At 43.8% G+C, this 70491-nt stretch overlaps 4 protein-coding genes, 1 long non-coding RNA gene and 1 other non-coding gene across 9 annotated transcripts; 4 read left to right on the top strand and 2 right to left on the bottom strand.

Moving 5' to 3' along the window:
• The first annotated feature begins 22987 nt into the window (after positions 1-22987).
• Positions 22988-27755, top strand: LOC117846056 (nucleobase-ascorbate transporter 2). Its single transcript, XM_034727156.2, has 14 exons — positions 22988-23437; positions 23524-23723; positions 23813-23910; positions 24051-24227; positions 24384-24484; positions 24933-25008; positions 25509-25753; positions 25839-25935; positions 26079-26165; positions 26362-26420; positions 26517-26608; positions 26686-26763; positions 26860-27020; positions 27163-27755. Exons 2-14 carry the CDS (start codon positions 23630-23632, stop codon positions 27373-27375), a joined length of 1578 nt encoding a protein of 525 aa, XP_034583047.1. The 5' UTR covers positions 22988-23437; positions 23524-23629; the 3' UTR covers positions 27376-27755.
• Positions 27756-29773: 2018 nt separating this feature from the next.
• On the top strand, positions 29774-29860 carry TRNAY-GUA (transfer RNA tyrosine (anticodon GUA)). Its single transcript is given in 2 exon segments — positions 29774-29810; positions 29825-29860. It is a non-coding gene; the product is annotated as a tRNA-Tyr (tRNA).
• A 1568-nt stretch (positions 29861-31428) lies between these two features.
• On the top strand, positions 31429-34843 carry LOC117845254 (iron-sulfur assembly protein IscA-like 2, mitochondrial). 2 transcript variants are annotated; one of them, XM_034726224.2, is made up of 4 exons: positions 31429-31691; positions 32268-32398; positions 32582-32690; positions 33134-34843. In XM_034726224.2, the coding sequence occupies exons 1-4, from the start codon at positions 31524-31526 to the stop codon at positions 33194-33196; spliced, it is 471 nt and encodes a 156-aa protein (XP_034582115.1). In that variant the 5' UTR covers positions 31429-31523; the 3' UTR covers positions 33197-34843. The 2 variants fall into 2 exon arrangements, with proteins under 2 accessions (XP_034582115.1, XP_034582114.1); XM_034726223.2 differs by having other exon boundaries at positions 32582-34843.
• Positions 34380-38797, bottom strand: LOC117845253 (carotenoid 9,10(9',10')-cleavage dioxygenase). 3 transcript variants are annotated; one of them, XM_034726217.2, is made up of 13 exons: positions 38447-38796; positions 38213-38359; positions 37730-37832; positions 37372-37631; positions 37108-37299; positions 36431-36509; positions 36252-36333; positions 36030-36092; positions 35811-35949; positions 35375-35696; positions 35083-35141; positions 34848-35003; positions 34380-34756 (listed from the first exon to the last, which is right to left on the bottom strand). In XM_034726217.2, exons 1-13 carry the CDS (start codon positions 38582-38584, stop codon positions 34652-34654), a joined length of 1845 nt encoding a protein of 614 aa, XP_034582108.1. In that variant the 5' UTR covers positions 38585-38796; the 3' UTR covers positions 34380-34651. The 3 variants fall into 3 exon arrangements, with proteins under 3 accessions (XP_034582108.1, XP_034582109.1, XP_034582112.1); XM_034726218.2 differs by having other exon boundaries at positions 37108-37287; positions 38447-38793; XM_034726221.2 differs by lacking the exon at positions 36030-36092 and having other exon boundaries at positions 38447-38797.
• A 2095-nt stretch (positions 38798-40892) lies between these two features.
• Positions 40893-42889, top strand: LOC117842686 (uncharacterized). The gene is made up of 3 exons (XR_004637554.2): positions 40893-41775; positions 42212-42288; positions 42703-42889. It is a non-coding gene; the product is annotated as an uncharacterized lncRNA (long non-coding RNA).
• A 1151-nt stretch (positions 42890-44040) lies between these two features.
• Positions 44041-45045, bottom strand: LOC117844191 (uncharacterized). Its single transcript, XM_034724949.1, has 2 exons — positions 44627-45045; positions 44041-44395 (listed from the first exon to the last, which is right to left on the bottom strand). Exons 1-2 carry the CDS (start codon positions 45043-45045, stop codon positions 44041-44043), a joined length of 774 nt encoding a protein of 257 aa, XP_034580840.1.
• Positions 45046-70491: the final 25446 nt, after the last annotated feature.

Raw genomic sequence — 70491 nt, 5'->3', positions numbered from 1 at the left:
TCGATGGCGCTTTCATTAAGGAGACGGGGGCAACGGTAGTTGGAGTTATTATTAGAGATCATTTGGGTAAGGCATTACTTATGGCTTGGCGGTGGGTGCGACATTGTAGGGATGCAGAGGAGGCGGAAACACTTGCTTGCTTGGAAGGAATCAGACTAGTTGCAAAGTGTCCGGAACATGATATGGTATTGGATGCAGACTGCTTGAGGGTGATTGAAATGCTCAAGTTGGGTGGAGTGAACAGGTCCCGGTTGACGCCTGTCATAATGGATGCCCTGCATGAAACCCGGCAGCTGGAAAGACTAAACTTTGCCAAGATTAGAAGAGAGCAAAACAAGGTTGCGTATGAGCTAGCCCATCTAGCCCTGCGTTCAAACTTACCAGTGTTATGTTTCCTTTTCTCATATTTCTGAGTGTGTTAAAACGCCCGTTTGTAATGATAGTAATAAAGCTCTCTTCATTAGAAAAAAAAGAGTATTTCAGAGTCATCATTTGGTAGTGTATTAGGACGTCTTGATTCTTTACAAGTTTTGTTTTTTGGAAATCCAAAATGTAGCTACGACCTCTACATGCATATTGCTAGTTTTGCCCACATGTGTTTGATTTATCACCGATCATGTGAGCTTGTCAATCTTCTCTGGTAACTCATCTAGCATATTGCAATGGAATATTCAGCTGTAAGGTAAACACTTCATGTTTAGTACCATGTTTAATACGTCCTCATGAAGCTGAACTACCTTAGGGCTAGTTTGGTAGAGCTCCGACTCCTCCTAAAAGAAGTCGAAGCCGGAGGAGTCGCTTTTTTTCTCCAACTTCTCCATATAAAACGGCCCTGGCTCCTCTAGTGCTCTAGGAGTGGAACCGTTTTTGACCAAACTTTTTGGTAGGGTTTCAGCTGGAAGTCGGAGCTGGAGCCCTACCAAACTGACCCTTAGTAGCACGTACTCCCTGCATCCTATGAAAAATGCAATTCTAAGATTAAAAAAAAGTAAAATGCAAGGTCGGTCCTTAAACTTTCTTGGTGTGTCATCCCGGTCCATGAACTCGTAAATTGCATGTTTGGCTTCTTAAACTTAGCTTCGGGTGTCATCCCGGTCCCCAAAATCGCAAATTGCATATTTGGCTCTAAACTTAGCTTCGGGTGTCATTTAGGTCTGTATATAATTAAAAATACATATTACTTAACAAAAAATAATTAAATCTATTTTTCCTAAAAGCCGATTTGGAGTGAAAATGAGAAACGGGCTAGAGTAAATTGCAGCCCTCTGCTCCCATCTTAATGACATTAACCTCATTGATTGCCGTATTAATGATTAGGGTAATTGAGAGAGATATTTCTCCAATAGTTCATCGCTGCAATACGTGGATCACCTCTATCTCCGTTGGTTGCACTAGTCTGATTGAGCTGGACCTAAGGCACTGCAGTTCCGTGGAAGTTTAGCCTGGCCCTTTTCCTCCAACGACGCGGCGGTGCCGGTTGCAGCCTGACCCCGTGCGCGTGCATCTCGGCTAGCTGATGGCCCTGTCCGCTTCACACGCAAGCAGAGGAGGCAGGCGCGCAAGCAGCGGGTGGCGGCATCAATGTCGCAGTCAATGTGGGTGACGGGGAACGGGAGACCGAAGAGAGGACCGCGTGTATTCGATTACCGATCTCCGATCATATGGCCGGCCAGTCTTCTCTAATAATTGCGACGGTAATAATAATTCAGCCATAAGCTGTCTGTACACGGAACAGGCGTGCAATTCTGGCACCATGCATGTTTATCCATCCACCCACAGGAAACTGAGGCATCATCGACCTGCCAACTGTCATGGATGGATCGTGCCATCATTGCAGACGTGGACATGGTCTCCTTGCATTGCTTGCTGCTTGATGATCTGACGCATGAGCTCGCGACGATTATTATGGTACCTTTAAAAGACAATTAGCTCGTCATGATATCAAACGACTTTTGGGGTGGCTCGATCTCGTACCGACCAACTCGTACTCGACATGTGTGCCCAGCTTTTGGTACAGTGGCGATGGTTCATGTCATTCCACGGAAGTACCAGCAAAAAGGTCGCGCGTTCTAGGCATATTTTCTTTTTTGCTTTGGTCATGAGATATCTCCATGTCTCAAAATAACGTCATACCTGTGCAAAAATTAGATGTGATTGTTTTCATACCAGTCGTACACTAATAAGAAAAATGCGGTATATATCCTTCCACCCTAAAAGCAAGTAATTTTGTGATTTGTCTCACAATTGTTGGGCGCGAAAAAGTAGTGGATGTCAATTAATTGTATGAAAATTGGGATCTCATTAATCGTCTACATGGCCTTCCGATAGTTATCCCTTAGCGCGGATTACCTAATGTCACGCCTTATGCAAAAGCAATTCCGCCTTTCACACTTTTTATTTGGCCGACTTTCTAAATTTCTTTTTCTAGAGTGACTTTTATTAGGGACGACGGAGCAAGTATATATATATAAATAAGTAAAAGATGGACGATTTGTAGTATATGCGAATTTTAGGCTCAAAGAATTTGAATTATTCTCCGGTACTACCAAATTTTATACACTTGCTTGTAGTAGTAATATTACTGTCTTTAGTTGTTCACAAAGGAAAACGATATCAATATCTACTGCCTAGATCCAAATGGGAACATGGTTCGGTTGAAGAAAGCGGCGGTGCAACCTCACAGGACGAATTCCAGATCCAGCTGGCCAGCTGGGGGATCATCGACACACGTGACGCACACAGCTTCCCGTCGTCTTGCGGCACGCGGGGCCCACTTTTAATTTTTTGAAAGAACGGAGCCCACTTTTTAGGACCGGCACATGCGTAGGCTCTACCCCCTGATTGGCTATGTTTTCCGAACCGCTGGGCCCCGCCGAATTTGTGCTGCCACTTATTACCCTTCCGCTGCTGATCTTTTTTCCTCCTCGCCTAGAAATTACCTCGAAATTGCTTTCTTGGTTTCTCTCTTGCGATGCAGCTTCAAATTGTTTTCCAACACCAAAAACATGTTTCAGTACAATTCAATCAGAGAAAATGGCGTGCATAGTACTCTACCGATGAGATGACTTTTGCTGGATGTGAATTTATTTTTTCTGAAAAAAAGGATTACAAACTATCTCTATAGAAGCTATGGTTTATAGCAGATGCAAGCTTTAATAGAGCTCTAGCTTGGATGCTTGTAGTGACCTAGTGGGGTTTAAATTGTAAATTTAAATTGATATTTTGGGGTGGGAGACATTGAGTCAATGTCGCATTAAATAAGTGGTTTATTTTATCCCAGCTTTAGTATAGATTAGTATGGACGATTTAATTTAGCTCCGCAAATATTTGGTTAGTCGGTAACCTCGTGTCGGGTGAAGAGCAACTATATTACAACAGAACACACAACATAAGATTTATATTGGTTCAGACCTCCCAGATGGTACTAGATATTATCTCGACGAGTTGCACAATGGTGCTATGTTACAAAGTGATTTGATTTTGGGTAAAGGATTCGATAATACATTATAGGGGATATCTAGCTATTTATGTCCGGGTGTTTCTTGCCTTACAAGCTAAATGTGCTATCCTAATCGGACTCTAACTATAGTCTTCGAGATATTCCTCCTTGAATAGTCTTGATGGTAGAGCTACTCTGGTAATATGGCATCGTCAGTTATAATTAAATTTGAATTTATATCTGCATTTGTGATCCTGGACATTTCAATTGGGTCTCCTCTCAAGTCCTCGTGATGGTTATCCGCAAGCCAACACCCTCCACAACATCCTCGTCCCACCGCCACGCTAATACGCGTCTTCGATGCGACTGTCGTTGAGAGAACCTTGCCCCAACCTTACTGACAGTGTCCGAGACAGGGGGCAGGGCCCTTGCCCCTTAAGCCAGTGAATTTTGCACTAAAACTTTTAAAATTCAAATAGAAATTGAAAATTTAGCACCAGTTGCTCTGCTAGCAAATAATTTTTTTTAGTTTGTGGCTCCATCCCTCCATCCTAATAAATTATCCTTCCTCTCCTCGTCGTCCACCCCATCAACTAGCACCGCTGTTGGACCAGACTGTCTCTTTGGCCTTCATGCAAGCCAGAGTTCATTGTAACAATGTTTGGTTGACTCTACTATTTTGACGAGCCATGCTTTTTTAAGTCCCGGTCACACGTCTTACACTCTTTTATTTGACTAACTTTCTTATACGTTTATGATTAAAAATTTGTTTATCGATGCGAAATCTGGCTGATAAGTAAATATTTGTAGTTTTATCGTGCGTTAAATCGGATATGGCCTAGCACACAATGATACAGGATGTATACTGGTTCGGGCAACGTGCCCTACATCCAGTCGGGTCAGTCGGTCGACTTTATTCCTGAGCCCAGGTGCTCAAAGTTTGCAGTGAGGGTACAAACAAGAGGAGTATGAGAGGGGATGCCTAAGTTCTAGCCTTGTTCTCGTCTTAGTGGAAGAGAGTGGCAAGAGTCAGATGTGCGCTAAGTGCGTACGAGTGCGTGTGTGAACGTTCGTCTCCGTCTTCTTGTGAGAGTGTCCGAGTGTGTAGAAGTGGAGGGTCCGTCCCTTTTATAGTACAAAGGAACGGCCTTACAAGTCGGAGGGGATAAGAGAGTGAGTGTACAGGTGCTGCCTAGTCTTGTCGAAGCCCATATCGTCTAGTGCGGTATGACCTCCGTCCTCGGTCCCTGTTCTCCTCGTCAGGCCACTCCGTCGTAGCGAGTAAGTTTACGGCAGCACTGTGCAAGGCGTGCGCAAGGCGTGGCGTGGTACGGATCTGCGTACGGCCGGCTGACCCGGGCGCTTTCTCGTTATCCATCCCACTTGCTCCCTGGGCCCACATCGGGCCGGCGTCCCCGATCGGTTGTCCCAGTTGGCCCCGACCGAGTCGGTCGGGGGGAGCGATACGGGCGGTACGGTGCATCCCCAGTCGAGGACTCAGTCGGGAGAACCCAGCCAGGGTCAGGGTGCGGCCCCACCCCTGACCGGCTCCTTCTGGTCAGGGTGCCGACTAGGCTTTCTGGTCGGAGAAGACGGCCAATGGCCGGGTCGAGGCCTCGACCTGGCCGCGTATAGCCGGGCCGGTCCAGGTGTACGTTGTGGCTGCGCCCTTCGTTGGGCCATCCATCCATGGCTCTCGCATCCTCTCTCCTTCCCCGTTGCTGCCCCACGCATCCTTCCACTCCACCACCGCCCCTCACTTTCTTCGTGTCCTCCATCGCACCGTCGCTGTCCTCCACCTCCGTCGTACCCCAAGCAGAGGAACGGGATCCCGAGTACTCGCTCTAGTGACCACGACTAAGGTTCAACGAGCTTCTCCTCCATACATTCTCGATAAAAGGAGGAGGTGGGAACGCCTGTGACTCGGTCAAGCCACAACGCCGCAGCTCCTTCTAACATCCAAGATGAGATCCCCTTTGCATCCTCTTTTCTTTTTTGCTTTTTCCATCGAAATCTGTCGCTCGTACGCCATTCTATCTTTTCTCCAGCAAACTCCGGCCATGCACAACACGCATGGCGCCACCGCCTAGTTGTCGTCAGCTTGGATTGGAGCAAGAAGATGAAACTACAACATTTAGATCCAAAGCTAATGGTTTAGATTAGATGAAGGTTATACCCTTTTGTGTGTAGACATGGTGCACTATAGACCCTACACTAGCACAGCGCGCCGCTTACTATCGGTCCATGCCGACAAGTGGGCCATGCGCGCGACGTGGATCTCACCGAATCTCCAATCTCCATCTACAATGCACAGGCGCCGCCCCTGCATCCTCATGGCCGCCAGCAGATCTCTTTCCCCTTTCCCCTTTCCTCTTTTTAGCTATAAAGGGGATTTAGGGGAGAAAAACCTCCTCCAGCAGATCCCTTTTCCATTCCCCTTTCCCCTTTATTTTTTCTCAATGCTCTTTCCCACCCTCCCTCTCCTCTTTACAAAGAGGAATCCACCCCTCTCACTTTCCATCTCCCTTTCTCCCTTCCTCTCTCTAACCGTAGAATCCACATGCCACGTGACACCTCTAGCCGCCTGATCCACCCTGCCTTCGCCCTGCCCACCGCTTGCATGCCCTGCCGCGCGCGTCGGCCGAGCTTCGGCGGCCGCCGTGCCTCACAGCTCGCGGTCGGCCGGGCCAATGGCTATTGGGGGCTAGCAGCGGCAGACCGGGCGGGGATGGCGTTTGATGACAGTCAAGAGAAGGAAGAGAGAAAGAAAGAAAGGGGAAAACGAAGGGGTTTTTACCCATTGACAGATGGGTCCTATGTGTTAGTAGAGAAGAAAGGGGAAAGGGAAAAAACATCTATTGTGGTATATTTCCTTAAAATTTTGAAATTGTGAAAGGGGATTCCCCTATAGATACATAAGGAAAAAAAAAGGAAGAAATCAATTTGCTGAAGATGCTCTTAGTGGCGCCGGGGGTCTCCTTGATCTATTTGCAGACACACAGCAGTAGTACGCCGGCGCTGCTGCTGCAGAGATGCACGCCGGCATGCGCCGTTACTAAGGCGAGCATATTGGTATGAGAGCTCTATGGGTATGGCCATTGCCCATGTACCTGCGAGGATCGGGCGAGCATATTTGTTTTCATTTATTCACTTTGAAAGTGAACTATGGGCCTGTTTGACGCTGCCATAGAATCCCGCGCCGCAGGGACAAATCGTGGGCCACACTTGTGGCTCCCGTGGCGTGCAAAGTGAACTAGAGAGCGTTGACAAGTTGCGGTGACGCCGTAGGTCTCGTCACCGATCAAACACCTGCCTGGACTGCGGTTGTGAAATACTATGTTCTCTCGGTTGGTGATACATATGATTAAGTCCTTAGGATAAGCTTCTCCTAAACTTCATATGTTTAAGGATGGAGGTAGTATTTGTCCTACACTACCACGGTTGGAGTATCGCTGTATCAGTGTAGCAACGTGCAAAACCATGTACCCAGCATATCTCTGTCCTGACTTGCTGAAATAATAATAGAAAATAAGAAAAGCTACATCTGTACATAGAATATTTGCTACTACCTCTCCTCTTCATCATTCCTGCTCCTGCTTATGTGGAATGGACATGTATGGATATGCAATACAGGGAACACTATGCTTGATCAAGAAAATTTGGCTTGGAAGACATTGGGAAAAAATTGGTGCTGGGATAACGAGAGACACAGACATATAGCTAGGTGTAGCGCCAATGCTTGAATCCGGAAAAATTTAACTGCCGATTGGATTCCAGACAGGTTCAAACGAACAGTTTCACATTGCAATAAGGAATTGCAGCCACCCACTAACACAGAACACAACACAAAGTCGGTCCTAATGGCTGGGTTACAATTAGTTTTCCGTTACTATACAAATCATTTCCACCGTCAAATGGCCAGAGCACCCTTAATGGTCAGTGTGCTTCTCCTTCGGAGCACTTCCTCCACTGATCCTTGGTGGTGTTGTCATCGCAGCTTGTCATCAATCACGGGACAACTGTGTGAGATCAGGTCAGCCTTGAGGATGCAAAATGAAGAAAGTACAAGAACACCAAGTGTTCAAAACTGCATTTAACCTAGCTGATCACAGTGCAACCCCAGACAAGTTTATAGCCTATTACTTTGTGGTAATCTAAATTCTGCAAGAGAGCCATCTGGAAATGGTTGCAAATTTCGTAAACAGTGACATGGAAAATGGAGCTTGAACTATCGGTGTCAGTACTGTTTGGCTTAGGATGTTTTGACATGCCTCCTCATCATGTTCCTTTGGTTGCGGTAACCTGATACCCTTAATGTGATGCTTCTTCTTTTTTTGCGAAAGAGATTGTGCTTCTTCTGACGGTCTTCGACGAGTAGATTGCAGGCTATTGAGGTTCCTAAAAAAAAGGCTATTGAGGTCATTTTTCACTTTAGTTGTGTGAACTGTGAACAGGCCGCATGCACCAAGAGACGAATTACAAGAAACATTCTGCGTATTGTGAAATTTTCCTCCCAATTCTAAATAAAGTGTTGATCCTTAAAAAGAGAAACAGTTAGCATCACTGCAAGAAATGTTATGATAGGTACCGTTTCATATATGTCAAAAAACTGAAAATTTTGTCATATTTCATAATCTGTGATGCTCATGTGACGAAAATCCGTTCGTCACCTATCACCCGTCATAAAAGGTGTTCTGTGCGAAAACCAATTCTTTCTTTTGGTTGATCTCGGCTAGACAAACACATGACCGAGTTCTAAGGGCCTAACAGCCCATGACACCTAACCCAACCGACTACGGCTGCCAAGACGACCTGCACTATAAGAAGGGGAGCGACGACACCTCACGGGAGACAGAACTTTTCCGGCAAAACCACCCCTAGGCTATCCGATCTATAGCAAGCGCAGGATCGGCTTGAAGGCCAATGCCGGCCACTGGAACGGGAACTCGCAGTGTCATCATTGTGCAGCAGATCATCGCCATGCCTGCATCGAGTGCAGGCAAAGGTCGTCAGCGGCCCAAGCCCCAAGGAGGCATCGACACCACGGAATATAAATCTAACACTTTCGTCATAAATTTGACGAAAATCCGTTCGTCACCTATCACGAAAACCAATTCTTTCGTCATAAATTCTATGGCCATTCTTAATTCGTCGCAGATTTATGACGATTGTTTTTCGTCATAATCGTCTAGCGGCCATTAAAACCCGTGTAATATGCTGCCTATTTACAGGCTAAGCCCTTTAAGACCTAATTTTTTGGGCCTGTCCCATGTCAGTCATGCTAATTTTCCACATGATCCATTGTCAGGCCCGTTAGAATTTTTGCTTTAGGCAGAATATTTCCTTGTCTGGCCCATTTCAGGCTCAGCCTTTTGACCCGTTTACTTGTATGGAAATACCAGAGCTAGGCCGGCTAGCCCATTTTCTTGCCGATACTAATAAGGCCAAACCATTTTTTTTCTCGTCACAAAATAATACACACCATATCCATATATCAGGCATATATAAAGAATCACACTTTCATGCTCCAGTGAATTTCATAGACTAAAATAATACCTAAATTTTCTAATAAAATCATGTAGAGTGTAAAGACGGGTCAGTGATGTAGACGCGTGCTATGGTGGTAGACGGATAGAAGTGTGCGCTATGCGCAGCTAGGCTGAATGGTCAAACGTTGTGATCAAACGTTGTGATCAAACGTTAACAACGACATATATTTTAATACAGAAGTAGTATTACTTTTTTAGAGTTACTGTTCACACCAGTAAAAGATGAAGTTCTTTCCAATTGTGTCCCGCCCACCCAGCCGTTTACTCTTTCTAGCAGCAAATTTTTAGTCCCTATGGAACCCACCTTAATTTCTCCCAAAGACTTAGAGCCATTGTAGTGGAGGCCTTTAACTATTGCCCTCTGCACTGGTCCCACGCTTACTGCTATTTTGGACGGCTACATTAGCCTTGCCCTTACGGCTGTTTGGTTGGAGGGAGGGAAATTCTATTGTTTGTTTAGTGGGCATAGAAGTTTTAATGAGATGAGGAATTGGAGTTTAGAGGAGCAACTCCCACCAATCACTTCCAGGTGGGGGTGGAAATTCGGTGGGAATTTATTTTAAGTGGAAGATAGATGCATCTACACTATTAATCATGACTTGAATATAATTTCCCACCTCTAAACCCTCGTACCAAACAAAGGATACCAAGCCTCACATAAACTCCCACTTTTAATTCCCTACGAAAGACAAATAAGGAAATAGGACTAAAAATTATATTTTCAAATGAATTCCTTCTGCCAACTCCCACCACTAATTCCCGGTTAGCAAACGCACCCAAATTTTGGGCGGAGGACCCGCTAGGTAGGTCCATCCGGCCATTAGGTCATAAAGGCCAGGGGATGGCAAAAGGATGGCCACCTGCAGGATGGTAAGTAAGGCCCACTAGCCACGATATGAGGCCCAGTCCACCCTATTCACGTCGCTAGGCCACATGTCCTAAACCAAAATTTTTCTCACGATATATTACCCACTAGCCACGATAGGAGGCCCAGTCCACCCTAATCACATCGCACGTATATTTTATTTTGTAAAAATAAAAATTTACATTTTGTGACCAACAGTTACTAATATATGAATACTTAAGTATACAAACTTGCACCATCATATATGGCAGTAAATTGCACTTTTTTCATTATAGATAGAAATATATTAACATATTCTTTTTAAGGGCATAGAAATATATTAACATCTACAAATGTCAAATTAATGCACTATCAAAACATATTTTATAGTGGTTTTGATGAAAACAAATTGGTGTTATAGATGTTGTTGTGTTTTTCTCTATAAAATGGTTTAATTTAGAAAAAAAAACTAAAACACCTTACACTTACGTTTTAGAAGGGGGAGTAGCAATTGACAATGTAACACAAGAAGAATTAATGATCACAATCTAATTCAAAATAATTACCATTCTAAAGTGTGCCTTGTATTGGCGGACATAGTGAGTATGAATTATGCAACTTGTGAATATGGTCTCTCGATTGATGATTCATACGTGTGGTTTTTTGTGCTACAGTTTCATACAACAATATTTATGTGTTTTTATCAGATAGATAGATTCTTTTTTTTTGGTAAATTTTCTGGTTGTTTCTAATCGTATCCACCGTATCAGAAAAAATGCTGAGACATACAGGCTAACGTAAAAAACTAATGGGCTGAAATCAATATATAACAGTTAGGCCCAAATTACCTTAGCAAAAGTTTATCTACCGTGTCCATAGGAGCTCGCCATTATTCCTCGTCTTTAGTGACCATGCACCACCTTTATTCCTTCCTTTATATATCATCTCAGATGGAGAACCTTGCCGGAGGGTGGTTAGTAACTTGAAATATATATTTCCATCATTAAAAATAAAATCCAGCAACCCTACATGGACTCTAGCTAAGAAGTTTTGCCTGAAGGGAGTTTCATAAAAAGAAATTGTTACAGTTTGAATGAAAATCTCCTAATTTTAACTCCACTAGCTGTCAGTTGCCCCTCACATCCGCCCCCTCCTACTCAGTGCCGGTCCTGAGATTTGAGAGGCCTGGAGCGAAAGTAAAACTCAGGACCCTTTCATATAAACATTATAACAAATATATATAAAAAATATTACTAATAATTATTTAAATGTATCTAAAATATTACCCTTTCATATTAAATTATTTATACAAATTACCTTAAAAGTTTCTTCTAACATTCCTCATGCAAAATCACTTATGATAGGGTTGATGTCAATCTCATCCAATAATTTCTTCTCGATGCATAATGTTTCCAAACCATTTAACCTCTCCTGAGTCATTGTTGAACTCAAATAATTCCTCAATAACTTCAACTTTGAAAAGCTTCTTTCAGTCGATGCAACAGTCACAGGCATAGTAAATAAGAGTTGGTAAGCAATGGAGATATTAGGATAACAATCCACGTCTCTGACATGCTCAAAAATCTCCATAGCAGACATTACACCATCTGGCAAAGTGAACTTCATAATTTTTAATTCAGAAATAAGATCATATACCTCAACATCAGATGAACCATCAAAAGAAAACGTTTCTACAAATTTAGTGCAACATTCTTCAAGTTCATTATCATTTAATGACTTCAAAGTGCTTGAACTCATCAAAAATCCGAATATATCTTTAAACACCATGAGTTCTTCAAATCTGTTCTTCAAAGAAGCAATCGCCATATCAACCAAAATAAAAAAATATTCAACTTCAAAAGCCTTCTCAGCTTCAAGAATTTCTTCTTGGCAATTACTTTCATCAAACTGTTTCTTCCTCGTAGCACGACGTTTTTCTGGAATTGATGCCTCTACACCCATATCTGTTGCAATACCTTTGGCGATGATCAGACTAGAAGAAAACCCCTCATTTCTGTAATTCTCAAAGTATTGCATTATACCTTGTATTTGCTTCAAAGTAGAGTCAATGCACATGGCTGGTGATTGCAACTTCTTGCTCACTTTATTTATAGCAAATAAAATATCATGCCAGATAACCATACTAAGTAGAAACTCAAAGCTACAAAGTGCATCAAATAAATTTTTTGCATCACTTCTTTCCTTAGGTTCAATGTCAGAAGTATGATGTAACTGAGACAAAGCAGATCTTAACTTAGTAGCTTGATATCTTATTGCTGTAACACTTTTGATTCGACTCTCCCAACGAGTATTGGACAATAATTTCACAGTTAGACTAGGAACATGTTTAAGCAAAACATTCCTCCTTTTTGTAGAACCAGCAAATAATGCATATATGCGTTGAACAATTCCAAAAAATGAAACAACTTTCCCACTAGATTTTGCCATATCACAAAGAGTAAGATTCAGACTATGGCACGCACATGGCATATACAATACTCTTGGATTGATATCAAGTAACCGTGTTTTTACCCCTTTGTATTTTCCTTTCATATTAGAACCATTATCATAGCCTTGACCCCTTATGTCACTAATATTTAGGCCAAAGGACTCCATAGATTCAAGCAATACATTAAACAGTCCCAAACCAGATGTGTCATCCACCTTCAAGAATCCTAAAAAGTACTCCTCAATTTTTATCTTGTCATCAGACAAATTAACACATCGAACTAATAAAGTCATTTGTTCTTGATGACTAACATCAGGGGTACAATCTAGGATAACAGAGAAATACTTGGCATCTTTAACAACCTTTATGATAGAACTTGTGATATCAGAAGCCAAAAGAGATAACAACTCATTCTGAATTTTATGACTGAGATAATGATAATGAATTCCTTTGTTCTGAATACGTCTAAGGTGGTCTTGCATTACCAAGTCAAATTCTGCAATCATCTCAACACAAGCTAACAAATTACCATTACTATCATTCTAAAGCTGCTCACTGCTTCCTCTGAAAGCCAAATTGCGTTTACCAAGAAATTTCACAATGGCTATTATTCTTAACAAAACTTGCCTCAACCGTTCTTTTTCTTTTGTGATTTGCTGATGCAATTCTTTGTCAATTGTTTCCTTTTTCCGCAGTCTAGCTCTCAATTCATTCCAACTGTTCATGTTACTAATATGCTCGACATTATTTTCATGTTCTCTAAGCTTCTCACTAACATGCTTCCAATTTCTTAACCCATCACCTGCTAAGGAACTAGGACTCTTGCTAGTGCTAGACTTGAAGATCTTACAACAGAAACAAAAAACTTTATCACATGCTTCGAATAAACTAACCATTTTCTATCATGTACCTCTCCATTGCTTAATTTTCAAGAATAATGAGCATATGAAAAATGTCTTGAGGCAACATCTAGAGGAAATTTGATATTTTCTTCTCTTATAGGCGCTTTCTATGACTAATATGTCTCTTGCTTTATTATCAAGCTTGTCCCATTTCTTGGATCATAAATATCTGAAGTGTAAACTAGTTCCTCATCAACACTAGCAGACTGTGCATGTGCACCTGATGCATTTACTATGTTCTCAGAGTCACTTACATTGTTATCATCGACGTTGATGTTAAGATTTTCTTCCTGATTCCCATTAGTTGGTTCATCCGCAACAATTATTGTCAACTCATCTGGGTTCGTCGAAGCGCCCGTATTACTCTCAGGGCTCTGATAACTCTTGAAAAATTTATCCATAGCTTCTCTCTGTGATTCTATCAACTCATCCACACGTCTTTTCCTTGTCCTCATCTCGCAACTTGATTCATATTTTCTAGATGACATGATATCCCACCGTACTAAAATTATTATAAATACACAATAGTTATAAATCAGTTAACATTAAATAACTTGTGATAGTGAATTAATAATTAATGGTATGAAAAATTGGGGAACTAACAATCAAGCAGTGTACCTGGGTGCTGGCGCAGTCGAACGGGAACAGCGTAATCTCGTCCGGCGTACTCGAACGGGAGGATAAGCAACAACACGTGCATGAGGCCGGACTCCGGAGGGATGGCGTGTGCATGCAACGGTCGGTGGGAGCGGGCACAGCACGCGTGCCTCAGCGGCTGCAGCACTGCGGTACTCGTACCGTCGTGCGTCGTGCGCGCGTGCGGCGGCGGCGGTACTCGAGTGCGTCAATGTGATCTGCGTAGCGTTTTGCCTAGCGTCTGGCACTCTGGCAATCTGAGTATCTGACATCTCCTTTAGGCCTATCGCCCTAGCCTGGTGATTAGCTTTAGGCTACTTTAGGCCTGGCGATCGGATGTCTTTAGGAACTACGCTTTAGGCAATTATGGCCCTTTAGGAATTAGGCTTTAGGCAATTAAATTATGGCCTGCAGGCCTGACGATTGGTCGAGTTGGGCCGTTGGCCTTTAGAGTTTAGACTGGCAGCTGCCAGCTGACTATATGATGTACTGCCACCTGATACCTAGGGTGGGGCCCCTAGGATTTGGGGGCCCAGGGCAGCCGCCCCCCTGCCCCCCCCAGGGCCGACCCTGCTCCTACATGCCACTTGGCTACCAGAATGCTAGTGGCATATCATGCGTTAGTGACCCATCGATGAGCTCCTCTCCCTTGACACATGGTATACTTTTAATGTTCGAGATCCCACGGTTCTAGTGATGTCAGTATCCTTCACGGCCACCTCCTCTAGCCCTAGCCATTAAAAACCTTGATAGCTTGGCACCATCTCCCCTTGATTGACGATCCTCTGTCGCCCACGGCAGCACGGCTAGCGGCACCGTAGCCGCTCCATCAACATACGACCACTAGTAGTCATCCTATATGGACGCAATACCTCCAAGTTAAAGCTCAAGTTAAATCCAAACACCGACAACCAAACGCTAATCCTAACTAGATTTGATGGAGGCCGACAGATATAATAGGAGATGGGTAGTACTTCCTCCATTTCAAATTATAGGTCGTTTTGACTTTTTCAGGTTCATAGATGTTTAAATTCGCTTAAAGCAAGTGTGTTTCTTTGTAATAATGGCCGGATTTTCATAGAGGCTGGAATAATACTTATTCCTTTATCTAAAAAATATTTGGATACATACAAACACTTATGAACTTAGAAAAGCTAAAATGACCTATAATTTGGGATGGAGGAATTAAGAGGCAATTTTAATTTGCACGACGCTCATCACCTAATCATGACCCTAGAAATTTTTTAAATTTCGAGCCTGCTTGGTTTTCTTCCAATTTTTGCCTAGCCAAAATCAAGGCTTGCCAAAATCAAGGCATGCCAAAGATAGAGTAAAAAATTTAGGTATCACTTGGTTTAGTGACAAAACTTGGTAACCTATACCTTTTCCTTTAAGAAGTTTCTAGTAACTTGCCATGGATTTGGCTAAAAATAATGGCATGCCAAATTCTTGGTAATGAACCAAGTGATAGCCAAACTTTCTATGCATGACTTGAATTTAGTTGGGCAAATATTGGAACCCAACCAATCAGGCTCTTCATGTTAGTGACTTGGGATGGAAGTCGCCATACGATGGGCACTAGTGGATAGGGGTCAGCAACGTTACTTTTATCTCACTGTGCCTTGTTTTCAAATTCATATTAGTTCCAATTCAGTATGAGCAACCTGCCAATTTTTTCTTTTTTTAAAAAAGTTGTCAGGAGCACTGGCCCATCATTTAAGAGGAGGAGGTGAGGCCAAGTGACGTAAAGCTTTTCCCGTGTTCCACCGTTTGATCATGCTGGAGTTTTTTTTTTATTTTTTTTCTCTGGTATGTGGGATCCGCTATCAGCTGCCATGACTCCCTTTCATCTGTCATCCCTATCCATTTTGTCTTCTCTGCCAAGCATTGGGTAGAGCTCCTGGTGAGGCGATTTCTAGATTTCGCAACAATTCCGGTGATTCGCACCAATTGAACCCCATTTGAGCTTTGAATCTATGTCTCCGCTGGCTTAGTATCCTTTGTGATTCTTTTCTTACCTGGTTTGTGAGGATTTCATGGTATTTTGGGGAGTTTGCAGCTTTTGATTTTTGATTGCTTCTAATGTAGTTAGTTGGGTTTATGCATAAAATAAATTTTGCTGGGATTCAGTGGTCGACCTCGTCCTTAGAGTCTGATTGGTTTGTAGTTGTATTTCTGTGGCTAGGTTTTTGGATTCGATTCGTAGATGATGTTGTTTCTGATATTTTTTTTCCCGCTCTATCCCTTTTGATTTAGTGGACATTTTAGTTGATCTGCGACTCTCTAGCTCTAAAATTGTTGCAGATTTCCGATAGGAACAACCTACGGTCTAGTTGGCATTTGTGATTAGGCAGTTCAATTATGTTTCAATTTGGGAGAGGGTTAGAATGTTTTCTAGGTGATTTTGGATTGATGAAATGGTGATTGCCCAGTCTCCATCCTTAAAGGTCTTCTAGAAGAATTGATTTGATAGCTATTTGTTCCTTTGATGTAGGTCAATTAGGTCAATCTAATTATTTGGGTTATCTGCATCTAAGCCAGTTCGCCAAAGGGATGTTGGGTGCATTTTTTTCTCATACTAGATAGGTTGAATAGTTTTTTTTTCTAACTTTTGTGAGGATTATCAACTTCTGAGTACTCTATTTCATACCTTTCATGCTTGCTTTTGTGTATATATTTAAGTTGAGCATTCTTGCATGTCATTCTAATTATATTTTTTCAGTTGCCTACACTAATATATATTTATCTTGTAGTTCTTTTTTTGATGTATTAATATTTTTCCCTAATTTTTTATTCTGTATTGATAAGATAATTTTTAGGACTGGTATGTTGCATAATTGATTCCATATTATAGGTGCTTCCTGAATTTCAGGTTGTGTTTTCCATGAATTGCTTTGGTGATCCTCATTGTTGCCATAATTCATCTGATATTTTTATTTACATATACATGTTGTTGATGTTAGTATTAGTAACTTCATTTATTTACAATAATAACTTTTGTTAAATTCCTTCATTAATAAATTTTTTTAGTTCTCCCATCTCCTTCAATCCAAACTGCTATAGTCTCATTTTTTGTAACCTCAAACTCTAAAGTTGAGTAGTCATTTGATTCTCATTATTCATCTGTGTGTCCTAGGCTATATGTGTCTACTTGCATAATTCATTTTGATGCCAACTTAGTTAATTTACCTTTTAAATTTATCAATAATTAAATGCTTTTATATATAAGTTCTTTTTACCTCTTCCATTTGCATTGTGTCACCTATCTATCATTATCTTTGCACATCATGGTTTGTTGTTTCAATTAATCTGGTTGCATCTGATGGGATTCATGTTAGGAATCCAAGATTTTTTTACTAACCATAGAAAATACATGTAATGTTTACATTTGTTCCTTGTCCTTTTCATCTTCCAGGTTTCAAAACGTCGAAGGCTAAGTTGGAATTTGACTAACCATAGAAAATATCTGTAACATTTTACATTTGTTCTTTATCATTTGTTCTTCCGGGTTTCAAAACGTCGAAGTCTCATTTCCTTTCTATTCTATTAACTGTAATTGTGGATTTGCATATGTTAATCATCTGTTATCTGTACATCTTCACTGGAGGCGCTATTATTTTTTTGCAAATTACATATATTAATTAGCTAACCATGAGACTTTGCCTCTAATGAGTTTAGGTCAGCGGCATAAAGAATTTGTTCTTTTGACTACGATTGAAGACATTTGTTATTTTTATAGTATATTTGCTTCTATTGTAAATGTGTTCCCTTTCAGAACACTATACCTATCTTGGCAACGAAGAATGCCCTTAAGAATGTCTTGTTCTAGCTTGGTCACCTTCCGATGAAACCACAATCGATTCATGTCTACTGTCCAATATTATTTTGCATTATTGTTCCTGAGTTATAGCTTCTACTGTTAGGTTTTTCAAATAGACAGTGTAAATCTTGTTAAATTATGCAGTTTTAAATAAAATATTACATTATTACTGCTTACTCACTAAAGGATAATAACTCTGTATAAAACTTCTACATACCTGTTAGTAAGAATAACTCTGTTTCACTGTCTATTCTATTCTCTCAAGTATTTACAGTACAAGCTAGTTTTATTTACACTTGTTCATTTCCTGTAAATTGTATTATATTGTCATGTAAATGATATTGATTTTTTTTAATTTTATAATTTTGAGGGTTGTGTTGCATATGAGGGGTTACTCACTTAGGAAATAAATTTATTATCTGACAAACTATAGAAAAATTTGTTCAGCTGTTTTTATTTTGGCCTGATTTCATTCTTTTGAAGGTTGTGTTTGCATGAGGGTTTACATCCTTAGAAAATAAATTTGTTATCTGACTGACTATGGAAAAATTTGTTCAACTATTGGTATTTTGGTCTGCTTTTATTCTTTTGAAGGTTGTGTTTGCATCTGAGGGTTCACTTAGGAAATAAATTTGTTACTGACTAAGAAAAATTTGTTCAATTGTTGGTATTTTATCCTGTTTTCATTCTTTTTAATCAGGTATGTATCAACAGATATATACTGAGTCTAATTTAGTGTGCTCTAGCATTTACATCATAAGTATCTCTAATTTACATTGCTTCAGTCATTGTCATTTATTTAAGTATGAAATGTAAATGAGATAAAGTTTTGATTTTGAAATCTGAAGGTTGTATTTGCATTTGAGGGGTTCCTCATAGTTACAAATTATTTTGTCATCTAACTGATTATAGAAAAAAAATTTGGTGTAGGTGTTTTATACCCAGCAACCTACCGAAGGGTATCCTGAGGTAGTATATTGATTGGTGGAGGATCGCCAGACCTGAAACTCAAAGGTAAAAGAGAGGACACAAGACACGAATTTATATAGGTTCGGGTCACCATAGTAGCGTAATACCCTACGTCCTGTTTGTGGTGTTGTATATTGCGCCCTACTCTTGGGTGTTGTTTGGTGTTGAGGGTTTGGTCCTCTATTGTGGTTCTAAGAGGTCTTCAACTACCGATCTAGGGACTCCTGCCCTCTTTTATATACTCCAGGGGGCGGGAATACTAGTCGGTTACAAGGAGAAGTCCTAGTAGGATTACATGGTATGAGTCCTAGTAGGATTACAGAGGAATCCTAGTAGGAGTCCATCTTCTTCCTTCCTTGTGGGTACTGGAGATCTATCCCCGACAAACCCCCGAGCGCTTCATAGTCGAATGCAGCAGCCTTCGAGTGCTTTTCAGATCCTCATCGAGTAGTTTAGTGCTTCTCGGGTACTCTGTCCGGCTGAATCTTCAAAGTTCCTCAAAGCTTCCATGAGGCTATGGTGTGCTCAAATTCTTGATCATCTTGATTTTGTAATCTTCATCTTTGCTGATATGGAGGGCGGCAGAAGTCGCACTCCATATAGAGTAGCCCCCGAGCCTTAGGTTGAATTGAAGAATCAGACTGAGGGTCAATAAAATCTTGAATCTTCTTTCTTCGTCTTGAAAAAATCAACTGTTGGGTGTAGCTTATCAGCACCCGAGGCTTGGAATGATTAAATAATCAGTCTTCATGCAAGCCATCATCCGAGTTGTATTGCGGCGTCCAGCACCTAAGCTTATGCGCCAGGTGAGTCGTAAAAGCCATGTTGAGTAGTTATTTGGCACCTAGCCCCCAAGCTTGGAAGCTAGCTGAGTCATTGGAGATATTCCGAGCAGTAATTGGTGCTTAGCCCCTGACTTGGATTTAGCGGAGCCATTGGAGGTACGTTGAGCATCCTGGAGAGTCATCGCCGAAGCTTGACCTATAAAAAGAGATGCATACATTATGTAACATATTTGTAGAATATGAAACTATTGAAATTTATTCAGTGATGAATATAATGTAAACGTTGTGTGTCATGCTCTTGTTTCGACCATATTTTTCCCAAGTAGTTAGCCTATTACATTTAGGCTCCTTGTCCCTGTTTAGCCATTGCCACTGCGTGTGAGATGTTTGTCTCGTGTAAGCGTACTGGCACTGCTGCTATGGAGATCTTTGTCTCGTGTCCTAGCATTTAGGCATGACGGAAGATACGAGGCTTTCATGAATTAAGGTGTGTTCTGCTCGAATAGATTAACAACTGCTAAGATAAGATATTTAAAATAAGTAGTCGGCATTGGGACAAAAAGACTGCGCGATTGCGCGTAAAGTAGTCATTGAGAACTTTTCTACCTTTTTGGCGAGGAGAGTGTGTGTTGCCGCACATAGGATTTGTGCCTCCTTAGGGTGTAGCCGCTGTGAGCCTCCAGTACTCAGTGCACCAAACCTATGGTCATAGCCTCCGAAATTTGATGCACCAAGCCTGTTGGCGGAGCTTCCGGAACTCAGTGCACAAAACCCATGGCTATAGCCTCCGTAATTCGGTGTACCAAGCCCATGGCTGACGGTTAACATGTCCTAGGAATAATTGGCAAAGTGTAGCTCTGGAGGGTAATTTCCGTCAAGAGGCATACACAAATAAGTACTTGACGTGTTGCCCTGCATGCGGAATATGAAATAATTAAAAAAGTGACTTAGCTTGATTCATGGACGATTGTTGATGAAGCCATGTCAATTGTTGATGAAGCCAACTAGTAGGAGTCGTTTCCGACTAGTTGTTGATCACGTGGAACCCGCCCTCGACTAGTTTTCTAGTTGAGATGAGTAGCCGAAGTAGAGCGTCCTCGACTAGTTTTCTAGTTGAGATGAGTAGTCAAAGTAGTCGTTGGCTTGATGCGGCTGGACGTCGGAGTAGTAGTGCTCGCGTACATCTTCTATGTACGTTAGGCTATGATTTTGAGGTCTTGTGGTAGCTTTCCATATGCGTGTAGCACAAATCCCTCAGAATTGCTTTTCACGGAGAGGAGTCGGAGCTGATTATTTGCCTCAATCCGTGTGTGACTGTAACAGATCTTTATCATCTTGGGAATTATGGTATGGGTCCCTCGGTCTGCCTAATCTCCCAAATCGAATCGGATTTGCCTCTGCCTTGATCGACGAGCCGCATGCAGTAGCCTGCGGCGGAAACTGACTTGGTTTTCGACTGGAACGCGGAGCGCATCGATTCTGTCTCGATGTAGATTTGTCTGCTCGGAACTCCAACTCAACGGCTTGCTTCTTGTCGAGTAGATTGATCTTGGTGATAAGGTCCTTCAAGCTCACTCGATGATCTCGACGATCACCCCTACCTGACGCACCGGATGTCGTTGTTTAATTTGTGGTTTGCTTGTTCATTTGCTTTATCTGCGTCAAGAAGGCTTTTGTTAGAGATGATGTTCTAATAATGAGGGACAATATGACCTATCTTGGTAGCCAAGAAGGTGACAAGGATGGTCTGGTTGTAGTTTGGTCTGCTACTGATGAAAACAACATCTGGTTCATGACCACAGTTCATGCTTTGGAGAGGATGGCTGGTCCTGCTAATGTTGCTTTGTTTAGGATTGCTATAGACCTTGCTCTGATGATAAGACGGCGCAGACTTTGGGGACACCATGTTACATTTAGTGTGGAAAAGATTTTATTTGATACCGTGAGCAGTGTGTAGGCAATGTCTTTTAGTGATGATCTCTGCTAGCACCCAAGGTTTAAAAAATGATCTGATCTTCTGTTGTTTCATTCGGTTCTTTATGAATAATGCTAATATATGGGTGTCTCTAATTATATTGTAATATAATTATTTATGAACAACTCTATATATTGTAATATAAATGATGGTGTTATGATCATAAGCTCCGTGTTCTTCAGATAACATTGTTTCTGTAAGATCTCTTGGAGTTAACTTTATTATTTTGATCGTGTCTAATATGCAGTCATGGCACTGAATTTCATGTACTCATTGTTATGCCTTTTCGTGCCCTCATTATTTAGCACCGTTTAGGTTAGAAATTCAGTATCAAGATTTTTGGGAGATATGGTGAGGCGGTGAAACTAAGGTCCTATTTAGTATCTCAATTTTGGCACTATGTAAAAATAAGATTTCCCGTTACATCAAACTTGCGGTACATGTATGGAGTACTGAATGTAGACGAAATTAAAAACTAATTGTACAGTTTTGTTGTACTTTGCGAGACGAATCTTTTGAGCCTAATTAGTCAATATTTGGACAATAATTCACAAATACAAACGAAACACTACAGTACACTACAGTAATTTTAGATAGTGTTTGGTTCGTGCTAAGGTAATGTAAACGCAAAGGGAATCAGATTACAGTGTAATTGGCGGTGGAATGGGTGATTGCCCTCTTTGTTTGGTTGCACTCTGGTAACGTAATCAAATTACTGTGTGGGTGCTATATCTGATTACGGTGGGGGAGGAGGGGTAACAAGCTTGTATAGATATTATTTAGGTAAGGGATTCGATTACAGTGTCAATTGATTACAAACCACCACAACCAAACATATGTAATGGGATTCATTACCTTCTGTAATCAGATTACGTTACATTTGAGCCAACCAAACACCACCTTAGTTGTTCAAACAAAGGCCATGTTTAGTTCACCCCCAACTCCCAACTTTGACACTATGCAAAAAGAAGATTCTCCATCACATCAAACTTGCGGTACATACATGGAGTACTAAACGTAGATGAAATTAAAAATTAATTGCACAGTTTTGTTGTACTTTGCGAGACGAATCTTTTGAGCCTAATTAGTCAATGTTTGGACAATAATTCACAAATACAAACGAAACGATACAGTGTGCTATAGTACCAGCACAGTAATTTGGCACCTCCTAATTTGGCCAACTAAACAAGGCCAAAGTCTAAATGCAGAGCGAACAAAAGGACACCGGAGTCCCGTCATCCACCCCCACCCACCCACCCGAATTACTGCTACTGCGCGCGCACGAACTCCCAGGGCATTCATTCCTCCTCCTCCTGCACCTGCACACGTCACGTTCTATCCTCCTGAAACTCTTGTCTCGCCGCAAAACACCAAATTCCAACGGCCCAATTCCATCGCCACCACCCCCACCCCTCTGCAGCGGAACAGCCAGCAGCTGCTGAAACGTGGTCAGTCCAAGCCCACATGTCAGCCACACATTCACCCTACTTAGTAGTGCTAATCTAGAGAGAGAAACCGTTGTAGTACAGCTTGATAATAAGTAATCTAGAGAGAGAAACAGAGTGGTACTGCAGCTGCAAGGAGAAAGAAACGGAGCGGTTGCGCGCCCACTCATCTCTCGCACTCGCGCGCCGCGCCTTTTGATGGCCTGCCGCCTCTGCTACGGAGCTGCCTGCCGCCTCTGCTTCTTTTCATCTTTTTCCCCTTTGGCACCTTTCGCCTTTGCTGCTTTGACACATCCTTCCCGCATCGGCATCACGAAAGCCCGAATCACCAGTTACTTCGCCGCCGGCCGGCGCCTCCATCCTCCTCCTCCCCTTTGCCTTTGCTTGTTCGCTTGCGCCGTGCTTTTACTGTGTCGCACTCGCAGGCGCAGCGCAGCTCATCCTGGTCGTCGTCATCCTCGCGGAGCTCTGACCGCCTCCGCTGCCGCCGCTGACATTTGTCTCCCCCAGCCAAAGAGGACCGTTGCTGCTGGATCGCCGTTTATCTACAGCACTACCGTTGCTCCCTCCCTCCCTCTGTTCTCAGGGTCTCTTTGCTCTGCCTCTGTCCGTATTGGTCTCACGGTATGATGTTGCCTGCCGCTCTTGGTTTTCCTTTTTTCTCTGTCCATAATTGACCTCCAAGATCATTGCTTGTCCTTGAGGTGCAGATCTTGGAGAGCTCACGGCCGTTTCTTCAGGCCCAGCGAAGGTTCCATCTCGCACTTACTCTGACAAATTCTTGAGCCCCATCGGTTGCACTTGCACCATCAGGAGATGGCCGAGGTGAAGCCGGAGGACATGGTCCATCACATGCCCATGGACCAGCTCCAGGGCTTCGAGTACTGCATCGACTCCAATCCTTCCTGGGGTATGTGCCATGTCGCAGTGAAGACAGAGCGTTTATGCTTGTGTGTAAGATTGCTACTAGCTAGTTCTGAATGTTCGTGGACGTTGCAGGGGAAGGGATTGCTTTGGGTTTCCAGCACTACATACTGTCCCTGGGCACTGCTGTCATGATCCCCACAATGCTGGTTCCGCTCATGGGTGGAAACGATGTGAGACTTCAGTCCTTGAGTATTTTTTCTATGTTGCGGCGATGCTTGGTGTTTCTGTTGGCAGTAATTCAAGTTTCAGAATTCAAGTATCCATTGTGACTACAGAAATGTTCATTTTCGTTTTCCTTCTCAAATTAAAGCATGATAAGGCCAAGGTGGTTCAAACTCTGCTGTTTGTCACTGGGATCAAGACGCTGCTCCAGACGCTATTTGGCACTCGCCTTCCTACAATCATGGGAGGTTCATATGCATATGTGGTTCCAGTCCTCTCCATAATCCGCGACCCCTCGATCGCACAAATAGCTGATGGCCATACTGTAAGTATGCAATTATCTTCCTAAATTTGTTTATGTATCTCAAAAACAGAAGTTCATGTTAGAGTCAAAAAATAGATACCGTGCATGAGGCCACTGCACTACTGAAAATTCCATGTTTGTATGTACGAAAAGTTAATCCTTTTTTCTTGCTTGCAGAGATTTCTTCAGACTATGAGAGCCATACAAGGTTCGCTGATTGTATCCTCAAGCATTCAAATAATTCTTGGATATAGCCAGTTGTGGGCAATATGTTCTAGGTACAAGGAACTCTCCCTTTTGCCTTAGTTGATGCATGATGTAATTATTTATTAATATCCATATCCAGTGCATAAATTATTTCCTTGACATATCTGAATGTCTGAAGAATAATTTGTTAAGATTCTTATGATGAAGGTAAGGGGCCCTTCAGTATAAATGTTTGAACTTTAGTACGACATGTTGCCATGTCTCGGTATAGTGGGCCACATGGTCAATACGTGGATCATTATCTGTTGATTCTTTACAATCTAGTCTGGGTCCTTTGGCTATCCATCCACTTTATGAGTATGTCTGTTTGAATTGCGCGCATCACTTTAGGAAAAAGTACAATACGTTAATATGATATTCAATGGGAGAATAAAAAATATGCAAAAGTGATGGGAATGGCTGCTGCCTTCGGATCGACGGCAGGAATAAGAACGTAACATTTTGATGTGCATGTTGCAGGTTCTTTAGCCCACTTGGGATGGTTCCCGTCATTGCATTGGTGGGGCTTGGCCTTTTTGAGAGAGGATTCCCAGTGGTAAAAGCTCTAGTTGGCCTTACTTTTGTTATGTTTACAATAATGCCAGCCACTTTGATTCCTTATGGTCATCATACTGAAAAATATTATCCTCAACAATATTATTTCCATTGTTAAACATTATTCAACTATTTTTCTACCTTAGTGCTCCTGATATATGAGATTTGTGCTTTACTATAGTTGAAGTATGAGTATATCTCGTACCTTTTCTATTAAATTATGGACATATATTGTTACCCACGTTACATTGTGTCAACGACCAAATATGTACACTCGGTAGGTGAGATCTAGTCATTTTTGTAGTAATATTTAGTGTCTTTGAAAAATCATTTCATGTGCCAGTTTTGTCGGTACACTTAAAATGCAACATCCTGAAACTGGTCATAGGAAATCAATTATCCAGCTATAATATGTGGGATTACACTATTAGCCAAGAGCTGGCATTCTATTGCTATGGTTTACATAATCCTAGTAAGCTAATTCAAGAAAACTATTTGCAGGTTGGGAAATGTGTGGAGATTGGTCTTCCAATGCTCATCCTATTTGTTGCGCTTTCCCAGTATCTGAAGCACGTGAATGTTCGGCACGTTCCTGTGTTGGAGAGGTTCTCAATGCTGATGTGCATCGCTCTTGTCTGGGTATATGCCCACATCCTCACAGCAAGTGGTGCATACAAGCACACGGCACTTGTCACTCAGATCAACTGCCGAACAGACCTTGCCAATCTCATATCTTCATCACAATGGTTTGTAGATTTCATTGTATATATTCAATCATTTTAACATCCATATTTTACACTCCCATGTGACTTTCCCCTGCACTTTAATTAGGATAAGCATTCCGTATCCATTACAATGGGGCGCACCAACATTCAGTGCAGACCATGCTTTCGGTATGATGGCTGCTGTGGTGGTCTCTTTAATCGAGGTATATCATGACACACTAAAACCATGCATAGCAATTTTGTAAAGTGTTTTCTATATCATACCTTATAGTAATTTGCGGTGCTGTCAATATTAGGCTTATTTCTGTATTTATCTGATTTGGTGGAAAATATTTGAGGGTTGCAGACAACAGGAGCATTCAAAGCTGCTGCCCGGTTGGCTAGTGCGACACCCCCACCAGCATATGTCCTGAGCAGAGGCATTGGGTGGCAGGTTAGTGACATTATTATCCTGGCCTCAACAGAACTCGGTGAATATCTATCAAGTTGGAAATAATCCTCCTTTTATTAGATGAAGGAAAAACTTCAGTTCAAATAATCTACTACCTACCCAGACTAGAAAAATATCAGATATTTGCAGTAGTAAAATCGTTCGATAACTAATGTTTTTTCTATGCTGATACATCCAGGGCATTGGCACCCTACTAGATGGCCTATTTGGCACTGGAACTGGTTCTACTGTTTCTGTGTGAGTGCACCACCTTACTGATACATAATTATTCAATTTGTGGTGGTTCTTTAACTCCATGCCTAAGGCCATACTGAATGAATGCCTTCAACACAGTGAGAATGTCGGACTCCTTGGATCAACAAGAGTCGGTAGCAGAAGAGTGATACAAATTTCTGCAGGTTTCATGATCTTCTTCTCCATGCTAGGTAACATTTCTCTCGAGCCAGTAACATTAGGCTGCATTAGTTAGTTTTTCAGAATTCTGAACACATCATGTGTGCAGGTAAATTTGGAGCACTTTTTGCCTCCATTCCCTTCACAATATTTGCTGCCATTTACTGTGTTATGTTTGGAATTGTCGGTAAGCATCACAGCAGACGAAGTGAAATACCCTGTTGTTGTAACTTATTCTACTTTGAACAGTATAACTAAGTTTTCTCATTTGTTGCGCCATCAGCTGCCGTGGGGCTCTCCTTTATGCAGTTCACCAACATGAACTCAATGCGCAACCTCTTCATCATTGGTGTTTCACTCTTCCTTGGTTTATCTATACCAGAGTACTTCTCTCGGTATTCCACGAGTTCTCGACAGGGCCCAGCGCACACAAAGGCTGGATGGGTTGGTACTTTTCCCATCAAAGAATTAAAGTTTGCAAAATGCAGTAGGGTAGTAGCACAACAGTAACGAATATGACCCATCTTCTATTGCACAGTATGAAAACAGAGTTGAAACTGTCTAACATGTTCTTCCTTTGATGCAGTTCAATGACTACATCAACACCATCTTCTCATCACCGCCAACCGTAGCCCTCTTCGTGGCGGTACTCCTTGACAACACACTGGACGTCAGAGACGCGGCAAGGGACAGAGGAATGCCATGGTGGGCACGATTCAGGACGTTCCGAGGCGACAGTAGGAACGAAGAGTTCTACACGCTGCCTTTCAACCTCAACAGATTCTTCCCCCCATCATGAGGCAAACCGCGCGCTGAAGTCAAGATACTGCAAAGCCAAGGTCTCAACTGATGGGCAAGCGCCTAACAGTCAGAAGTGCGTTCCCACAGAGAGTAGAACAAGAGAAAAAGTTGGACAAAGGAGGAGCTAACTCCCTGCCGGCCGTCGGTTGTACATAAACCGTTTCATTTCTAGCATCGATCAACGATTTGGAACCAGAATGTGGAATTTTAGAGATGCACGTTGTCACCTGTTTCTGTTTTTAGGATTACATAGGAGAATATGGTTTATGCTGCGGATATACTGTCTTTGGCGGTGCCTTTTTTTTTTCCTCTCTCTAGAGGAAAACGCAGGCTTCATTAGTAGTAATCCATGTATGGAAATTTGGTTACAGTTTGTCACTTGTCACAGAAGCTCACGTGCCACTGGGAGTGCTGCTACTTCTGCTTTATTCCTTTTTTTATGTGAAGTGGTACTACTTTATTCTTCTCTTTCGCAAAGGAACTTTTAAGGAAGGTATATCTTGGAAAAAAAATTAGGTGGGGACGGTTCCCAAACGCCTCACCGTGAGGACCCATCCCAGATGCCTTCCGTGCGGAGACCTGAGCGCGATCCAACGACGCCTCCTTGAGCGCGCAATCCTCTGCCTGCGAAAGGCTCGGCTCGTCTCTCTCCAACAGCCCAGCGTCATGCGGCTCGGCTCCTAGACGAAATGGTCAAATGGACACCGCAGCTCGGCTCCTAGAAACGCACCCTAATCCGCTCAGTGTCAGGGTCGTCTGTAGCCGGCGCAGTTGCCTCGTTCTGTGCCGCCATGTCCCTCAACCGCAGGCGTAATCGAGTCCGTTGTCGTCCCTCTCTTCCGCTTAAGGTTCAATTATTCTTTGTGTTCCTGATTTGCTTCAAACTGATTTCTTCCCTTGACCATAAACGAATCATGTATACTTCGTTGTTTGTACCTGAACCCCGTGATGGATGTATATTATCTAATTTGGTTGCAGGAGCTGCCCTGATAAAAATCAGAGAACAATGGCCAGTGCGCCGAGAAATGAGCAGCTCTGACACTCTGGTCGAGATAGGTTCTTGCTTTGGTGATTGTGATCCTATTCAATATGAAATGCTTATCTTCTTGTAAGTAACATCACTCAACACACTGGCACCTGTTACTACTGTCTATTATAGGCTTTCATTTTGAATGACACTGTAATTGTCTTGGTTTGGGGTTGATGGGTGTCAGGCCACACTGTAAAGGCAGCAAAAGAGGATGTAAAACCTGTCATTTTTTTTCAGAATTTCAGAAGTTTTCTTGTGAACGAAACCTGCCATTCTTCTTCACATGAATATGTCAAAACATCCGCGTGTATTTCATATAAAAAGATTACTAGTATATAATAGTTAGTACATTGTCAGGAAGAGCAATCAGCTCTAAAATGGTACAGAATGTGTCATGAATCCAGCTCCAAAGTAGGAATGTTGGCTGCATGATTCAGTCATTCAGTTTCTAATGCATCATCAAACTCTGAATAATTGTTTGATCATATTTGCATTCAATAATGGGCAGAATCTTCAAAGCATCAAACATTACCTCGAAAGAAGTCAAAGAACCAAGTGTGAACCGAGAGAAATTCAAGTCTTAACCCAAGCTTCTCCATTACCACCTTGAATGGATCATTGAACCTCACGAACTCAAGGTGCAGCTTCTTCAGGCAGGGAAGTCAGGCATCGTTGACACTAGTGAACAGATGAGACGCATTACGCAATGCCTTGTAAGCACTGCAACAATTGAGAGCCTGAGAGGCCGTGTTGGAACCATGAGCAGCATGTTGGCGGCACCCGTGCACACGGTGGAGGTGCCGTGGCGGACGAGGGGGCACCAGCGGACGAGTTGCGGCGGCGGACATGGGAGTATTGGACACGGGGGGACGCGTGTGAAGCTGCGTCGGCGGACGATGGGAGCCACCAGCAGACAGTTGCGGCGGTGGTTGAGGAGGACGGAGATCACGTCGGCGGCGCTGCTGCGGGCTTCCAGTCCAGGACCACTCGTCGGCACGGCGCACGCTACACGCGGAGGTGAACTGGCGAAGCATGCAAGCTGAGATCGGAGCCAAGCCGACGACGCGAGCGCGCGATAGGCTAGGAAACGGCACATCATCACGATCCGTTGGGTCCGCACAGAAGTAATTTGGGGACGGTCCCCACTCAATTTTCCGAGGTCCTGGGGAATTATATTTGACAGTAAAAAAAAGTCAATATTTCAGCTGTCAGTCTGACGACCAATCTGCTGATACACAATTTTTTTTTGAGGCAAATAATTTCTGTATATTGACTATTGAGCACGAAACCAAACAGAAAAGGATCGCCATAGTTGATACACATTATTAAACAGCCATGTATAAGTTAATGGAAAAATCAGCACAAGCCGACCTTAGCTCAGTTGGTAGAGCGGAGGACTGTAGTGTGTTGCAGATAAATCCTTAGGTCGCTGGTTCGAATCCGGCAGGTCGGATATTTTTTTAGTAGTCCTTTTTTTGAACTGTAAGGTAACTCTTCGCGAATAATTTTGTTTTTGTCCTTCGTGTAATTTTTTGCGGAGTGTAAAATATTTTTTTCTTGGAATGGCCAATGGATAAAAAAATGATTTCGTAATTTACCCATCTGCGGATAAATACGAGATACATTTTCTTGAGAGAATACGATATCCCAAATTTGAAGAATAAATAGATCCTTAACAACATTGTCGGACTATAGCCTATAGGAGGGTTACGGACTTACGGTCCCTTCACCTACATCTTCGTCTTTATCTAACAGGGCCTGTGTTCGGCCACCAAGATTTTGCCTTCCAGGGAAACCACATCTAATTTGGGAATGGATGGCCTAGCTAAACCCACAAAGGACATCTGCAAACGCTAGGATTTAGAGCTTGGTTAGTTGGGTTCCAAAATTTGTCCCTTCCAAACTAGAGTAGGCTAAAATATGAGCATGCTAAAATTTTATCTGCTAAAACTAGGGCAATAATTTTAGGATAGCACTAAGTTAGGTGTCAAAATGTGACAGCTAAAATTTTAGGCATAGATTGGTTTGATGTCAAAATATAAATGCTAATGTTCATGATTCATGCTAGCACAAATGAGGGCACTTGGTTGGGTGCCAAAATGTGGGTGGGGTGAGCATTGCTTATTTGCATATTAACTTTAGCGCATCAATTTTCTAGATTTCAACCAACGAATGCTAAAGTTTATGGACTTGTCCAAATTTTGGAGTCCAACCAAACAGACTTTCCGACTTCATAATTACGAGAGAATGAAAAGATAGCTGAGAGAGGAGAGAGCATCGATGGGGAATTGGGGATTGAACCGTTTGTTATGAGCTCTCATCTTCTTTATGTGTTGGTGGAGCTATCTATTCAATTCACACCAACCTGACAAGCTAACATCGCAACTCGGTGAAAATTGAAAGAGGCAGTCCCACCTTTCTCATAGGTAGACTCGCCCCTACCAGGCGATCACAATGAAGAACAAAAGCAGTTCATAGGCAGTAAAGAATGTATTCAACCTATCTTTATACATTGTGCAACCAGTCCCTAAGGTAGTTCATAGCAAAAGCTACCCATATGCATATGGGCTGCCCATAATAAGAAATAAACAAACATTAATCACTCTCTCCTCACACACTACCTCTCCCCTGCTCAAACATTGGCTTGTGGGCTCAATCGTGGGATCCAACTTACTACCTTCTTTTACTTTTAACGTTGTGCCAATACTAATAACTAAAACTACTTTCTGTGGAGCCCATCTATATGGACTACTTGGTCCATACTAATATAACATTTTAAATACTAACATAAGTAAAAATATGTTATCATATATGAAAAGATGTATATAAATTAAGTGTTCCTAGCGGTTGCAAACTCATATGTCAATCTATACAAAAATTTAGATATTCGTATTAAAATATAAAAATGATTTAAAATAAATGTATCTGAATTTGTATTTCTGATCAAAAAAGTATTCGCACCTCGGCGAAGGAAAATAAAATACCAAAATAAATTTATTCAGAAATCAGAGAGGGCGCGGTCCCAGGGAGGCTGCTCGTGGGTCCCACTCTCGCACCCCGCCTCGCGTTCCCCCGCATCTCGCCGCCGGTGACGGAACCCCAGACTTAGGGCGGCGATGGCGTCGGCGGGCCCCCCACTCCTCCGCCGCATTGCGCCTCTGCTTAACGGCCGCATCCGCGCCAATCACCGCCTTCTCGCCTTCTCCTCCGTCGTCACCGCCGCCGCTGAGACAACGTCGTCGGCGGAGCCGGAGGCCGTCGTTATGACGGAGAATCGCATCCGAGTAGGTTGCTCCCCGCCGCTCAATTCCTTCCTCCGTTAACTAATGCACATTTCGCTGGAAATAGAATCTCTACAGCGATTTTGGGGGCGGTTGTTTTGAGGTTTGCGACAACGTTATCATTAGTCTGTAAACCTGGGAAAACAAAAGAATGTAGCTTGTGCATCCACAGATTTTGTGCATCCACAGAATCTCTACAGCCCCTAAGATTTTTACATTTATGTACCGTTGCAGCTAAGGAAAGCACCCTTTTTGTTCTTTGTTGCAATGCCTAGGACTAATACTCCTTTTGAACCCATAAAAGGGGATGCACAGGAAGATGATTTTCTGCCCGTGATTATCAAACCATTACTTCTTTGCCTTATCAATCTAGTAAGAATAGTAAATTCGGTTCCGGTTATCTTATCATTAGTGGATTAAAATGGAGAAAAGAATATTTAGTTCCACTGAAAATAGCAAATAGTTATAATTCGACAAGAAAAAGAAGTGTCAGTTTTGGTACTGTTTGTTGCTTCTTATGCATATTTGTTCAGTTGGTTGTCATGCTTAATGTTTATTTGGGTGATTTGTTCTTTGAAGAGACTGAAAGAGTTGCACACTAAAGAACCATGCAACAAAGGTAAGATGTTGAGACTATGTGTTGAAGCTGGTGGTTGTTCTGGGTTCCAGTTCGCCTTCTTACCCGATGACAAGACAAATGCAGATGATAGGTTAGTTGGATATGTTTCCCCCTCTCTTTGACCTTTCTTTTGTCATCGCTTCTTTTAAGGATTCTGTAAATATGAGGTGACCAATACCTGCATTGCTTTCATGGAAATCATGAAGCCTAACTTTCCATAAGTATTACCATTATATAATAGCACATCTCATTGTTTTTTTTAATTCCATTACAGGGTCTTTGAGAAAGATGGTGCTAAGTTGGTGGTTGACAATGTCTCGTATGAGTTTGTGAAAGGTGCAACCGTGGATTATGTTGAGGAACTTATTCGTGCAGCATTCCTTGTTAGTTTTAAACTTCACTATCTCTTCTATTCAACTTATGAACATTTCTGTTTAAGCAAGGATTTCAAGGCACCTTTTTGAGCTTATGGCAGATTTGTCTTGAATACTGTAGAGTGAAGTATTTAATCGAAGAAGCTTTTTATGTTTTTCTACCATTTAACTTTCAAAGTTTCAACAATTATCTGCTTAAGGTATATGTAAACAGCAAGTTGAGTCTAAAAGAAAAAAAAAGTATTTAGAATGGCATTTTCTCTATGGCATCATTATTTTTGGTACCGGTACCCACCAAGATTTCTACTTCCCAGCAGTAATTTCCTGTCTCAGTTTTTGGAATCAATGCCACATTGAGGGCCATTCTTACCATTTTTTGGAACTTCTACATTAATGCCACTTAAAGTTCATTGGCCCGTTCTCAGTAATGTATTTTCTTTGTGCATATGTAGGTATCAGCAAATCCAAGTGCAATTGGGGGTTGTAGTTGTAAAAGTTCATTCAATGTCAAATAATTTTAGTATTGAAATCTTTGAAGAGAGGTAACCTTGCAAATCATTATTTTTCATATATGCTTATTTGATAACGAGGATTTACAGTAATATTTTGGTGGCTTCAAAGGTACCTTTGAGATAATATCTGCATTTTGTGATTATGTGTCCTGTTTGTCAATAGCAAGCTGTGAACATGAATTATTTGGGTTTCGTCATTTAGTTCCTTGTAATATTTGCATCTACACCACCATTTGAGTTGCACTTTTCGTCTATGCCATTAGTTTCTCAATGACTATTAGACCCTACATATCATTCACTACTCTGATGGTACAAACAAAAGGTCAAAAGTATCTCTCAAGAGTGGTATGAATGCAATTGGCCCTTTTATCCCTTTATTGAGTGCTGTCATTGCTGCGACCGAAAAACAGAAGTCTCTTCTAATGTTTAATAGCCAGACATTACACTTCATAAATTCATATTGCCTTCACAAATTGAATATTTCATAGCACATTATTATAACTGAAGAATTCCGATGATTTCAATACAGCGCTTGAATTATTATGTTTATGGATTGAGCTTATGAAGGGTAGCTAGAGTAGGAATTGGAGAAGTAGATTATATCAACTGGATCATTAAGAGGTACAAGGAAGCTTGTGGCAAGGAAGAAAACAGAGGAAGATGTGTGTACAGGGAGAGAAACATGAGAGGGGTTTTGTATATGAGTGGTGTAACCTGGATTCATCTTTCTCAATTCCCAATGAGCTGATTGTCTGACTTTACAGCCGCCCCTAACAAACTTTAAGTAGTTAATCTAATCCCTCAATTTACAAACTCAATCCTAACCTTGAGATAATGGAAGATTAACTACTAACTTTGAGATACAAATAACTTGCTTGGCTGGTCCGGCAGATGGATGTCCAGCTGGTGTCAGCCCATAACATTGTGTGATGCTAACATTTCTTCAAGTCCTAAATTTCACTTGTCTGTAGTCTTCAGCAGGCTCAGCTGAAGTAGTTTTCTTTTTTCAAAGTATTTTGGAACAGTAAATTCATGTTTTCAGCAGAAACTGATGTTGTTCTGCATGTCAGTTGTATTGAATTAGATATTTAGTACATAATCTTTCAAGCTACTGCCAGAATAATCATGCTAATTCTCAAGGGAAATTGATTATAACTGACAGCTATAACTGCAAGCCAAATGCTCATGCTAGCTGAATACAATTTATTTTACTTGTGCAACAAGTGTTCAATTTAAATGTACAATGTTGCAGGTGCCACCACAAACAAAATACTGACATGGGGAAAATGTACGAACTGTTCAACTACAGGGATGTGACTGCGCACTAACCTTTGTAGAGCCAAAACTATGATACTTGCAAATCTATGTTTGTTTTAGGAACTGAATTTTAAACTGCGTAGTTTTTTTTGTTTTTGTTTTCTTTACTGTCCAAAGAGTTCCATGACATGAATGGTTTGGTTATCTATGGATGAAAGTTCCATGAAATCCATAAGGTACTCTTCGTGGCAATGTTATTTTTGCAACAGGAGCATCTTCAAATCTTTGAGCATCAATAATATGCACCTGCAACATAAAAACATAAAGGTTCCAACGCTGATTTCCTGCATCACTTTTGTTACGGAGGGTTGATGTGTATGAAACAATGAAAACTTGCCTGTGATGTATTGGTTTTCTCATTGTGTACAAATGAAATTATCCACCCATCATCTTCATGTGACCCACCAACTCTTGGTACAAATGCTGCTCCAGAGCAGAACTGATCTTTACCAAGCCAATGGTAGTGCATCTTTATGAGACTTGACCCCGCTATCTGTTTTTGGTCATACTTAAGTTTGTGAATGCAAAGGAATGATTAGTTGGATTAATTCAGCAATCAGATTTGTTCTTACCTCTGTGTTGTTTCTCTTCTTAAGGAAGAATTTTGCAAAACCTCTATACTTTGGGTTAACTGCAAATTAGATTATAATGGTCAAGCTGTGTCACTTTTATATTAAACTACATTTATGAGACAAATCTACATATACCTTTTTCAAACATCCAAATTGAACACATAAAAAATATTTTTCGACCAAAGTCTGGAATGGCTGAGTTAAGACAACCTTGAAATGTCACTTATTTCCTTTCCCACCTAGATTCTAAGTTGATAATACATACAAAATTCTGTTCATTTTTCAGCAGTACCTTTCTCACAGTTGCCAGAAGAACTCGTTAAAGAATCCACTACTTGTGCGTAGGCATAACTATGTTGCAAGCCTGTGTACATGTTATTGATCATTGGGAGCTCCAGTGAATCCTCTGTTCCAGTTAAATATTCCCCTGAGACACTCTTTGTTTTCAAGTTTAATCTCCACTGATATAACCGAAAGGAAAATTCATTGCTAGTTCCTTGTTTCATTGACTTGTTATCTTCTGCAGGCTCAGATATTTTTGAGTCATACTCGTTGTGTGCAAGTCTTGGGCCAGGTATTAAGGAGTCTGGTGAACGAAGACCCTGCACCACAATCTAGTAGCAAAGAAAGATATGATCTGTAATGGGTTATTTGTAAAATAAACAAATGTTTGATCAATACAATTACAGCTATATGGGACAGGCGAACCACTCTAAGCATTGTTATACCTCATCACCCTCTTCAAAACAGTTGATAAGATGGAACATGCAGAATGGTTCAACATTGAACCAGATAATTGAATCTGCATCACCATAACGGGGCATAACTCCAATTCTTGCATAGCTTTCCTTCTCAAACTGAATCAACCTGTGGCAGGGTTTTTGGTATTATGGTTTGCAAATTTATCCACATAATCTTTAATTGGAATGTTTTTCAAGATTACTTACGGACCACCTTTAATCAGTCTAATGATGTCGATAGTAAGTGGTACATCCATGATTATGTTGTACCTACATCAAGAGACTAAAATTCATAATTGCTACTAGTGCCCTACTAGTTTATTCTAGCATAGTCAGCATTAAGGTTGATATATTTCATAAATGCAGTTCACTTGGCATTTTAATCAGTACAAGAGTTATAGGGAGAAAATGATGCTTGGATGAACGTACTTTAGAGTAACTCCTATATCATGACAAAGTGTACATCTGTCCAGCTTGAGGTCCACCCTATGCTTTAGTCTGGTTCCATCAGCTGCAGTCAAGTAGAACTTGAATTGGGGGCTTATTTTGATCTCAACCTTGGCATACAGAAGATGATATAAAATTGCAAACTAGTGGAAATAAAATACCTGAGACAACTCCAATTACTAGGAATGGCTTCTTTGCATCTGTTCCAAAGATGACAAGTTCCCCTGATCCAGGAGCTACCTAAGGTTATGTGAATAAGAATGAATTAGTTGGGTCTCATTATGTATTGACTGCAAAGAGATGCAGTATGTTCTGGTTTGTAGTTATTCATCATTATCTGCTAGCCTGTTACATATACCCTCGTGTAAAAATATTTCCTCTTTTTCTGCTGGGATATATTGAATACAGTGTTCCAATTTTTTTTTGTTCGATCAGTATGTTACAGGCCCAAATAGAAAGCAATTAGGCAAACCCGGGACTGACTTTGCAACATCTGATGATCTTTTTCGAGTGCATAAGCACATGATTTATTTCCTCAAAAAGTATGATAGGCACATGACTTGGCCTAACACGAAAGGTAAGTCATTCTTATTCTTTTTTTAGATGTATGAGATATATAATTAGCATACTTCACAGAAGATGACAGGTACATGACTTTGCATGAGATGTAACTGTTGACTATTGTTTATAACAGATAAGTCGCTATCCTGTTTTTTTTTTGTTAAGATAAAGTGTGATACACGTGCCACGGACAGCAGTACAATTACTTCTAATAGTAACTCTGATACTTATGAACTCATTTAGCTTCTGCAGGGTACAAATAAACTGTTGTCCATACCTTTGGATGAGCTGTTAAGGGTCGATTCCATTCCCCACCTATGTCCCAGGTATCACCAGTGTCGAGGTTACCTGTGCAGATCTCTTGGGGTAGATGGTTCTCAGCAACAGCAAACACCCTGCCGGCATGCTCAAACACGTTGGTGTTGCTGATGTCCTTGTTCACCTTGCCAAACCTCATCTGCATTTCATGCTAACTCATATCAGAATGTCAGATACTTAGTATTATTGTGCTTTTAATTCGTGGTTACAGAGTGTTTCTTACATAATTGAAAATGTAGGCGGCGATGATGGCTGCAGAGTCACCTTCAATGGCAGGGAGGAAGCATGGTTTCTGCCGGGCTCTTTCTAGTCTGAGTGTCTTGGATTGCACATAGCGATTGGCATAGCGGACTGACCAGGAGCCTGAAGTGTTTTTGGTGAAGTAGAGGGCATGGAGCATGCCCTCACCCTCAACCCATATCTCCCTGGATTTTCCGAAGATTGATGCCGTGGAATGGAGAGCACCAAATAGTGGATTGGAACCTATGTCAGAATTGTTCACTAATCAGGATGAGGATATGGTTTGCAATCAACTCCCTGCTTCTGGACTGAGAAAGTAACAAGAAAAGACAAACTGTCACCATTTCTGATGTACACCCCCTCAGGGAAATCTTCCGGTATCGCTCCTTCAATCTGGTATATCTCTACAGCTTCACTGATTTCATCAACCGGTGCAAAATTGCTCTGCAATCTCGCCCGAAATACTCGTTATGTTTTTTTTTTAAAAAAAGCTGTAGCATTTCAGAGTTTATTGCCTTTTCAGAAGTCACAATGTACTCCCTCTGTTCATCTTTATAAACAATCTTTGATCAATAATTTAGTCAACATTTTTTATTTTTATAATATAAACTTGACATGGTTAGATTCGTAATCAAATATACTTTCCAATGATTATAAGTTTATAACCATAAACAATATAATGTATGATAAATGAACGATCAAAGTGTAATCTAGGAGACTGTCAAGTCATATCACGCCTTGTAAAGATAAACATAGGGAGTATCTCGGAGGGATTCAGAGATTCAATTCATATCACGCCTTATAAAGATAAATACAAGGAGTACCTCGGAGGGATTCAGAGGTTCGTCTGTAAATTTGAAGATTGAATCAACGAGCGCGTCCAGAAATCTCTGCGGGACATCCTTCAGGACCTTTGAGGCTTCGTCCATCTTCCACGAAAGATGCCCCAGTAGCTCTCCAAACAAAGGTTTCTGAAGGAAGAAGAGGAACACAATGGCCACATGAGGCTGCTGAGAAGAGTCATCAGGGGAGTGGGTTAGAGAGAGGCTGCGAGATACCTTCGGGCCGGAACTTCTAGATGTCGCCGATGATGTTCTTGCGCTGGCAGACATGGATGATCGCCCACCATGGGCGCGAGAAGACACATAGAGACAGGGATGAAATGAAGCTGACGTTTTCACCATCCTGATGACCATTTGTTCATGGACTGGTGGTGAAACCTAACCATTTTGGGGAACAAGGAAGTGAAGAGATGCCACCCAGATTTCGTCGCTTACTCATTTCTCGCATTGTTCTCTTAGGAACAATTGGTTGCGAGTCCAATCATTTATTGCTGGTTTGGCGGCTCAGAAGGCGCCGGTACAACGGACAGAGCCGTGCAGAGGCTTCACTAAACAAGACCTGCACCTTGTACCACTGCAATATAGTATTGTGGACTTGTGGCGGCGTCCTCGTCCTCGTCGTCAGCTGGAGCCCGGATGTGGCATCCGTGCCTTCAGATTCTCTTCACGGATAAGAGTGCCACGTTTGTCTGCACCTTGCCAACCTGCACCGGGAAGTTCGTAACACACTGACGACTCCTCCGATTTTAGACAAAAACAAGAGCCATGTTGTGGCACTTGTGCGTGCTTTTTCCTGGTTTCATAGATAAATTTTGTAGGCGAAAACGCATGTCGTCGAAAACACGACATTTTGTATTTCCAGGACGTGCGTCAGTCGATCAGCTCACCTCAACTTGTTCGTTGATTGCAATGTGAGTGATTGATGAAGTGTAATACAAAATTGAAGAAGCATCCACAGACAAGGAAGACCGTCGAATATAGCCCTTGTTTACTTCTCAAGTTGGGAGGTGCCAAATTGGCATTTTGCCATAAATGCAACACTGTAGCGTTTTGTTTGTATTTGTGAATTATTGTCCAAATATTGACTAGTTAGGCTCAAAAGATTCGTCTCGCAAAGTACAACAAAACTGTGCAATTAGTTTTTGATTTCGTCTACATTTAGTACTCCATGCATGTACCGCAAGTTTGATGTGATGGGGAATCTTCTTTTTGCATAGTGTCAAAGTTGGGAGTTTGGAGGGAAGTAAACAAGGGGATTATGGTGGGCTAATCTGAGTGACCTGCCTCACGAGGACTCCACGATATGATACTTGGCCTCCATGGCTCCATCTATATACAATACTTCGCTTCCCATCGAAACCAGCGGATGTGCAACCACTTCCTTGCATATTATTTTTGAAATTCAATAAGTCTTTTTTTGGACTTCCAACTTCAAATTCAGGTTCAAATTGTTTAAATTAAACTACCAATTCAAGCCAGCTCACAAGCCATCAGGTTGACGATGAAGATACTGAGAAGAGAAATCAGATGTATTAACCATGATGTTTTCCTTTAAATACTCAATGGAAACTTGGTTTTTTTCTTGTTAGGTATCTCACCGTATTAAGTTCCTTCTGGGGTCTCCGCGTTTTGAATTTTAGGTGCAGTTGACATATCTCACAACTGGAGAAACTTAAAGTATTGGATCCTAACCCCTATTAGCATTGATTCTGTAACCGGTACCGCTATATCGCTACTAGGGGGCTTTAGTACCGGGTCATCCACCCGATACTAAAGGGACATTTTAGTACGGGTTGGTAACATCAACCGGTACTAAACTAGCAGTCACGTAGCACTTGGATAAAAGGGAGGATGAAATTGCTAACCTTTAGAATACTTGGAGAGTGAAATCCCTACGAAATGGTTAAAAAAATTGGGCAGCACCTCCCCTAGGTCACCATGGAAGAAGGAAGCCTGAGCTCGGTCAAATGGTTGTTGGCTCGAGTTCAGGGAGGAAGAAGAATCTTAGTTTATAGTAGGTACTAATAGGTCACATTTAGTACCGGGTGGATCGTCTAGCCGATACTAACATGCCAGAGCACACACATACTTGACAAACGTCGTGCACTTCTCAGCGTCCAATTGAGGACCCGAAACGCAAGTCATTCACCTGGTACTAATGGACTTCCTTGGGTCTAGCCGTTAGACCCGGTACTGATGTTTGCACTTGTACCGGTTCGAAAAGCAGTAGGTAGATTAATGATTGATTCTCCAGTAGTGTGTATGCACACCCGGCCAACAAAAATTTGAAGGCATAAATAATCAAAAAGTATTTAGTGAATACTAAATGTATATTTTACAAAAGCTTTTACATGACAATGGTCTATAAATAGTGATTTATACACAAAACGGTTGCTGTGGCTAAGTTGCAGGTTGAAGAGTGTCCTATGGTTCGGGGTGGTAAATGGCGGCATGGCAATATGCACACCACGGGCCATGTATATTGAATACTAACCACAGAATGATGAAAAAAAAATACGTATCTTTACCTATTATTAAAGCAAGTAACGTCTCTGCGTGGGTTTTCGTACGTCGTGGTCATTAAGTTTCGTGAATCAACCCGCAGTCCATTATTATGAAGAGACTGGGTGTCGGATGGAAAAAGGAGGGAAGGGAGGGGGTTAAAGGGGAATAACTTCTCCTTTCTTCGGCCGGCGGCGGCCGGAGCGGGGCGCCCCGCCGCTGCCCCTGCGCGCGGCCTCGGCGGCGAGGTTGGCTGGGCGCTTGGCGGTTTCGAGAGTGAGGCCGGCGAAGACGAAGTAGACGGAGTTGGTTTTGAAGGGCAGGCGGGTGTGGTGATTGGCAACGACGAGCGGCGGAGAGCGCTTCTTGGGGACGGCGACGGCGGCGGCGACCCCGAGCTCCCGCATGGCAAGCGCCCCTTGCGGCCGCCCTCGCCGCCCCGGCTGCCCGCGCCGCCCGACCACCCGCCACGGCCGCGTCGCCCGACCGCCCGCCACGGCCGCGTCGCCCCGCCCGGCCGCGCCGCCCGGCCTCGACCCCGGCCGCCTGCGCCGCCTCCTCCTCCTTGCGGCGACATGGTGCGCCACGTACTATTGTCCCCAACTGGTGGAGGCAAAGGCCACGACTCGGAGGGCTAGCAGAGGAGATCCCGCGGCCCGCTTCGAAATGGGGGCCATGGAGATGGATGGCGCCGCACCAGTACGGCCTCACCACCGCCAAGCTCGGAGTAGATAGGGTCTGATGCCGGCGATGTTTAGCAGATGCGTCGGCCTTTGGGAGATACACGAGCTTAGCGAAGCTCCTTGAGCCAGCTGACAAGCTCTTCCAGATCCGGCTAGCGCAACTAGCGCGCTGGAGCTGAACCAGCTTGGTGGACGAATGGCCATGGGTGCTGTTGGTGACCGAAGAGAAGCCAGCTCTAGAGGTGAAGCGCTCCCGCCCCTAGCAGCTTCGCGAACAGGGTGCGCATGGTACAGGTCGTTGCCGGCTGGCCTACGTATCTGTCAGCAATCGCCGGGGACTCCTTGGAGAAGATCAACAAGGTACTTAGCATGCGTCCTCTCCACTCTCCCATTCATGCTTCTGCATGGTGTTTCGATATGTCCTTCAATGCCTGCAAGGTGTTTGACAAAATGTCCATTGCCTGCAATATTTTACTCTCTGTTGCATCTACTTCTTAACTGCTTGACTGAAATTGTCAGTACAATGTACTCTTTCAGCTTATCATGATTATAATACATATGCATTTAGATCTATGCATAAAAATATTGTTATGATCAACTCTTTCAGCTTGTCATAATGTCATACGATAAACTCTGAACTATTGCTTTACTGGCTATGGCTTGCTGCTTTTGCTTATGAGTAATTGTGAGGACCATTGTTTTGCTGTCCCAGACATCAACTCTGAATTTTCCATTGTTGCCAAATGACTATGTTAATGCATTGTTGCTGATTAGTCATCTATTTTGTATTTTCCAGCGGTCCTTGCAGACTTGCATGGATTGAAAGTCAAACCACAGCTGGCTGATGATGCTGCACTTCCATTTCTACTACAGGTAACTGAATCTTCCGTCGCCCATTCTTTCCAGTCATGCTATTTTTCGGAGGAAATAAGTAGGAGTATATGTCGTTGCATATAAGTACCATGGCTCAGTTTACATGTCTCGAAGTCAAATTTAAGGATTTTTTTACCCATCTGTTATGAGATATGGGATCATGTTTGTACCTTTATCTAACTTGCTGGAAAGATTTCCAATAGCTCTACTATATTTACTTGATGATGTTTATGATTACCTGATGCATAGTTGTGCACATAGCTTATCTGTATCTGTGCTTTCCTTTTGTTTGTATTTTCAGTTGTCTCTGTTCACATAGCTTGTCTGACTATAACAAGATTACCTGGTGAATATTTGTGCTACTTAATGCTTTTTGGAATCCTATTATTAATTGAATCTATTGTAATGCTGCAGAATGAGCAACCAGATGGGGCTACGAGCTGCAGTGGTGGCCACTCAAGTTCCTGAATAAGTGGTATTGGTGGACCATATTATTTGTGGCATGGGAAGTAAAGGCATTTGTCGATCTAGTAGATGTTTGGCTATATTGTACTGTCGGATCATTTATTAGTTTGAAAAAGAACAAAGTATGCATGAAAAAGTCCAATACTACTAAAATAAAAAAGTTACACAGCACAATAAAAAAATATGGTGCGCTACACGACATGATAAAAAACATCGTATGCTAAGCAACGTCGTTTCGCTGTAGCAAACCTAGCCTCGGCCATGGAGCAACGTGTGAGCGTGTCCATATCCAACCGCGCGGAGACCGCACACGCAACAAACTGCCGGAGCAACGCGATAAAAATGTTACGCAACACGATAAAAAAATATGGTGCGCTACATGACACGATAAAAAATATTGTGCGCTAAGTAACGTCGTTTCGCCGTAGCAACGCACGGGCACCTTGCTAGTATACAATAAAAATTGGTACTGGACACCTATTAAACCAGTTTCTGACAACAGCCAAGCCGATTTCCCAAAGCCAAATCGGTTAAGCCGGTTTTTGGCTAGTTCGAGTAGGAATTGGAGAGTTGCGCAGGATTTGATTGGTAAACGATCTCCGATTAGAATAAGATCTCTCTACTTCTATGAATATGAAGGGCCATGACCGATTGAGGGTATGCAATCGATCAAATACAAGTACCTTAACTTTATTTCCAATCCCAAATTGTTGTTGTTCTTGCGTCTCTACGCTATCCGAAGGTGCTCTAGGTGGTCTGCTGATCCTATGACAACCCTGATAGGATTGTTCCCGGACAGGCATTGATTGGTCATTGTAGCGAGCCCGAAGAATCCGGGTAAGATTTCCCAAACAGCTGGTTTGTGCAGGGGCGCTCCGCGAGGTGATTCGTAGCATCCACACGTTCTAGCGCTTTGGTGTGCGATAAAAAACTGCGTCAACAATATACGATCATACAGACAAAATCAATATATGAATTGAAGAACACATGGACAATGACACAATAAAACATGAAGACTCAACATATAAATATAACGGTACAACATAATGTTTCATTCCAATAACTCCTAGACACAAAACGAACAGTACCATAACTTAACATCCATGTATAGGACGAACTAATAGGTTGTCATGCACCTTATTAGGATACTAGACCATAGTAAAACCGAGTTCATGTCTACGCTCAAAATCCACTCATCAGCAAAAAAGTTTGCATGCTGATCACCAGTCCAGGGAATCTGCCTCCTACCACCCTTCATCGCCAGGGCAACAGCAGAACTGCTGTTGGCTACCGGAGAAGGCATATGCTTGAATGCTGTTGACGCTCCCGCTCCCCTGATTTGTGCGGTATAACAACAGCCGAGCTTGCTGGGAATGCCGTAGTCATCCGGGTTGTAGGTTCCACCAGCGAAGATGAGCTCGTCCGTTCCCTGTCAGAGGCATTATTTAGCACCAAGGGATTGCCTTCGTGGAGACCAACATCATTGATGCTATAGCGCTGCTTCTTGGCGCTGTTTTGCTGTCGATGAAAGTACTTCTGGGCGTGACTGGAGATCTGCACCGGCGTCCTAGTTGTAACAAAAAATTTGGATATGTTCTTCCAGTTACCACGGCCATACACTTGTAGACCACAGAGGAACTGCCTGCAATGCGATATGGTTCATGAGGAACTAGTAAGATAGGAATTCAGTTCTTGTATTATGTCGATCATCTAGTGATCAGGGATAACAAAAACAAGATCTCAGCGCCTTATGATAATCGATACCTCAAATTGAAATATGTGACAAGCATTGAAAAAACATTCCAAAATAAATCAAAAGATCAAAAGTTACGTGCATGCAAGAGGATTCAAGGATATATATGAAATGAATAACCTGTGCTCATCTGGGGTCCAGAACTGCTTTTCCTTCCGAGGAGCGGGCTGCTTCCGCGGCGCCTCCTTAGCTTGCCTCATGTCCCCCATCTCCTCAGTGTCAAAGCTGCGCAAGACGTTGATGTTGTCTATGGCTGGATCCTCCACCGACATTGCAAAGTTGTGAGTTACGGGGTTGCTGCTCGATGCCGCACACTGGTTGTTGTTGGTTGGCATCATCTCCACCATGAGATTTGCATACAAGTCGGTTACCTGACGCTTCTCCTTCCAGGGGAACCATGCTTGGAGCTCATCCACAATGTTGGTGTGCTTATTATTCATGTTGCTGGTGTAGCTGCTACTGGTGTTGTGCCAAGCCATGATAGATTTCATCATCATGATCTCTGAGGCAGTCCACTCACCATTGGACTTTGGATCCATGGGGTTTGAATGATTCACAAACTGTTTGGTAGTATGAATTAGGAATGAGGGCTGTTGGGTTGGGGAGAATGGCAAGCACAAGGGCTGGGTATTTATAGGCTCTGTAGTGAATCTTTTTGTCCAGGCTTTAATTAATTGGATATCTGACAATGATATGTTTAACAAGGTTTTCTTCAAAGATATCCTGCCATGCAAAAATAAATATTCATAAGTCAACGTACATTATGATATGTATGCTTTTGCAATAATTTCAAGATATCACTCCCATTTCACTATAATTGTGTGGCTTTAGATATTATGCCCTTAAGAAAATATCAACATTATGAGATTTTCCAACATAAAAGATTTAATAAACAGTTCCACATAACAATAGTGTTGTGCAGAATTTACTTATTATAAAATAACACAATGACTTAATTATGAATAACCAAGCATGGGGATACCCGCAAAGTGTTGTGCGGAATTTACTTATTATAAAATAACACAATGACTTAATTATGAATAACCAAGCATGGGAATACCCGCAACCTTAGGCACTTCATGCTGTCCATGCATATTTTCTTGTGTTTAAAGATGCGTGATTCAGTACAGGATATACAATACATAGTAACTAATTGAGAAGATTCCCTATTTGACACTAGGTATGATAAAATTCCCTATTTGATTTATAAGATGTATGCTGTACCTGTTTTTACAATTATTATTTTTTGCACATATATATTGATTCTATGAATCGCATTTAGAAAGGAGTGCTCAAAATTTAAAGGCGTGAATTTATTTCATAGGATTAAAAATACACATCAAGATTCATACAATCCTTAGCATACATCTTATAGCTCTTCTACACAGAAACATAAAGGGAATTTCTATACTACACTCGGGTGAAATTCACCTCCTCGATACCTGAATTTTTCCTATTCTGACACCTCACCTTCTTCTCCATCTCTGGCAAGATCCGGAGAGATTTTTAGGGTTCGGGGGGTTTGGGTTACCTGTGTTTGGCAGATCTCAAGGGAGCTCCATGGTGGTAGGGTATAGGGTGGTGGTGGCGGTTGAGACGGCGGTGGATCCCGATTGGGCGGTGGACAGAGGTGGGGGCGAGCACCAATGTTGACTTGCGCGGAGGGGTGGTCGAGATAGTGGCGGATCCGGCAGCAGCAGCCACCGGAGACGAGCAAGGCGGAGGCGGTGGGGGTGAATGCCAACTCTGCTAAGAGCAAATGATGAGGTGGGAGGAGGGGGTGGTGGAGGGAGGCCCGGCGCCGGCGAGGTGGAGGGTGCGGCAGCGTCGGGACCAGGTGACTCACGAAGGATACATGACTGACCGAGGTTGAAGAGGATAAGGAAGAGGTAGAGTTTTTCTTGTCCATCCGTTTCAGATCTGAGGGTCCAGGAATTCGGGGGGGGGGGGGGGATACTTGAGTGAATAGTAGATAACCCATATTCAACATGCTTGGCACATTCCTCTTCATCCACAATATCGATTGGGTTGGATAGCCAAATCATGTTAGGCGTTGGTTGTGAGATCGGGATTGTCAAGGGACCATGGCCCGTGCTGCCGTCAAGAGCACAAGGGTAGCGCCAACTGTGAGTGCACACATGTGGCCATGCCCTTCTTGCTTGCTTTTGCTGCCGCCGAAGCCTAGATCAACGGTTCGTGTGATGGAGAGTGGGGGGGGGGGGGGTTTGTAATGTCAAACATGATTAGAGAGAAGGATACATTGACGGAAATCACCATCAGAATTGATGGTAGTGTCATTTTGGGAAACAAATTTAGACTTAGTGTCAAATCAAAAAGATAACTTAGGAATTTTACTGGTGCCAAATTAGAAATTTTCTATAACTAATTTAGTAACAAATGTTTTTGTTGTATTATAGAGGACTCGTGGCTTTTAGGTGGGAATTGTAACTTTGTATATGCTCTTATTAAGTTTATGAAATAATTGAACGAGAAGTATAAAGTTATATTAGCAATTCAGTATATTGAATACTGATATCTCTAGATGTATAAAGAATATTTCCCTATGCCACTTAAGCTACGGAGGGGCATAGAACGTTGTTCTTGAGATCTAAATGTCCTTAATACAATGAATTCTCTTATTTATAGCATGTACAACATTTTTGAAGGAGCAAAATATACTGCAAGTACAATAAATTGCATGGCGGGCACTGTAGCACTACTGCAGAACACCTCATTCGTGCTGGCACAAAAACCTTATTCGTTCCGGTGATTGGACGCCACAACGAAGTCGACCTTATTCGTTCCGGTGATTGGACGCCACAACGAAGCCGATGCAACTGTGATGGTTATTCAAGCCAGCATCAAAGCTGCCACAAATAACACATTATGCCTGTCTGCAGGATATCACACTGGCATGGATAGGAAAGAAAAAAAATTCTTTTAGGCTTGGAGGCCACACAGAGGTACTACCCTCATGGTTGCATGTCGCATGTCATAAGTCACACATTTTTCGAGCGAAATACATGGGCATGTGATACCTAGACTTCGAACACACGACCTCCCACCTCATATGACTCCGATCAATCCACTTTTGATCTCAAAACAATGAATTGAAGGATTTGTTCCGTACCATCCCACCTAAACGTTGTTCTTGTGCACAAGTGGGTGTTCTCCTCTAGTTGACCCTTGTTGCCTAAAACTTTGATCTATTATTTAGGCATCTAAATAACTTCAAATCAATACATTTTCAACTATAAAATTGCAGATATCATCAAAATGTATAATTTTTGTACAAATTTTGTCTCCATCTGATGCTGTATGCAAAAGTTAAGAATTTTTGAATACAATCTTAAATTCAAATTACAAGGTCAAGAATAGAGCTGAAATTATATATATTATTTGAACATCTAAACAACTTTAAATTAAAAACTTTTGACTGTAAAGATGTGGATAAGGTCTGAACCTACATTTTTCATATACAGTTTGTCTTATGCGAGTCCATACCATAAAGTTATGAATTTCCAAATAAAACATGAAATTCAAATTACAAGGATGGAAAGTATGTGCTAAAATTACATTTTTGGACATCTAAACAACTTCAAATTAAATAAAGATCAATTACAAAGATGTAGATTTCATCCAAACCTATAATTTTTATGTAAAGTTTGTCACTATCCGTGTCTGTTTGTAAGCGTTATGAATTTTTAATTTATGTGTTCATACGTGAGCCGACGCCGATAATTCTAACAATTTTCCGTGCCGGCTCTATTACACACGGCATGGATGACTTATTCGTGCTGACTGTTTTATGGTCAGCACATATGAGCTTACATAAATGAGGGTTTCTCTAGTAGTATAGCAAATCAAAATACTTGATTAAAGGCGAATTGGATGACATGGACAAGTGATTATGACAAGTTGCGTGCTGCCTTAACGTCGTTGTAAGCACATGATTAATTTGCAATACAATCCTTGTTGTTTTTATCGCATCGTCGTTTTTCTTTGCATACTACGGCGACGAGTTGATGGAATATTTGGGTTGCCTGTGAGATATGAGTGCCACAATAGGCCTTTTTTTGACGATGCAATTGATGCGATAGTCACCATTAGGAAAAGAGTATTATGCAAATACGGGGTGTTTGGATCTTTAGTTCGGATTAAAATTTATATCACATTGAATATTCGGAGGCTAATTAGGAGGACTAAACATGAGCTAATTATAAAACTAATTACACAGATGGAGACTAATTCCCGAGATGAATCTATTAAGCCTAATTAATCCATCATTAGGACATGTTTACTGTAGCACCACATTATCAAATCATGAACTAATTAGGCTTAATAGATTTGTCTCACAAATTAGTCTCCATCTGTACAATTCATTTTGTAATTAGTCTATATTTAATACTCCTAATTAGTATCTAAATATTCGATGTGATAAGAATTTTAGGAGCTCCTAAAGAACCAAACGGAACCTATGGCAGCTACCATCACTCCAAGTCTGGTATAAAATGGGGGAGTAAAGCTAAGTAATCGCTCTCGATGTTAGATTCTAACCGGTAGTGACGTAGTGTTGTGTTCAGACTCATAATAACCGGGGAGTCCCAAATCCTAACCAAACAGCTCCCTCCCGGCCCATCTCATGCATGTGTGTACAAGAGTATGCACGCATGCTTTCTGCAGTGGCGGAGTAAACATAAATTTTTTAACACCATAAATTTACCATTGCAATGCCAATCTAAAATCCTGAAATCGAATTGAAACTTAACCTGTTGTCCTATACTCCTATTCCGGTGTTTGCCGTGGAAGGATGGTGCAGGCCTGCAGCCGCACAGGCAGAGGAACAACACGGACAGAACAGGCACAGGCCAAAATACCCGAGGTGTTATGGGCTTTGGGCCAAAATTCAGACCACCCTGTGGCTCCGCCCTGGCTATCTGGGTTGTTGTGTATTATATTTGATGCAGCTCCTCATCAGTTTTCAAGTTAGAAAAAAAGTGAACGCATCCATCCACTGGGGTGAGCACTCTAATGAGCATGGTGCAAAAAGAAAGCAGATCGAATAATCGAACAACAGTTTTGGGGTTATTTGGATCAGCACATTTGATAAGTCGCTACCAACGCGTTGCTCAATTCTTCTGTCGGTGGATTCCTGACAGTGAGCCATCAGGAAAATAATCCCTGACGGTTTTTAGTCTTTCCTGATAGTTTTTGGCTGTCAGGAGTTTGCTGCCCTTTGGTAGTGAGCCATGCCAACCCGTTGCTGAATTCTTCGTGGTTGGGTAGTGTGGGTAGTGCGAAATCTCTATAAGACGAAACGTGACCCTGGGAACGGGCCGTTCTCGGGCGTTCGTTGGACCACATCGCCTGATTTTCACCGAGCCAGCGTCTGCTCTGGTCGTTGATCTCGGACTTTGGTTACTCGATCCTTCGCGAGAGCTCACCATCATTTTCCAGGCGGAGCCACGGCGGAGAGCCCGTGCAGCGACTGGACGCGTGCTTTCTTCGTGCTCGAGCTCCGCCAACACCGTCTCGTACTCGAGCTCGAGCTACGCCACGCGTCCGGCGAGACCTCTGCCATCCCCCTTTGATTCCGCTTCAATCCAAGAGATGCGTGCGAAGGCCGAACCCACGGCGGACAACTGCGGGGGAGCGAAGTGGGGCGGCCGTGCTCGAGAAGGCGCAGCTCGTCGAGCTATCCGCCAACGGTGCCGCAGGTGCAGAGGCTGCAGCCCGCCGCGCAAGGGGTCCAGCGCCGCACAGCGGCACCCGCAGCATGGCACCCACGACCGTCGCAGCACACGGCAAGCAGGATCCGCCGTCTATTAGAGAGGCCTGGCTGCTCTCTAGTCTCTACCTCCACTGCTGTGCCATGTAGGTGAGCAGTGATCGAGCTATCCCGATAAATGGAGCTGTAGGAGAGCGTTCTGGAGTACGCACGCAAGTTGCTCGATGAAATGTCGCTGCTGATTGTGGCAGTAGGTTGAGGACGTCTTTGGCTCCAAGCTGCTGGCACAACAAGATTTTGCAGCAAAACTCCCCAGTCTTCAGTATTGATATACTTTTCTACGCCTCCGATTCCATCCTTGTATCGTTCAAAAATTTTCTCAATCAAATTGATAGCTTGATATAGTGATATCTCGACTAGCAACTAGCGTGTTCATTGTCTTGCTTAGTTGAATATCAATCAGGCAAAAGATTACAGCCATCCCATACTTCCAAGATTTATAGTACGCTTATATTAGACTTTGATGGGCCTAAGTTGTTTCCTCTAACAAGTTAGATTTAATAACGATTAAGGGATTGACAAATGAAAGCTTAGAAATGTATAGGTACGTACAGAACTACATATTGCAGTTTTATTTCGATTAACAAATGAAGGAGAGAAACAAACATGGTAGTGTCTATGAATATGTTTGAGAAAGCAGTCCATTCCTAAACCTGTAAACTACTGTAATACTTGTCGAATAATTGTTGCTCTTACAGCAATTATGCCGAGCCAAGTTTCAGGTGCATTGTCAATGATCAAACATTGCATTTCCCTGGGCTTTTTTCCGCAGGTCAAAATAGTTCAGAAACAAAAAAAAAGGAAGGAAAATTCAGTGTTCACGTTGCAGTGCCTTATTACTAGATTTTTCTAGAAACTCCATTAGACATTGGCACCTTCGGTCTAGCACTCAATGACATGATGCACTCATTTAGCGCAAGCACAATTAGATCCCTTGTACAGCTGTACCTGTATGTGTTGTTAACATTAATTGTTAATGGGAATACTCCGTCCTATCTAGGGAATCTATGAGTATATGAATCCATACGATTTGAATCGATGCCGCTTTGAAGTGGACAGGTATTATTTTAAGTTTTCTTCTTACTGCTACAGCTCATAACAACTGTTTATCGACAATATAACTTTCATGCTTCATTGACACTAAACTGAGTGCAACAAATAGTGCATCAATCTGTGGTCTCTACAAGTCAAATCTCGTGTATGCATAAAAAAAATAAAACGATAGTTAGTAAAGAACGTAACTCATGACGAAAATTTTATGACATATTTGTTCTCATCATAGATCTATGATGTTTGTAGCTAAAAATGTCATAAAGTTTCACATCCGAGCAAATTTAGTGATAAAGTTATGGAATGTCATAAAAGTTGTCACTGTAGCCAAAAAGAAATCGTCACTCGATGGTTTTTGTGACGATATAAGCTCCGTGAAAACATCATAAACCAACTTAATTAAGCTGATAAATAGAGCGGTAAAATAAAATGGAAGACGTGCTCCTCCCGTGGGTCGAACCTGTAACCGATCATATGGGAAGTCTTTACCGCGATCGGGTCCCACATGTAAGTTTCAGGCGAGTCTTTACCGATCAAATGGTCGGCACCATGCTTCGCTAGCTTCGCAAAGACTTTCGCTGCGTAGATCTGCAACGGCCCGCGGCAGGAATGGCGCATCCTAGCAGCAACGGGAGGATGATTGCGCAACCTAGCAGCGACGGGAGGATGAGGAGCCACGATGAGGTCAGTCCCCTAGTTTGAGCTACTACTTTCCCCTATCATCCTATCATCCTAGGGAAGGGGATTTCTAGATTTGGGGACCTGGGTTGAACATACTAGATTCCAATTTCGTCGTACCCTCATATTTGCATTCCGATTGGTGTTAGAAGTTAATAGACTATAGTTTATGAAGTGCAAAACTAAACATTGATTTCAAGTTACAATGACTTTCATGATGCAGTTAGTTTTTAATTTGGATCGTATTATGGATTAGTTTTTAATTTGGATCGTGTTATGGATTGATAGGTTCTTATATTTTACTAGCTTCTAGAGGTGCTTGAAGTCATTGGTAGCGGTAGTTTGGGGCTTCCTGACGATGATCTTATCGTTGGGGATCCTGTAAACAAGTGCGAGCATGGGTATGCTCTCCTTGTGAGGTATAGTTAGATATTTGATAACCCTAGGCGCTGGTATGATCCTGCAGCGAGGTAAACGATAACTCGTTTCAATTCTAATAAACCTTGCTTGTATTCTTGATGTTAGTGTTGTAAATGGAGAATTGTATGAATATAAGCGGCGTCTGCAGCGTGAAGGGCTAAAATTGCGCAGTGTTTATGTGGGTTGATCCTGAATGGGATGCTAGGACTAAATTTATTCTGATAAAGCTGATGAAAAGGAAGGCAAAAGCTGAAGAGAAAGCAAGGTTGTGGAAGGAAGAATGCGTAAAGGCTAACATGAAGCTTGAAGCGACTGCCGCTGAGCTGCAAAAGGTGAAGGGACACCTGGAACAGGCCACCAATGTGGTGAAGAAGGTTAAGCAATCGCTCCTGCTGTGATGTACTATATGGCAAATTAGGATAAGTAAGAACGATGATTATAAACTTTGTAGTGATGAATGGCTATGACATGCAATCTGATTATGCCACTTTAGTTTAATCTACTTTCAATTTGATTCTAGCATATTTATCATTCAGAATTCAGATACGCTGCATAATTGAGGAACACTAATAATTTAGATATTGGTAGTATATATACAAATGCGTTGTGTGATAATACAATGGGCGGCTGAGATAATAAAATCTGGCAGGGTCCCACAACTTAGTCTGAGAGAAAAAAGGAAAAAAAATAAAAAGGTAATAGTGTCCACAGCAGGGATCGAACCCGTGACAACCTCTTGATTCTGAAGGGTCAGCACTACCACTGAGACATAATGCAATTTATGGTTTTTGAACAAGGCAGCTTCTTTATATTACAGTTGTAATAAGTCTGGTCCACTTTTTAGGCAGGCTAGAGCAACATTGTACACTACAAGGGACTCGCCGGCACGCTCCTGTTGGCTGTGGCAAAGACTTGAGCCTAGAGGCGTCGGTGTGCAGATCTGCAATGGGCAGCAGGAATGGCGCATCCTAGCAGCAAAGGGAGGACTAGGAGCTACGGTCAGGTTAGTCCCCTGTTTTGTGCCGCTACTTTCCCCTTTCATCAGAGGGAAGGGGATTTATGGAATTGGGGATTTCAGTTGAAGGCAGTAGATTCCGATTTCGTCCTACCCCTAGGTTTGTATTATGATTGGTGTTAGAAGTTGATAGGCTATAGTTTATGAAGTGAAAAATTAAACATTGATTTCAAGTTACAATGACTTTTATGAAGCATTCGAGTATTCCATCATCTTCTTCCATTGGTAGCTACTGCTCGGAGACATCTTCTTGCAACACTACTTATTGGCATCCTGAAAACAAGTGCGATCATGGGTTGAGAGCTATGGTGAAGTATTCTTGGACCTTTCTCAACCCTGGCCGTTGGTTTGCTTGCTGCCCAAAGGTAATGACTACTTGCTTCATAGAGATTTTGGTTCTATGGTTTCATGTTACTATTGTCAACAACGATTTGTAAAGGGGCGTTTAATTTGCAGGAAGAAAAAAAAGCAATGCAGTTACATGATCTGGGTTGATCCAAAATGGGATGATAGGGGCTTTGGTGTTCTTGTGAATCTCATGAAGAAGAAGATGCAAGCTGAAGAGGATGCAAAGAAGTGGGAGGAAGAATTGGGAAAAGCTAACTGTGAGTTTAGAGATGAGGAATGAGCTCAAGACAGTGCGGCAACAACTTCAGAAGGCTACTGCCGAGCTGAAGTCAATTGGAATTATAGGCACAATGTCAAACTCGTGCACGTGCTGCTTGTTTTATTTGTTGTTGTTGTGGGATTGATGCTTGGTGTCAAGGCTAATTAAGTAGATGGTTCAGAGGTGGGATTGTTGAAACGACCCAATTCCCATTTTGGAGAGTTCAAGCCTACGCACCTCCGTGATAGTCCCAACAAGGCTATCACGTGCGAATACCTATCTCAAATATTACAATTCATACCAACATAGAGATATAAAGTAGCAATAGAGTAATAATGACATAAATATTGAGTACATCACTTCGACAGATGCTGGTACAAGTCCATCAGGACTGAATCAAGAAAGGTAAAATATCTACGCAACAGAAGCATAAGCTATGACGAACACCATCTCCAGAGGTGACTTGACCGAGGGACCATTCCTAGTCTTCCCATCCATCGTTGTCAAAGTCGTAGTCGGGCTTTGACCCTGAAAAGCCACCATCTACTCAAGAAGCAGGTAGGTCATGTCAACTCTCAATAGCAGCAAGCTAAGAAAAAGTAGGAATAATACTATATGCATGGATGAACCTAAATATGGGTGTAGAGGTTTATGCAACAACAACAATCAAGGATGCATCAAAGCAATATCATCTCCGAGGTCAACACCTCACAACAAGAAAGTCGTCATAGACCACCAGATCCTTCACCCAAGAATCTAGCAACCAAACACACTAGGTGATGTGAGAGATCCCTACCGTCACATCTCCACGGCAAATGCCAGCCTGTCTCAAAGAGGGAGGTAGAAGAGTATAAAAAGTCTAGTTAGAGTAACGGATCAGAGGACAATCCATACCAGTGGACAGGGACTATAGCTATAGGTTATACACTCTGCAGAGGTTGTACATCTGTATCCACCCGGATGGAACCTGAATGGTAGTGATCCGTCCAAACCCCACCTCACAGTTGGAGCCCTAGTAGGTGGCTAGCACTCTCCAATTTCCTCGAGTCTGGAAGCGTCTTCAACTGCAGGGCACACCATCACCAGTCATAGACCTCGAAGCTGTAAAACCACAATCTTGTTGGAGTAGGTCAATGCCTCGAACTTCTTACACCGATCACACCGATCCGCCTACAGGCTGAGCGCTATCCACCACTAGTCTCAGACCAAACCCCGCCAATAACAGGGCGAACGGTATGTACGTATACAGTCCAAAGAAACATGGTTAAACTGAGCACTCAACTCCACAAAGTATGTACCGCAGCACCCGCAGTGTACAAGACGCCTCCCGTTCCTAAAGTGTCAAACAAGGTACCCACCACAAGCACAGAGGGGTGGAGAGAGTCCAAAATGCTCTCTCCTAGCTAGGCACTTCTTAGTACCAACCACGACTCACTCCTGCCAAAACATGTCAAGGGATCACACTCACCCAAAACACACGCGAGAGTGTACAAGGAATCCCACTCACTAAATCCATAGCATGTGCCCATCCATAACTCAAAAGGATGTATATGGATATAAGTAAGGTGGACTAGCTAGGGGTCTGTAGCTAGTCCACAAGTAGGTAACATGGAGAATAGGATAAACAATTATCAGGAACGGCTAGAATCATAGGCTATGCAATCAACCATCATCCAAGCATCATAAATAAAGCGCTAGCAACTAAGAATGCATAGGATCTATATGATTAGGAGTGAAATGACATCTTATGAGTTGTCATTAAAGTCCTCCTTGGTGTAGTCGGGGTCTTGAGAGTCCTCGGATCGTAGGTCGGGTCTGAACAGAATGAGATACGATGCAATATAAATTAATCAACATTACATCTAGGAAAAACTCCAAGAAACTAAAATTTAGAAGAACCAAATAATACCAAGCTAGCTACAAACAACATGGGCTCAATTTTACGAATTTAATTCAATTGGTTTCATATTTTTCTGAGTTCAAATGAATTAGTTATGAATTTTTAAAGTTTAATGGATTTATTAATTATTTAAAGAAATTTGGAAACGGGGTGACACGTGTCAGCTTCTGGTTACGCCATGTGGCAGCACAAGACAGTGCCACATATCGGCTAACATCAGCGTTGACCAGTCAACGATCGGCGTTGTCAACGTTGACGTCAGCGGTCAACTAGGCCCCATCGGTCAGCCGGTGGGCCGCACAGGTCAGCGGGCCCCATTAGTCAGTTAGTGAGCCCGATGACTGGGCTCGGCCCTCTAACACATCAGCGCCACATGGCAGCCACGTGGTCGTCCTAGTCTACGTGGAACTGCCATGTGGTGCACACGTGGCCGCTAGGGTTAGCCTGAGATCCGGTGTGTCGGCCGGATCCCGTGCGCCATGTTCGTGTGGCCGAGCGTGTGGCGCACGCACGATTGTCTAAGGCGTGGAGCAACGGCGGCGTGGCGTCGCGTCACAGCACTGTGCAGCGCGCCGTGGGGAGGCTGGCGCGGCAAGCACGTAGCGCGACGGGCGGCGGCATGACAGGGGGCAACGGCGCTGCGAGCCTGCGTCCTGGCTAAAGGTGGAACCTTTGGTGATGGCGGGGTGGCGCGTGCGTGTGGGCTGCGCATGCGTGGTGTCGAGGTATTCCCAAGTCGTGGCATCCCGGGCCCGCGGTGACCATAGCGACGGCAAGTGGCGACGGCTACCTGCAAAGTGCAGCCCGAAGGCCGGACAAGGCGAGCTAGGCGATGGCTTGAAGGCCGGATAGAGGTGCCAAGCGATAAAAGAAGAGGGGTGGCATGCTGACGTTGGGACGGAGAAGAAGAGGGATGCCAACACGGTGAAGAATCGCGAAATGACGGCGGCGGCAGCTTCTCCTTCTCGGGTGGTGACAAGGCAGCTCTGGCTCCTCCTTCCTGGCGTGGCATGGTGGTTCTTCCAGCGCGCCTCCTCCCTCTTCTCTTATTCCCTTCCTCCCTCTCCTCTTCCTCTTTTCCTCCTCTCCTCTCTTGGGTGGCTGGCGGCGGCAAAGGGAGAAGCCTTCGGTGGTTTGGGATGGTGAGGAGAGGTTGCCGACCGGGGCTATTTATAGTCTGCAGCCGGGGCTAGGGCAGCGGGGAGCGGGGGCGCAAGTTGTGCGTTGTCGATCCTCGGCGGGTGTGCCTGAGGGTTGCATGGCGGCCATCCATTGGTGCGGTGCTAGGGTTTGCGGCGTGGGGCTAGGGCAAGGCGGGCATTTCTCCACGGCGGAAGGTCCGGAAGTGGGGTCACGGGCGCGCGCGGTCGTGGTAGTGTGCGCCAGTGCGGTGAGCCCATCCCATCATCCCTGCACGCGTGGAGGAAGAAAGGGGAGCAGTGCGGCTGACGTGCAGGCGCAGCGTGGTGGTGAGAGCAAGAGAGGGAGAGGGTGTGGCAGTGGTCTGGCGGGCTAGCTAGGCTGATCAGCTGGGACGGTCTGCTAGGCTGTTGCGAGAGAGAGGGTGAGGTTAGGCGGGCCAGGACATTTTGGTTGCGGGTCGGCCTGGTTTAGTTAGCTAGGTTAGATAGGTTAGTTAGATTAGGTTTTTGGTTTTCGTTTCATATTCAGATTTAGGTTGAGTTTGAATTTAGAATTGGATTCAAAATTCAAACACACTCAAATTTGAAATCCAATAAAATCCAAAAGAGCCAAATCAGACTAGCACACCAGTTTTAAAATTGAATTTGAGATTTATTTATTAGGGAATTTCTAGATGAGAGTGGAGTTTGACTTCCATTTTCAAAAGAGCACACAATTCAAAGAAAAATTTATAAATTTTTGAAAACTCACTCAATTTCATATTTGTCATGGTAAGGAACATTACAGTCCCCCCCTATGGGAATCTCACCCTCAAGATTAAGCCTCGACCTCTTCCTCGAACAAGTGAGGGAACTCTTTCTTCCGATCTGACTCCTTCTCCGAAGTTGCTTCTATCTCGGTATGGTTGCTCCGAAGGACCTTGCAGTATGGAATGGATGTCATCCTTGTCCCTTTCTCTGCGTGATCCAGAATCTTGATTGGGTATTCTACATACTCTAGGGTGTCTTGTAGTGCAAAGATAGACGTGATCTCCAACTTTAAAGGATAAGTATCTCCTCCTCTTGTTGGTGTAGCTCTTCTAGTGATTCTAAGCAATCTTTAAGTTCTCTTTGACCTTTCTCACATTCTCTTCGGCCTCCATAATAGTTGCTAGCCTGAAGAGGGTCCTTTCTCCAACTTCAGACCACATTAGTGGTGTTCTGCACTTCCTTACATAGAGGGCCTCAAAAGGCGACATCTGAAGACTGGCTTGATACTTGTTGTTGTAGGAAAACTTTAGCAAAAGATAGACTGCTCTACCAGTCAGTGCCATAGGTAAGCACACAAGATCTCGGCATATCTTTCAAGATTTGGTTCACTCTTTCAGTCTGAGCATCGGTTTGAGGGTGAAATGCCATGCTGTAATCCAAGGTGGTGCCCATGGCCTTGTATATGCTCTTCCAAAACTTGGCAACAAACTGTGGACCTCTGTCTGACACTATGTGATTGGGTGCTCCATGTAGCCTCAGAATGTTGTCCACGTAGAGGGCAGCCAGGCGGTTTGTTGGGTAGGTAGTCTTGATAGGGATAAAGTGGGCCATCTTCATGAGTCGATCCACAATGACCCAAATTGAGTTATTCCCTTTTAGGTTTTGGGCAATCCAACTATGAAATCCATGGTGATGTCCTCCCACTTCCAGATAGGTATCTCAAGAGGCTTAAGCAGCCCAGCTGGTCTCTAGTGCTTGGCCTTCACTCGTTTGAAAATGTCATAGCAGACGATGTAGTTGGCTATGTCGACTTTCATATCCTTCCACCAGAATCTCTCCTTCAAATCTTGGTACATCCTGGGTGGATTGAGTACCTAGAGTCATGGGCCTCCAGGATGGTCTCCTATATAGCTTGATCCTTAGGTACACAAATCCTGTCCTTCAGTCAAACGGTACCTTTGTCGTCTATTCTGTAATTGGTTGCCTTGCCCTCTTTCATTAGCTCCTATAGGGCCTCAACTTCTAAGCATCTAGCTTGTGCTTGCCTGATCCGATCTTCCAGGTCATAGGTCACTTGTAACTCACACAACTAACCATGCTCAATGGTCTCCAACTTTAGCTTCTCCATCGCTTCGTGTAAGGCAGGTTGCTCTTCTTTCACCATCAAGTTGTTGCAGTATGCCTTCCTGCTTAGGGCATCGACCATCATGTTAGCTTTACAGGGGTGGTAGTGAATCTCCAACTCATAATTCTTGATTAGCTCCAACCATTTTCTATGCCTCATGTTCAACTCGAACTGAGTGAAGAAGTACTTCGAGCTCTTGTGGTCAATGTAGATCTCACACTTGTTGCTGATCAAGTAGTGCTCCAAATCTTGATAGCATGCGCTACACAGATGCCAACTCTAGTTCGTGCGTTGGGTAGTCCTCCTCATGCTTCTTTAGCTGTCTAAATGCATAGGCCATGATCTTTCCTTCCTATATCAACACACATCCTAACCCTTGCTTGGAAGCATCATAGTACACCACAAAGTCTTTCTTAATATCCGATAAGGTGAGTACTGGGGTGGTGGTAAGTTTCAAATTTGACTCCTGAAAGCTCTTCTTGCAAGCTTCTGACCACACAAACTTCACGTTTTTCTTAAGCAGCTCGGTCATGGGCTTAGCAATCTTGGAAAAGTTCTCAATGAATCTCCTATAGTATCCTGCCAACCCAAGAAAACTTCTAATCTCGGACACGTTGTGAGGCTGCTCCTACTTGGTAATGGCCTCAATCTTAGCAGGGTCAACGCTACTCCCTAGCCGACAGCACGTGCCCTAGGAAGGCAACTTCCTCCATCCAAACCTCACACTTGCTGAATTTCACATAAAGCTAGTGTTTTCGTAACCTCTCTTGCATGATCCGTAGGTGCTCCTCTGCTATCTCCGAGTAGATCATAATCTCATCAATGAATATCACCACAAACTTATCCAATTCCTCCATAAAAATATTGTTCATCATGTTCATGAAGTAAGCTGGTGTGTTGGTCAAACCAAAGGAAACCCCAATGAACTTAAACAATTCGTACCGTGTGGGGAAGCAAGGTGGTCTTGGATATGTCACTCTCTCGAATCTTTATTTGGTGATATTCTCACCTTAAGTCAATCTTGAAGAAGTACTTAGCTTTTCTAAGCCAGTCAAGCATGTCGTCAATCCGTAGCAATGGATACTTGTTCTTGATGATCATGTTGTTGATCATCCAATAATCCACACACATCCTCATCGACCCATCCTTCTTTCTCATGAATAGAATGGGAGAACTCCAGGGCAAAGCACTTCGTCAAATGAATCATTTCTCCAACAACTTCTTCCACTGCTTCTTCAGTTCATCCAGCTCATCGGTGGACATCCTGTATGGTCTCTTTGCTATAGATCCTGCTCTTGGCATAAGCTCAATCACAAACTCCACATCCCAGTTTTGGGGTAGTTCAGTCAACTCTTTCGAAAACACGTTCGGAAACTCACACACCACAGGTACCTCTTCCATAGCCTTGGGGTTCAAGTTGCAAAGCATAGGTGCTGCCTTGGGGGTATAGCAGCTCAAACTGCACCTAAGCTCCACTTGGGTGTTCCAGTCTAACAAACCGGGGGTTAAATGAGACCAGTCACTTGTGCTTGGCCATCCAATCCATCCCCAAAATCACATCAATGCCTGAGGACTTCAGTACTATCAAGTTTGCTAGGAACAACTACTTCTCAATTATCAATTGAACTGCCTTGCACTCTAGCGTGCTCCTCACTTATCCTAAGGGAGAGCTAGGTATAATAGGCCTTGCTCGGGGCATAGTAGGGAGAGACCATTCTTTCACAAACTAGGTTGAAACATACGGAAATTTGGCACCAATATCGAACAAAACTGTAGCTTCGACTGAGTCAACAAGAAACTCACCGAGGGCGACGTCTGGAGCTATCACGGCATCCTCGGCCGTCAGGTGGTTCACACACCCTCGGGTAGGTGGCGGTGCGGTCCTCGCTGGGTTCCTCTGCTGCGGTCCTCCAAGTGCTGGTGACTTAGTAGGCCTCTAGTAGGAGTTGGGACGGTTCTATCCTCGGGTTGGGGGCTTCCGTGGACACTCATAGGACTTGTGCCCAGGCTGGCGGCACACGAAACAGACAATATCCCTTACTTTGTCTAGTGCAGTAGACTACTGAGCCCTTAGCTTCCAAGTGCTAGAACTTCCACTTCCTCCTGTGGTGTTTTTGAACTGCTGTGGCTAAGTAGAGTAGTTGCGAGGTTTCTATTGCTGGAACTGTGGGGGTCCTATTCTCGGCCTCTGAGATGGCCCTAAGCATCCAAACTGGTCCTAGCGCTTCCTCTTGTTGCCTCATACCTCCTCGTACTCAAGCCTCGACTTTGCAACTTGGAGTGCCTTGCCGACTAGGGCATGTAGGGTAGGATAGTCATGGGTGGACAAGTGCATCTCCATACCTTGGTGGAGTCCCTTGCGAAACTAGTACATTTTCTTCTTTTTAGAGTTGGAGTCATCTGGAGCGTACATAATCAGCTCCTAGAACTTGTTGGCGTACTCCTGAACCTTCATGTTACCTATCTTTAGGTTGCGGAACTTGTCAGCCTTCCTATCCATAACAGACTCAGGGATATGGTGGTCGCGAAACATCTCAGTGAAATCATCCCAAGTGATGTGTGCTGGGTCTGTATGAGTCATAGAAGCTATCCCACCAGGCACGTGCAGTCCCAATCAGCTCGTGGGTGGCAAGTGCCACGCACTCTTCGTTAGTGCAGTCTGTCAAGTCCAGCTTCTTCTCAACCTTCCTCAACAAGTCGTCGGCGCCCAAAGGGTTATCAAAGTTATCAAATGTGGGTGGCCAAAGCTTGGTGAAACCCTCTACCTTACTCTACAAAGACTCAACCGGACGGGTTTTTGTGAGGTCCTCCTTGAGCTTGTTGGTTATTTTAGAGCAAAGTGTTGGTCATCATCTGCATCATCTAGGTCTGAACGGCCATCACCTCTGCAAGGTTGGGTGCCGGCGGAGCCTACTGGCCCTCTGCTCCTCCAGTATTCACGTCCTGCTCTTGCTCCTCCTAGTTCTTTTGGTGGACCTCTCCCTTTGCGTTAGCTTGGTCTCCCTGGCCATCCATCCCTGGGGCATGGCCTCCTTGCCCTCCGTGGCGGCCTCCATGACGTCCACCTCGGGGAGGGGGGGTGGGGGCGGCACGACCTCTGCAGTGACCATGACCTCAACTGGGGTTAGGCCCATCTTCATTGGCCGTGTCCTCGAAACGGTGAAGCAACCATCTCGACCTTCTCAATCCCGACATCTGTTCCAAATGAGATCATGATCAACAAGTTGTCTTAAAAGATTAGATATGGGTTACTTATTTATTTAAGGAGTAACTAGCTTAAACACACAAAAAATTTCACACAAGCATGAAGAAGCATAAGAACCACTGAAACCTTCACTCCATATCACTCAAGCAATAGCACCATACAAAAGGGGTGTATCTCGAGGTCTACTCCAGAAACCTTCAAGATTACATGAGGATCAACATCATACTACTACATCGAGAATCATTGGGTGGCAGTCTCTAATGATACTATATCATGGTGAGCCTAGCTCAAACCTAGCACTACTCAGATTAGAAGCAGTCATCTCAGTTAGAGTACTGGAAGTCATCATCATCGTCCATGTTCCCTAGGTGGTACTCTATGGTAGGAGCATAGAACAGACCCGACTCGTCGTTAGAGTACACCGGCAACTCAAGCGGTGCTCCTCCGTACAGCTGGGTGAGTGTGGACAGGATCTTGATCATCTCCTCGCTGGCAACTCTGGTGGGTGGAAGCTTCACCTGAGAACACAGCCTGGACTGTGGTAACTCAAAGCTCTCCAAGCGGGGATCTCTCCTATCCTCTGGTGGCACCCAAGCACTCAAGGTCTCCTTCTCCATCACTCTCCTGCGGTCTGAGCACTCCCATACAAGCTGGGTCCTCTCTGCCAAGTCTTTGGCATGGTAGTAACGTGCTCCAAGGTGGACCATGTTGTAATAGTTCCGATGCAAGTGCTGGTGAAGCTGCTCGATGATCCCATCCTTGGTGATCAGTGCGGCATCCAAGGTATTGGTCAGGTCCTCCTTCTTGAGCAGGGCTACCTTCTCTCGTATCATCTTGTCCTTGACCCTCAACTCCTTCTCCATCCGAAAAATTCATGCCTCAAGGGTAGCAATCCTCAACAAGTCTCTCTCTGAGTGAGTGACCTGAGCACTGGTCACCTCGCGCTGCAGGCGGCGGTTCCTCCATTTCATGGCTGTCAGACTGCGCTCGAGTCCAAGTACCTTACCCTCGAGAGCCGTAGCTGAAGTCGTACTGCTCTCCCACCCTCTGCGAAGTACCTCAATCTCATTGTCCAACCGAAACAAGGCCTGGTCCTAGGTGTGGAGATAGCGGGAGGCCACGCGGAACTTCTCGTCAGGCTTTGCATAGGTGTCTTGGTAGTACTGCCGAGCCTCACGCTCGAAGTCTATCGGCCCGTGGCAGGTCCTGGGTAAACAGTGGTAGGGTGTGTCTACCAGCCTCTAGCGGAGCTGCGCGTGCACGTCGCGCGTGGCTCTACTGCCATAGGTCTGGTGTGCCTTCGGTAAAGACATCTCTAAAGCGTACATCACGACCTCCTCAAACTCTAGGACCTTGGGGTTAGCAGGTACGGTCAGCTTCAGCTTGGTAGCCACGTTGTTCTCGATGTCCCTCATGCGTCCCTCGTACATGACTCCCCAAGTGCAAACTCTTGCTCTCTCTAGGCACTCATTAAGTAGAGCACAAAACCCACTGTAGCAAACCCCTCCACCCTTGATCAGGTACCTACACTCAGTCGACATCTGCAAAATATTGTTAAGGTAGTTAGTAAGTTAGATAAGTTAGAGAATTCAAGGTAATAATAATAATAATAATTGATCAAGGAGTATATATACTCAGTTCAAGGATAGTTAGGCTTCCTAGACTAACATCCATTGCTAGGATCATCCTACAGTCAAGTATGGCTCTGATACCAGCTAAAATAACCCGAATTCCTATTTCTAAGAATTCAAGCCTACACACCTCTATGATAGTCCCAGGAAGGCTATCCTGTGCAAATACCTGTCTCAGATAGTGCAAATCCATACCAACACAGAGATATAGAGTAGCAACAGAGTAATAATGATATAAACATCGAGTACATCACTTTGGCACATGCCAGTACAAGTCCATCAAGACTAAATCAAGAAGGATAAAACATCTACCCAGCGGAAGCATAAGCTATGGCGAACACCATCTCCAGAGGCGACATGAGCAAGGGACCATCCCTAGTCTTCCTTTTGTCGTTGTCGAAGTCAAAGTTGAGCTCCGATCGTGAAAAGCCACCATCTACCCAAGAAGCGGGTAGGCCATGTCAACTCCTAATAGCAGCAAGCCAAGGGAACAGAGAAATAATACTATATGCATGGATAAACAAAAATATGGCTGTAGAGGTTTATGCAGCAGCAGCTATCAAGGATGCATCAAAGCAATACCATCTCCTAGGTCAACAACTCACAACAAGGAAGTCGTCACACACCACCTGATCCTTTACCCTAGAATCCAGCACCCAAACACACTAGGTGATGTGAGAGCTCCCCTCCCTTCACATCTCAACAGCAAATGCCGGCCTGTCTCAAAGGGGGTGGTAGAAGAGTAGTAAAAGTGTGGTCAGAGTATCAGATCAGAGGATTGTCCATACCAGTGGACACGAACTATAGCTATAGGTTATACACTTTGCAGAGGTTGGACATCTATACCTGCCCGGTTGGAGCTTGAACGGTAGCGATCCATCCAAACCCAAACCTAACGGCCGGAGCCCTAGTAGGTGGCTAGCACTCTCCTGTTTCCTTGAGTCTAGAAGCATCTTCAACTTCAGGGCACACCATCACTAGTTGTAGACCTCGAAGCTGTGAAATCGCAGTCTTGTCGGTGTAGGTCAATGCCTTGAACTCCTTACACCGATCACACTGATCCACCTATAGGCTGAGCACTATCCACCACTAGTCTCGGACCGAATCCCGCCCATAACAAGGTGAACAATATGTATGTATGTAGTCCAAAGAAATATGATTAAACTGTCTCGGTCCTTAAGGGCCGAGACTGAGTACTCAACTCCAAAAAGTATGTGCCGCAGCACCTACAGCGTACAAGATGCCTCCTGCTTCTAAAGTGTCAAACAAGGTACCCGCCACAGGCACAGAAGGGTGGAGAGAGTCCAGAATGCTCTATCCTAGCTAGGCACTCCTCAGTACCAACCGTGGCTTGTTCTTGCCAAAACACATCAAGGGATCACACTCACCCAAAACACACGCGAGAGTGTACAAGGAATCCTATCACCAAATGAATTAGTTATGACTTTTTAAAGTTTAATGGATTTATTAATTATTTAAAGAAATTTGAAAAGGGGTGACACGTGTCAGCTTCTGGTTGCGCCATGTGGTAGCACAGGAGAGTGCCACATGTCAGCTGACGTCAGTGTGACGTTCGGTCAACGGTCAACATTGACATCGGTCAGCGGTCAACTGGGCCCCACCGTTCGGCCGGTGGGCTCCACAAGTCAGTAGGCCCATTAGTCTATTATGGGCCCCATGAGTAGGCTGACCCTGTGACACGTCAGTGCCACGTGGTCATCCTAGTCTATGTGGCACTACCACGTGGTGCCCATGTGGCACACACGTGGCCGCATAGGGATAGCACGGGATCTAGTGTGCCGGCCAAATCCCGTGTGCCATGCTCGTGGGGCTGAGTGTGTGGCACGTGCCTGATTGACTTGTTGTGGAGCAGTGGCGACACGACGTCGCGCTAAAAGGTGTGGAGTGACCGTGCCCATGACATCGCATCACGGCGCAACATTGTGGCATGGCGAGCTAGCGGTGGCGGGGCTGCAGGTCACGCGCCTTAGCGCGGCATGGCACACCGTGGTGAGGCTGGCGCGGCTGGGGTGGTGGCGAGCGCCTATGGGCGGCGGTGCAGCAGGGCACAACAGCGCGCAGCGAGGCTGTGGTCCGACCAAAGGTGAAACCTTTGGCCGTGATGGGGTGGCACGTGCGCATGGGCTGTGTGTGCATGGTCACAGTCTGGTGGTGTGCGGGGCTCTAGCATTCTAAGTCCGCGATGACCACATTGATGGCTAGTGGCGGCGGCTACCTATAAGGCGCGGCATGAAGGCCAGACAAGTCGAGCTAGGTGGTAGCTCGAAGGCCAGTCAGAGGTGCCAAGCGAAAAAAGAAGAGGGGTGGCATGCTCATGTCGGGACGGAGAACAAGAGAGACATCGGCGTGATGAAGACTCGCAGAACGAAGGTGGCAGTGTCTTCTCATCCTCGGGCAGCGTCGAGGCAGCTTTGGCTCCTTCTTACTGGCACGGCGCGACGTCTCTTCATGCGCGCCTCCTTCCTCTTCTATTATTTCCTTCCTTCTCTCCTCCTCCTCTTTTCCCCTTTTTCTCTCTTGGGTGGCTAGCGGCGGCAAGGAGAGCAGCCCCGGGTGGTTTGGGATGGTGAGGAGAGGCTGCCGACCGAGGCTCAGGCAGCGGTGGACAGGGTCGCGAGCTGTGCGCCATGGATCCTCGGTGAGCACACCTGAGGGTGGTGTGGCGGTCTTCCATCGGTGTGGCGCTAGGGTTTGCAGCGCAGAGCAAGGGCAAGATGGGCATTTCCCTATGGCGGAAGGCTCTGGGGCGGGGGGGGGGGGGTCATAGGCGCGCGCGGCCGCGATAGTGCCCACCAGTGAGGTAGCCTATCCCATCATCCCCGCATGGGCGGGCCCCACCTGCAGTAAGGGAAAGAGAGGGAGAGGGTACGGTGGTGGTCCGGTGGGCTGGCTGGGTTGATGAGCTGGGCCAGCCTGCTAGGCCGTTGCGGGAGAGAAGGTGAGGTTAGGCGGGCTAGGCCGGTGGGGTTGCGGGCTAGCCATGTCTAGTTAGCTGGGTTAGATAGGTTAATTAGATTAGGTTTTTGGTTTTCATTTTATATTTAGATTTATGTTTAGTTTGAATTTTGAATTGGATTCAAAATTCAAACACACTCAAATTTGAAATCCAACAAAATCTTAAAGAGCCAAGTCAAACTAGCACACCAGTTTTGAAACTGAATGTGAGATTTATTTATTAGGGAATTTCTAGATGAGAGTAGCGTTTGACTTACATTTTCAAATGAGCACACAATTCAAACAAAATATTTTAAATTTTTGAAAACTCACTCAATTTAATATTTCTAATTTTTAGGAATATTACAATGGTGCTCTTATATTTTTGTAGCTAATGGTACTTAGAGTGAAAGTACGATAGGATTGCCTTATGTATCTGAACATTTTCCTAATGATGTATTCTGCAAGTGTCACTTTGGTTATGTTGCCATATGTTTCTGAACATTATGGTGATGATGTACTGTCACTTTTGCCAATCTCAATGCATGATTTCATTTTGTTGTTCCAAGAGTGCGACATCAACAAATAAAAATAAAACCATGGATGAAACTCTAGGTCTACTTGGTTGAATTGCCCAAGTTTGCCTACTAGCCTTGCTTGCCAAGGCTTGGCAAGGCAATCCTTGCTGTGCGGCAGTTGCTATCCACCACTGCCCTACTCAAATGTTTTCGATTAACTCCACACTCATAACATTTGAATAGGGTCTATTCACTTTTTCAACAATGGAATTTACGTCTAGCTTCGCCAAGAATCATAACCAATTGCATTCAGATCGAGAGGCACCAGTTGCCTAGCTTCCCAGGGAAGGTTGTGCAACCTCCCATGGAAGGCAAGGAACTCCTTATTTAATCACCTTCTAAACCTCACTATTCCTTATTTGTAGTCATGCAGCTCTCGGTGCCTATTTGTTACCTCCTCCAACATCTCCCCAATGGACAGTGCCATTCCTTGCATCCCTCGTGTCCAAACTGAAGCGACACAATGGCCATCCTTGACGCCCTCCTCCACCATCCCCATCGGCCACCGTGATGGTGGGCAAATGCGGCGACTGAGACACGATGAAGGTGTCACATTGGAGGACTGGCCCGATGGGGCCCCGTATGCTCTGCAGCACCTGCGGGGGTCATCGCTAGTCAGCCGAAGAGTGGTGGGGGAAGCTCTGACGCTGTTGCCAGAATACCGTGACCCCCGTCTCCCACCAGGCGTCGTCGCAGCCAGAATACTACTAGTGTGCAGTGGGTGGAGTGCCCTAGAGGTTGGGCTGGCCGTGCGTGGGTCCTGTGGCTGGCCGCTCGACCCCTGATGTAAAGTGCGCTCGCCACATCAACTGTCCCAGTGAGCGAGGGGGTTCTGCTAGACCCGTTCCTGCTTGACGGGCCGGCACGGCCCATGGTCGTTGACAAACTGTATTGGATGGTGAGCAATAACATTCCTCCTGCAGAATCAACGGCTCCATAATCCTATATACACCCTACCAAGAATAGGAAGTGTCACTTTGGTTATGTTGCCTTAAGTTTATATTTGCTATGCTTTTAATTAGTAACTTTATATTTTGTTGAAACCCTAGCCATGTTTGCTATGCTGTAATCTTTTGTTTGTAAGATTAAGGGACTATTTCCTTTGGATGAAAGATCAATCCCCTATTTTCCTGCTCTGTTTTATGTTTCATTTAATGTGATTGTATTTGGAACAATGCATCGGGTTTTTTAGAGGTTGAAAATCAATATGGAACAAATATTAACAAATAGTATAATCCTATTTGGATCTCTCTCAAAACTAAGGAAATTCTTGCTCACCTTGCTAAAATTCATACCATTTTTTCCACAAAGCATCAACTATTTTGGTCCGTCTCCTTTTGGATGGAAGATCAAATCCCTGTTTTCCTGCTCCGTTTGCTCTGTTTCCTCTCCCTCACCCTTTTCGACAAAGGATAAAAATTTTAGTCTGTCCTATTTAGTTTTCCGACAATGGATCATATGTCTGTACACCTCACCAAGAATAGCAAGTGTCACTTTGGTTATGTTGCCTTATATTTTTGAACATTGTGCCAATGATGTACTATCAAACTTGCCAATCTCATTGCATGATTTCATTTTATTATTTCCAAGAGTGCCACATCAACAAATAAAAATGAAACCCTGGATGAAACTCTGGGTTTGCTTGGTTGTCTTGCCCAAGCTTTCCCACTAGCCTTGTTTGCCAAGACTTGGCAAGGCAATCCTTGATAGGTGGGGAGAGCAAATAGTTTCATTGCCACATGTAATGGTGGAGCCCGCACATAATAAGCGAGCAAAAATTTTGCTATCGCACAGTTTCGAACACTCAAAAATTACACTATCACACGGTTTCGAATAATCAGATAATAAGTGAAATTTTTTTTCCACCACAGCACTACTCAAATGTTTTCGATTAACTCCACACTCATAATATTTTAGTCCAGCCTATTTACTTTTCTAACAACAAAATTTTCTTCTAGATTTGCCAAAAATCATAACCTATTTCATTCAGGTCGACTATTTGATGCTGTGGCATCCGGCGGTTGCCGTCTTGGTTCCTGTTCTTGCACACGTTCTTCAAGGAGCCGATTGCCAACCCTGAGAGGCACCGGTTAGCTTCCTAGGGAAGCAGGCGCAACTCCCCATGGAAGGTGAGGAACTCATTTAATCACCATTTCCCCCACTATCAGTGTCCTCGCCGGTTCCACTACCATCTCGTCCCCAGCGTGCGAGCCTTACCCCTGTAGCCGGGCACCTACCATGAAGCGATCCGTCACCCCCTCGGCCTCCGCCTCCTCCAGCTCACCGTCGCGCCACCTCTCCCCCACCAGCTCCCCCTCGCGCATCGAGCGACCCTGTGGCACCTACTCCTTGTCATCGCGCTCCCGCCGCACCGCCGGCTGCCACTTCTCGGTAGCACTACGGCTACGTAGATGCGGCGCGGTCGTCTTGCTACGGTGGCGTTTTCACGTCAGCATCCCACTCGGACGCCGCCGACATCAACCCGTCGTCGCCTGCGGATGGTCGCCGTGGAGCCGCTTGGGGCAACCCGGTGCGTTCCCAGCTCCTCCGTTGGTGGGGGCAGCTTCCTCCACATCTGCGCCCTCGTCGCCACACCGGAAGTTGACCTTGACGGTGACCCTTATAGCTAATGCGTTCGACTCTGACTCCGAGTCCTAGACTAAAATGGACTCGTCTGTTGACCGTCACCGTTGATATCGCACGCCTTTCCCTCGGGGCGACGCTTTGCGCGTCTTCTGCCACGCTAACAACACCTTCGCGTGCCCCGTCTACCCCACCAAGAGGCATCGGTGGACGATCATGAATGAGGTCAAGGACCACGTCTTGGGGATGGCAACGTCCACACCCCTGAGAGGCAAGAACAAGAAGAAGTGGAGCTGCCACCGCGTCGTGGCTCAGAATGAGGGGTGGATGGAGTGAGC

Source organism: Setaria viridis, chromosome 2 (assembly GCF_005286985.2).
Source record: "Setaria viridis chromosome 2, Setaria_viridis_v4.0, whole genome shotgun sequence".
NCBI classification, from domain to species: domain Eukaryota; kingdom Viridiplantae; phylum Streptophyta; class Magnoliopsida; order Poales; family Poaceae; genus Setaria; species Setaria viridis.
This window is presented reverse-complemented; position numbering and strand designations above follow the sequence as displayed.

Bases quoted from the DNA above. Each gene is read 5' to 3' on its own strand.
- LOC117846056 (XM_034727156.2), top strand. From the start codon at position 23,630: ATGGCCGAGGTGAAGCCGGAGGACATGGTCCATCACATGCCCATGGAC. The intron at 24,228-24,383 runs GTAAGTATGCAA...TCTTGCTTGCAG, and splicing joins AAATAGCTGATGGCCATACT to AGATTTCTTCAGACTATGAG. The intron at 24,485-24,932 runs GTACAAGGAACT...TGCATGTTGCAG, and splicing joins TTGTGGGCAATATGTTCTAG to GTTCTTTAGCCCACTTGGGA.
- LOC117844191 (XM_034724949.1), bottom strand. From the start codon at position 45,045: ATGGATCCAAAGTCCAATGGTGAGTGGACTGCCTCAGAGATCATGATG. The intron at 44,396-44,626 runs GTTATTCATTTC...ATCGCATTGCAG, and splicing joins TGGACCCCAGATGAGCACAG to GCAGTTCCTCTGTGGTCTAC.
- LOC117845253 (XM_034726217.2), bottom strand. From the start codon at position 38,584: ATGGTCATCAGGATGGTGAAAACGTCAGCTTCATTTCATCCCTGTCTC. The intron at 36,093-36,251 runs GTACGTTCATCC...CTCTTGATGTAG, and splicing joins GATATAGGAGTTACTCTAAA to GTACAACATAATCATGGATG. The intron at 35,697-35,810 runs GTATAACAATGC...CTTTGCTACTAG, and splicing joins GTTTTGAAGAGGGTGATGAG to ATTGTGGTGCAGGGTCTTCG.
- LOC117845254 (XM_034726223.2), top strand. From the start codon at position 31,524: ATGGCGTCGGCGGGCCCCCCACTCCTCCGCCGCATTGCGCCTCTGCTT. The intron at 31,692-32,267 runs GTAGGTTGCTCC...TGTTCTTTGAAG, and splicing joins TGACGGAGAATCGCATCCGA to AGACTGAAAGAGTTGCACAC. The intron at 32,399-32,581 runs GTTAGTTGGATA...ATTCCATTACAG, and splicing joins AAGACAAATGCAGATGATAG to GGTCTTTGAGAAAGATGGTG.